We start from the raw sequence: 72,089 nt of genomic DNA, 5'->3' as shown, positions 1-72,089 counted from the left end.
GCCAAAGGCCGCTACAGTGGCCAAGGAAGGGTTTAAAGGAGAGTTGAAGTCACGGCTACAAACTCAGCCCCCGGTGGGGCTGGGGCAGCTGTGCCTGACCCAGCGTCAGTGGGTCCCTCTCCCAGAGCATCCCATGAAGGCATAGCAGGATCTGACTTCCCTCCAGCCAGCCGTCTGCAACACTTGGCCACTCTCACACAGATCAGGTTCTGGGAGACTCCTGTCTCCAGTCAAGCCCCAGCAGTCTGGAGGAGCTGGACTTACCAATGGGACAGAAGATGTGAATGTTACAAGCAAGCCACTGTGCTGTGGATCACCCCCTCATCCCAAAATGCTCTTGACAGTTGGCTTTGTGGCTCTTTTCCCCACAATGTGCTCACAGGTGTCCCTGGGCAGCCAGCAGCTGGGGGGCCACAGCCTCCAGAAGACCTCCAGTCCCTGCTTCTGGCTGAATAAATTGTGTTTTCCATTCTTCTGCCTCTCCATGTCTAGCACGGCTTACAGAAACAGCAAAGCAGGGATGACTGGTCTCACCGTTACGCGTGAGCCCTGCGTGAGCAGCAAGGAGCATGCATTCAGAGGTTCTTTATTAAAAAATATGGGGTTATCACAAGCTCCCCCAATGCCACACCAGGGGTGCTGGCTCTCCTCCCCAGCCACAACTCCCTTCCGCTCTTTCATACTCTCGCAGAGATCAGCCTTACTGCTAGCCCCGCCTTCCAGGATCCTCTGGGATTTCGGACTGTGTCCCCACAGACAGTGTGTCAACTCAACTCGTGCAGAAATGGATGAAGGTGCAGGATTTTTCCTGGTTTTGTGGCAGGAAAAATCCTGCACCTTCATCCATTTCTGCACGAATTGAGTTGACACATTTTCAATGCCAACTTATTTTTGCACGTTGCAGAGGTGGCCATGTCAAGCCCCTGAACAGGCGTACAGGTAAGCAGAAGACTTCCTTTGCTGCTTCCATTTCACGTACACCTGTAGTGTGTGTTGTGAATTAGGATTGACCTTCCTGTGTATATTTTCATCTATAAGGATGGGAAGGATGAAATACATATATTTTCATCTATAAGGATGGTGTAGTGATTCCCACCAGACGAATTATAGCTTAGTGACATCTTCCCCCTCAACTGGGAAAATGCTAATCATCAGTCTGTACAATATATTTAAGTTCCCATACTGCTTCAGCAAAACAAATTGTTTTCTTAAATCATCCATACAAAATCTTGATTGATGTAAAATTTTCATAAATCATCCATATCAAATCTTGATTTGAGTAAATGAAGAATCAGGTGTAAAAATTAGTCACTTCTCATCACATCTTACACAGGAAGGAACCCAACTGTTGATGAGCCATTTGGACTATGGAGTCTCTATAAATATATAAATATATAGATATAAAAATAGAGCAATCCTGAAATACATATGGTTCCTTTCCTAGTGATAGAAACAATATACTAATATCCCCCAAAAGCCTGAATTGCAGGGCTTTTATTCATCAATGTAGATGAATAAAGTTGCAAAAATGGGCAAATATACTTGGTGTTGGTACATGCCATGACGACGTGTCCTGCCAAATATGTGTACAAATACCTGTCATTTTTAAGATCCCGGTTGTGATATAATGTCTGAGGCATGAAAAGTGGGGGACTTCCCTGAGGTTCAGAAGGTCTACATGAAGTCCGGTAGGCACAGGCTCACAGGCTCGCTCTGCTGTCTTTCCAAATCACGCTAAGCTTGTTTGTTAAGCAGAATTTGTAGGTGAACTATAGGTACTCATAACATACACAGTCACAAGGGGGGGGTTGTAACAACAGAATGGACATAGCCCACTCCTGCCTTGCCGTAAGACACACCTATAATAATATTGCTGTCCAAAAGCATGTAAATAGAGAAATCGAGTCTCCCATGAAATTTGCCAGCCTCTGACCAAAGGCTTTATAGGTGCTAGAAGGAGATTAAGTGTACTGATTGTGATTTGCCATTAAAGCCAAGTGCTTAAACGTGTCTCTTTTTGTTTTATTTATTTTTTTTTTTATTGCACTGCAGTAAAAAATCCTGAAGTCCCAGCTGAGTCAGGCTGTATTTTGCTAAGCCCAGTAAAAGCATTAGGACAGCATCCTACTGAACAGCTTACAGAAAACATTTTAAAGGACCAGAAAAATAACACTTTAAAGAGCTAGTAATGAGAGCCTAATAGCATAAGGATTTGCAAAACCCTCATGTCTGGCTGGAGATCCATCTGCTCAGTGCTACTGTTACTCCACCATCACTTCTACTTTGAACTTCAGTGGAGTGAAGGAGAGAGGTGTTTATTTCCCTCCAGAATAAGTGGTAGCACCTGCAGAATTTCCCTGATGTAACCCCTCACCAGCTCTCCTATATGATAACAGGTCTCTTCTTCCACATTCAAATGATGCATCACCCAGTGATCAGAGCCATGAATGAGGGGTTCGTCGAGCATGAAATAAGGCACATCAGTGTGTCACTCTGCTCCTTGTGTCATCATACAAGCCCTCTGCTCAGCTGCAGGCACTGTACCAGCTCCGCCAGGCCAGCCTGCTACTCTGCCTTTCCAGCTGGGCACTGCGGTCACACACTGCAGCTGTTCCTCCAAATAGCAGCAATTGCAGAAATGAGGGAAGTGTCTCATCCTTGAGCTATGGTGAGGTGTAAGGAAAAAACTAAATTACTTGCATCTGGATCCTCATTACACTGACATTTGAATGATCCTCATTTAGGTCATGAGAAATCTCAAATCAGATCCTGACCATGCTCACACAGATACAATAACATTTCAGTAACTGTGTGAATCAAACTGTGCAAGTCTTCTGCAAAAGCGGGAATTCCCACCAAATACTCTGATATATGAGATTTTAAATGTAAGTAATTTTTTATAAACTGTAAACTGTTATTCTGTCTCACTGATAGCTAATCGATTAAGTTTTTGGTGGATAGGTTGTTTTCCTTTTAGGATCAGTTACTGGGAAGGAAAGCAGGAGAAGGAAAAAAAAATCAAACCAAAACAATTTAATCATCAAAAGCATTAGAGAAGAACAATAGGTCCACAAAAGGTACATGGGCGTGACTCTGGAAATCACAGCCTCTAATTCAGGTCTAGCCTGACCTCAGCTTACGCTGACATGCTCTCAGCACCCCCAAAGCCCCCCTGTGCCGTCCTTTATGACTAGCTGGGCACAGCAAACACAGGCCTTGGGGGACTACAAAGTTCCTTGCTGCTACAAACTTAACTTTAAGCATGTGCTTCTGGTTTCCTGGTCCTCTGCCACTCCCTCTCTCTTCCCCTCCTTTTCCACTGCCATGGATGAACTGCCTTGAATGGCTCCAGCCTCATGCAGGGTGCCGTGCCAACATGCAGAAGACACCCCGGTGTCCTCACGTCTGTGGGATAAAGTTCGTAAGACAAACTTGTACAGCGCACGCACAAATGCAACTGGTGAGAATAAAACTGTGGGCACCCAAGCTACTTCCCAGCTTTGCTGGGCACTGCAGCCCACCCTCTGCAGTTGCTTCAGCTTTTATGGCTGTTGTTTGGCTCTCATGGTTGTTCCACCCCCCCTGCCCCCAGTCAACACTAGAGAGTGAACATCTCTGGCTCCGTGAGCTCCCACACTCCTGCGCTCTGTCACAGCACTCAGGCAGCCCCTTGTCAGCAGGGTGCCAGCGAGCCTCACAGGCATTAACTTATTAATCCTCACACCACCCTAACGATACGGCAGCTATTATTATCCTCGTTCACGGGGAGGGGGGAGGCGGGGAACGGAAACTCTTCGAGATTAAACATCTCAACCCAAGGTCATGCAGGAAGCACAAGCCAGGCTGGTCTCTGACTCTCTTGTTTCTAGCTCCTCCTGGAGGAGTGGGCAACGGCCCCTTGTCACTGGGAAAAACTTGGTTTGTTTGTTAGTCGGCACTTACACCCATGCAGCAGCAGGCAGACCTTTAGACATTTTAACGTGAGTATTAAATGTATTTGGTAAAATCAGGGAGAGCATCCTGTGGTGCACAGGGCACAGAAACATGCATCTTCAGCTCAGAAAAAAAAAATATCATCAGGTCTCAGCAGGCTGATTGTGGGGGGATCATTTATTTTGCCTTGGCTCACTTTGGCAATGACCATCAGTAGAAAGCTATAACGTGCCAGGTGCCTCATCTGTTGGGATGGCCAGACTGTGCCCTTGAAACATCCTTGGTGCAAAGGAGAAGTGAGCAGCCAAGGATGCATCTCAGGAGGTCGCTCCCACCTTGCATGTCGTGTACTGTCAAGGCTTGCTCTACCCTTCTCCTGCACAATCACCTGCTAACCCAAATTGCTTCAGCTAAAACCACACCAGGGGAAAACTCTTACCACATCACAGCAGAGACCAGCATTGAGCAGAAATGTGAGAAAATGTAATTCCGAGGGCAGGAGAGAGATGGTCAAAGCCCACTTATTTATGGAAATCATATTCCTCATTTTCCTTCTACCTGCATTTTTTTCCACCTGTAAATGGTCATGATGGCTACATGTGTTTGTGGCCATTGCAGAGACTTGCTTTTCCACAACGGGATATTCAACAAGCTTAGATTTTGTTCTGCTTCAAACTGGAACTAAAATATTGAAACCTCTTTTTTGTCGTTGTTGCAAAATGAAATCTGTGGTTTACAGCCATGACTAGAAACAAATAAACTTTTCAAACTAATCACAAATGTAAAATTAAAGGCACCTTTGTACAGCTACATTTGAAAAAGCAGGCAGGCATTTAATCTTTCATGAAAGACTTCAGCAATTTGCCCTCTCTGCCTGGATAGTTTGATACAGTAAAAATTTTTACTGTATGATGGGTGTGTACCCTCTGTCTCTGATGAAGAAACCAGCCCAGACATCCTTGGGTTCCTTTCCTGTTACAGTTTAAGATGATTTAAACCTGTTTTATCCTACTCTGCCTACTCACATTATCATTAGAGATGGGCAAATCACAACAGAAGTGAGAGGCTGGGTTAGGTCAGTACTGAGTTTTGTTGCCGAGGCAAAGTCAGCCAAAACAATGGTGTATTCAAAGGATGCAAGAACATAATAAACCCGAAGTTTCTGATTTCTAGATTTGTAAAAAATATTAAAGGAGCAGGTTTTCTCACATGTTTTGGTGCTTAGTCTGGGATTTTATTCCAAATCAGAAAGCTAGAGATACACAGCAATGATAAAAAAAAAAAATAATTAAAATCTGAATCAAACATTTGCCATTGTGCGAAAGGCTTACGTTTTGGTCTGAGATGTGAGATGAGTCACACTTCATCCCGTGTACTCCACTGTAGCTAGTGTGTCCTTTTCATTCGGTCAGCAGCTACCTTATTTACTTTAGGAATTTGCTGTCTTCAGAAACGTGCATCCATTTTATTTTCATGGCAGCACAAACTGTCGGAGCTGTCAGTGTGCTCTCCCAGCATTCACCCACAGGATCTAAGCTGTTATTTCTCCTTCTGGTGGTAGAAAGCGTAGGTCATTGAGAAAGTCTGTCGTTGCTTTTCATGTAATGGCAAACACAGCACAGAAGAGAGATGGTGTAGCAGACACTCCTCTGTTATACCTGGACATGCCTTGCGTGGCACGCCTGGCCACAGGGACAAAGGAGGTGGTTAATCCTTTTTTCAGCATGCCAGATGAGGGCTGAATATATCTCCCTATCCTACTGTAACCCAACTTCTAGTGCAAAGTACTTTGGATGAAGCATACACTGTTCCAAGGTAAGAGCGTGTCTAACAGCAGACTGTATCAAACATGCCGTAAATCCCTGCCACACATCCCCCAGAACTGTTCATATGAGCATACTTTTTCATTAAGTACCAAAAATTTCTGCGGATTTATTACAATATCAGCATTATATTGAATCCATTGCATAACTGCATAAATCAAGCATTTGTATTTGACTGAAGAAAGACAATATATATGTCGCCATACTCTGTACATTGGAAATGGTGGAATGATAAGAAAAACAAAACTTTCTAATTCAGCTAGTAATTAGCATAGTTGATCACTGTTTCCCTTTCAGATAGACGGTAACTTGTTGTTTTGATCAAAACCAAGGAAATACAGAAATAAGCAGAAAAACTCTGATGTTAAAACAGGTTTTGGCCACATTCTAGGTTAGTTATGAAGAGCAAAGTTGGTGTGTGGTTTGTATTAGCAAATCCAGGAGGATGCATAATGATAAAGCTACCAAATCATTAGTGATCCTGTTATTGTCACTGCTAACACTGTCAGCCTGTGGTGGTAGGAACCTGCAGAAATCCATGCAAGAGCAGACAAACCTCCAATTTACATTTTTATAATTAAGAAACCATTCATGTAGGAAAGGAGGAAGAGCAAAACAATGAATACATTATGTGCTTGGCATTTCACAGAGCCTGTAGAATGCCAGAGTGACTGAATTATCACACATGTAAGCAAGATAAGGAAATAAGCCAGAGCAGGGTAGACAAATTTATTCCTAGTGTCGCTCAACACTTGAAATAAAGAGTTTCATGAATGATAAATGCATGCTGTTCTGACATTATTGGGGAACAGAAAGACCAACCTCTCCCCCTTTATGAAGTCTTGTGTTATCACGTTAGTGATGAAGGGGGATACTAGAGAAAGGGTGGGTAGTAGCAGGCACATTTATGTCAGTGAATGCCCTTGTAAGGCTACTCTATTGTATGTGAAAGCTCCTGGAAATTGAGAGAGGTCCCTCATGAGTGGGGAATGGCAAATCTCGCACCATCTTCAAAAGAGACAAGAAGGACTGTCTGGGAAGCTACAAGGTGGTCAGCCTTTGGTCCATGGACAACTCACAGTTCAAGTCTTCAGAACACGTTTCTGGGCACAGGACGGAGAAGGTGGGCGTTTGGAACAGCCAGCATGGACTTGCCACAAGCAAATCACTCCTGACCAGCCCGATTTACTTCTGCAGTAAAATGACTGGCTTTGTGGGCAAGGAGAGAGCAGCTGGATGTCTTTTACCTAGAACACTGCATGTAGTTTTGGCTCCCCCAGCACAAGACACTGATCAGCTGGAACAAATCCAGTGGGTGGCCACCAAGATGGTCAGCAGCTGGAGCATTTGCTGAGGCTGAGGGGGCTGGGATTGTTCAGCTTGGGGAAGGGACAGCTTTCAGGGAACTTCAAAGCACCTCCTCAACACCTGCAAGGAGGTTGTCCAGAAGACCGAGCTGGCTTCTTCACATTGTTGGCAGGATGAGAGTCAAGAGATGTGTATTCAAACAGCGGAGGTTCAGCCTGAGACAGGAGGAAACATCCTCCCTGTGAAGGCAGCCAAGCACTGGAATGGGCTGCCTGAAACATCCATGACATCTCCAGCCTTGGAGGTTTCCAAGACCTGTCCGGCAAAAGCCCTGGAGCAAACAGGTCTGACCTCAGAGCTGTCTCTGCTTTGGGCAGGAGGCTGGCCCAGAGGTCCCTTCCAGCCTGAATAATTAGTCTTTGATCCCATGAATCCTCCAGCCCTCTCCAGGAGATCGACTTCCACACAGAAACACAATGCAAGGTCCTGAAGCAGCCGGGCTTTCCGTGAAAAACCAGACATAGTAGAATCTCACCTGAAGTATATTTCAAGACATCTGTCAGTGTCTTCAGTAGGTCAGAAGAGATTACTGAGAGGATCCCAATTCAATGTTTTAAAAACAGACATTGCACAAAAACTGGAAAGCAGCTGTAGCTCTCCTCCACCACTACCCTTAATTTCTGTCTTAAAGGTATTGCACGCAGGTGAAGGATGGGTTGTCCTGGCTGAGCACTACTAGGAACAAGTTAGCTGAAGTAAGCAGAATTATCCCCATATAACTGTCATCATATTAATATTGGCCATTGAAGGGAACCTGGAAGATTAACATAAAAAAGAAAAATGCCCAATTTCACTGTGCAAGTAGGTGGAACAGCTGAAGGAGGTGAATTAAGGGTCTTTGACTGGGTGCAGACATTACCTGGTGATAAGAAATGGAAGAACACAGAACCTCCTTCCCCAGCTTCCTTAACCTTAAGGACGCTGTGGACAGTACTTCAGCACGCTGACCCTGAAAGGGTTATTTCCAGAGCGCTCTAACACAAGCCCTGGCGAAAGCCCCTTCGGATTGTTCTGCTTGTCATAACCGTCCCCCTTGCAGCACCTTCCCGTGTCCCAGGCACATGTTCAAGCTCTGTCTATGTAAGGAAGGGGGAAGCAAGAACCAGCATGCAGCAGCTGGTTATATCCATTTTAGGGGAATCCCCAACCAGCTGTTACCATCAAATTTCCATTGACAATGGCCAGAAAAAATAGAGCACAGGCCAGGTTATATTAAAATGTTAACTGCAGCCTGTTATCTATGCTCTGTAATTATGAGTGCTACAGAGACTTGTATGCTTTTCTCCATCACACTGCTGTTCTTCCATGCCAACATGTACATAGCAGAATTTTGTTTTTTAATCTTAAGCATGTCATTGCTTACTTGCTGTCTTGAAAGTCAGCTGCTCGGGTGGGAAACTAAGACAACCAGATGTTTTACTTTTCGTGCTGAGGAAGTGAAATTAGAGATCATCTTCCTAAGCTTTTTATGGAAGAAAGTTCAGAAATATGAGAAAACTATAGTTTTAACCCTGCACAGTTTAAGCACTGAATCCAGTAGTTCATAACCACTGGTAAAAAAACCAAACCAACCAAACAAAAAAAAGAATAAATGATGTGGATGTGGAGGAAGGTAAGGAGGCAGGGAGGGGGAAAGCAGAAGAAAATGGGGTAAAGATCACCTTTCATTCTCGCTTATAGCTTGCAAATGTATTATCTTCTTCATGTAGGCTAGGTAAATCTCTACTACTTAAAAATTACTGACCTACAAGTCCAAAACCTTTTCCATTCAGAACAAAGATTTCTATGTCTGGCCTTCAAGAGCTGATAGTACAAGGCCCCCACTGCTAAAACTGCTATGTGCCTTTCATTGCAAAATGTCCACGTGTTGTGGCTGGCATCTTAAATAAATACAAGTACAAAATTCACAGTGATTTTCTTGCAGACTTCCTTTTTTTAAAGCATATCCGACCGTCTTCAAAAGGGCTATTGCAGTATCAAGTCAGAGGGAACGCAGGGGTAGGGCTTTTTAGGCAAGCAGCCTAGAGTAGGAAAGGTCTCATATGTTGCCAGCTCTCAACAGTAAGTGCTGCATGAAGGAACATTCATAGCATGGCCCTATTTAGTTTCTCAATGTTATCACAAACGGGAAATTAAACATTTTTTTTCCTCACAATAGAATACATTTACTGGCTTGCACCCATATTCTTTTAATTTCATTTGAGCTAGCAATAAATCTGTTTCTCATTTAACTGCAGCTTCTTTCTCATCTATATCTTACTTTTTTTGTGTCATACTATGAGTGAATTTGTATTTATAGGTGCATGGCTCCAACTGTAACTCCAAATTCAAACACCATTCCACTCTGGCACTGTTTAGATTTAAACTTTAGCCCAGATCTAAAGTTCTTCATTTGACTTCTGTCTATGAAATAGCCCAATTCAAATCCCTAGAGCTAAAGACCTCTGGACTATTAAGGGGTTGAAATATGGATCCATATAAAATTCACAGCTTGAGCTCATTTCTTGGATATAGAGGCATGAAGCTGGTCATGTATATTTTCTATCACTTTTTTGCTAATGGCCTTAACGTTGATTCACCCACCACTTTTTCAGGTCAGATACGCATATTCAGGTCTTTGTCAGCCTTCCAATTCAACTCCCCCCAAAACTCCCCTCCAAAAAGAAAATCCAAAAGTGACCCTACATTTGCATACCATCATCACCAGTCACATCATTTCATGGAAAAGTCAGGTTAGAGCAAGCCCGAAAAATTCAAAGAGTGCTTGTTTACTACATCATTTGTCATGTGGTCTTCACATTGCATGAGAAGGCGTCACTATGAAGTGAGGAGGTCCAACCCCCCCACTAACATGCAAGACCCAACGAGTGTGCAGAAGGCGTCACTATGAAGTGAGGAGGTCCAACCCCCCCACTAACATGCAAGACCCAACGAGTGTGCAACACAACCACTCTGGGTCTGCTCTTAAACCTTCTGGAAGAGCTCAGGGAGCAGCATGGGAGGGCTCCCAACCTACTGTAGGGGCTTGTTTTCATGCACAGCAGGAATGGCAGCATACTTAACCAAACTGAAACCAGAGCAGGGCAAACAGAGGGCAGCTTTTCTGAGCTCCCAATTCACTGCCTGCCTTACTAATTATAGAAAACTTTTTTTTTTTTTTATTTCTCCAAAACAGCACCATAATAAGTGTTAAAAATGCATATATTAGGAAGGTAACAATCTCTGGTTTCTAGTGTTTACTTTTTAAACACTTCATGCCACTTTCTCTAAAAAATATAGTCTATTTTCAACAGATGATCCCCTAAATGATGTTCCTGCTAAAAAAAAGGAAAAGAAAAAAAAACCCTTATGAGGCTGTTTTTCTCCTCTGGTGATGTAATTATGAAACATCAGCTAAAGGAAAAATTGCCAAAGGGAATGACAGGAGGAAATACTCTTTGGACCCCAGAGAAAATGCAAAAAGTTTTAATGACACATGATGGCATTTCTTGTTTTTTCATTAAGGAAATCACATTTCCTCTCACATTATTAAAAACAATTATTTTCTATACCTAGAAATATAGATTCACTAAGTGGCCTGAACTGATTTAGGCAATGATGAAGCTCTTTTTACAGAAGTTCTGCTGCTTGGTGTATTGACGTCAGGTTCTCCTTGTCTTTACCAACCCAGAGTTGTGGCATTTTACTTCTGGATCATGCCAAAATGGTTTTAATTAGGCACTTTAAAAAAAAAGACAGTAAGCTTTGGTTTTCCACATTTGCACATTTTACTTTATTTATTTATTTATTAAGATTACAGGGAAAATACTGCAACATTTTTCACTTTTTTTTTCCAGTGCATGGGAGAAAAGGGGAATCTCTTTTCTCCTTCTGTTATGGGCAAAAGCACGGAAAGAAGTTTGAATGTTTCCATGTACCATTTTTTTGTGCTGAATATGTATTATGCTTGTTTCTTAGACAGCTCTCCTGTGGCACATCTGCCTGTAAGATTGAACATAGGATGACATTACATACAACTCCCAGTTTCTGTGCCTGCCACCCTGCTTTGCTTTATCTAAGCACAGGCTGTTGAACAAGAAAGGGCCTCTGCAGCTTAGAACCAGCATGAACAAGAACACCTGGCTGGGACCGCTGACCTGCCTCTGCATCTCCTTGGGTTTTGATTCCTCTCCACTGTTGAAAAGAAATGCAATCACAAAGCAGATATTCTCACCTTTCCATGACCTAGAATTATGCTCCTTAATCCAGTCTCATTTCTTATCAGAAAAGCAGTATCTTCCAAGTATTGCAAAGTGAAATGCACCGAAAAGGTGGTTTACTTTCATCATTTACTATGAGTTATTTAGGAGTGACAGCAACGATGGACATGCAACATTGTTTAGTGCAAAATTTGTAATGGGACAGCTTGGCGTGTCTTACTCTTTCTATTAAGATTCCAGTGGAAGGAAAAGCTGGAAAGTAAGACAAAATAGTTTTAACCTACAGAATGAACTCTGGAATATATCAAAACTGATCCTTTACAAGTGTGTTCTTAAGTCCTCAAAAAATGACTTAACCTGATAAATACACGGAGAACTCCTTGCGGAAAAAATTATAATGCTGAAAGCTTTCTTAAAATCTAAAAGTTATCTGTTTGAATCGCTAACCCAGCAATTGATGCTAATTTAATGCTGAGTAAATGATAGTTAATGATTTGCTATAAATTTTTGCTACAAAGCTACTGGGAAATAAGTGGTTGATGAGAGGCGTGTCCTCAGTCTATAGAGCCATAAGAGAGAGAGGGCACCTAGTGAATTTATTAGAACAAAACTTAAAACTTTTCAGAAAAGCCAAAAAAAAAAAACCCCAAAGACAAGATTTTTTTATTATTATTCTGTTTTTGTTATACACTGCATTTTATTTGTGATACTCACTGCCACAGGATGTCAGGGAGACCAAGAGGATGAGCAGTCTTAAAAGGGATTAGAGACATTCATGGGGGTAAGCCCATCAGTAGCTATTAGGGTATCTGCTTGTAATAACAGAGACACTGTAAATCCATATCTCATCTGGAGTAGCCTTTTATCAGCAGATAGACCCTTATGTGCAGATGGGAATGCTGACCTCCAGGCAGCTCCAGCGGAGTGGGTGACCTGGGCAGGAACCTTGAGCCTGAGGCTTGAGCTCCAGCCACTTTCAAGCAGCATGCCATGACTGACACGGCACTGCAACCCCCCCATCACTTCTCACTGACACTGGCCCTTTCTACATCAGCAAAAATGAAGGAAAATGAAGGACACTTGGTCCCTGATCCCTCTCTGCAGGAAGCTCCCTTCACTGGAAGGGTAAGTGTGAGTTGGTACCCAGCGTGCTGCAATGGGTCCCGTGTGGTGTGCGGGGACACCTGCGCCCTGGGAAGGAGATGCTGGTGGCTGCTGGTGGCTCCACAGGTGTGCTCCAGCTGAGCAGGGTCCCAAAGAGCTGCATGTCAGAAGGGAGGTCAGAGAATCCTGAGCCCCCAGCTTGGACGTATCCTAAAACTTGGTAAACTGACTGATCCTTTGTATTTTTTTTGGCACGGACTGAAAACCTTTCTCCATTTCCCCTGTGGCTCTGTGGGTCCCTGCTGACATGCATACACAGCGTGAGGCAGCACATCCAGCTCTGACCCAACTGACACTGGAAGTAATCCAGCTGTATGACATCGATCTCCAAGTCAGCTAATTTATCCTGCTTGAGAAGGGGTCCTGCTGCACTGCTCTTTGCTTCACACTGCCTCATGCACTGTAAGCAAGCCTCAGAGAAAACTTCTCAAATGTGCCACCCCTATCCTCCACCTCTACCCTATCCACTCATCACGCCACTGATCTGCCGTTCAACACCAGGGCACAATAATTGACCCACTGACCCCAGGGTTAAGCACAGTTTAAAGGAACTCCTAGACACCACCAGTAATCTCAATTTTTATCACAAACTCCTGCCACACGTTTCTTCCCCGAGCCCCAGATATGCCTCCTCACCCTGAACGGCAGAGCAGGAGAAGGCATCACATGCCCCACTGGTGAGGACCAGCTAGCTTTGCCTAATCCATTTAATTTTCAGCAGCCCTCCTACTGATGACAGCATGAGAGCTGAGACTTGCCAGAGGACGTTCTAGGCTTAGCAGGATTATTCTACAGCTCAGATCTCATCAGATCAGCAACAGCATTTCGTCCCATTTCATCCCATTTTTCTTTTCACATCCAGCATGAAAAGGCTGCATTATAGTGTGTCACTTCCATATATACAATAAAATATAAAGCCATATATGAAGCAGTCCTCTTTAGCCTATAAGTTTCCTCCATGCTCCGTCTGCACTAATCCCCACAGAAGCATATTTGAATGAGCATTAGTACCATTTCCTAAGCTAATTGCACTGTTGTGTGTAATTTTAAGTGAAAAAAAAAACCAGCAAAACAGCAAAACAACAATCCCAAAAAACCCTTACCATTTTTCTTTTCCTTTTTAAAAAATGTGAATAAGCACTTTGTCCTTTTCGCAGATTTTAAAATGAAAATGTTTTGCAGCAAGCATGCTGTTGGGTCCTTAACGCTCTGGCCTTAGCCAGCTGAGATGCTGACTCACATGTACTCCTGTGATGTATTCTCCTTGGCAAACTGAAAACAAGTTTAAGCCCATAAGACAGGAATCTTGCAAGTCAGACTGACCAACATAATGCAGTTCCATCCTGCGAGACATTGGGCAATTCTATTGATTTTTGTGGAACAGGAGGTTGCTTCACTCATCATTGGCTTTTTTCCCTCTGCAAATAGTTATCCTGAAGTCTCTCATGCGAAGAAACCATTTTGGCATCAGGCACTTGAGATGATTATGCTGCCTTTAGGACCATGGCAAAAATAATTTCCCTATGAAATTTATCACTTACACCCTTCCATCCAGCACAGACATAATCTGCACTTGCAAGACTGTGCTGAACTAATCACAAGGATTATAAAATCTTTAAACAAAGTTATGATTTATTGTGCATGTTCATTATTGTCTGAAGAAGGGAATGATTATGACTGTATAAAGAATCAAAAGGAAGCATACAGAAACATCAACTCTTCCTCTTAAACATGTGTCTATAAATAATAAATGCAAATAAGTCTTACAGAATTGGTATCATGAGAAGATGGAAATCAATAAGCATGTGTAGAGCATGTGGAAATTAATGTTCTTCCTAGTCAATAAGACTGTCAGAATCTATTCTGCCTCCTCCCCTCAAGCTAGCTATCTGACAATGCGATGAAATAACGTAACATGGGAAGAAAATAATCCAAAACAGAGAGACAAAACAGCACAGATAGGATCAAATTGTAAGAGCAGCCATGCCGAGCTTGGCTGATGATCCAAGGAGCCCAAATCCAGTATGTGGCTGTGGCCAGGGACAGATGCTTCAGGGAGGAGATCTGAGCGAGGGGGAGCATCACACAACCCAATACCCACTCTCAGCTCATACCCATTGCACTTGTGAGCCTCACTGAGCTGGAAGCAACACATGGACCATCCCGTGTAGTAACAGTCACCAAAAGACTTAACCTTTACAATTCTGTCTAATCCTTTTAACACCATTTAGACTTTTGGCCCCTATCATATTCTTTGTCAATTACTTCCACAATTGTATTAGGCACGGCTCACTCCTCTTGACTTAAGAAAGTCATTAATGTACGTATCCAGGGAAAGAATTGGATGTGGATTTGAGAGAGTTTTAGTTCTCCATACAGGCTGGTTATATGAATAACCACAGAACAATTAGTTGTAAAACTTGCTGTTCAGACATTACGAAACAATGAAGACTAAAATCTCACAAGCAACTGTAACAATATCCAGCAGAATAAATTAGATTGAGTGAATTAATAAATCTACACTGTTGATCCCATGACTGCACCTGAATCCAGATCACGCAGCAGCGGATGGCACACTCCTTATCCATTTTACTCACATGAGCCGCTGGGGGTACATTGCCCAACATTTGGCATGACTTTGTACATTCAGGGAAACAGAACAGGAGAGGTGAATACCATTTTATATTCCATAGAGAGTAAGCCACTGCATAAAGTGTAGCTCACAACAAGGGGCTGTGGATAATGCCACCATACCCGGCACAGCCGCAGCAGACCAAAGGCACAGCTCCTTGCCTTCTAACTTCCAACCCTGACAACAAGCAGCACATTTCAGCTCTCCCAATCTCATTCAACCTACCAAGAGGACAAAACTCCGTGTCTTAGAGGAAGCAGTTCTGTGAGATTTCTGCTTTATGCGTTTTGGTCAAAGGGATGGCAAACCCAGCAGAGTTTTGTCATGTCTGTGGACAAACACTTACACCCCTGTGCAAATGTTTATGGCCAGACCTACAAAAAGGCTTTGTTAGGATTTTAGGATCCAAACTGAATTCTCAGAATCCATCACCAACCCCACGCACAATTACGTTTTTCTTAGTAACCCTTACCAGCCACCTGCAGTTCTGGACTAGTGCTCAGCAGGGGTACCCCAAGCCTTTCAGGGCTGAGCACCTCAGGGAAACTTTTATGTCTAATCCTAATGAGCACCCTCAGACTGGCACTTGCCCGTGAGCTCACCTACCACCAAAAAGGTCAGTTTTCCCCAAAGCTCAGTTGTGTGCTGCCTCCAGGTCGGCAATTTTCCCAGGGTATCAGTGATCTGGGTTGGAAGTCCCCCCTGTGAAGAGGGCTATGCCAGCTAATACAGTGTAACCAGTGGTGTTGCACACCAGTTTTCTATACATCTGTATTAACCTTTATAATCAGATGAAAAATACCTTAAAAATAAAGAACAGGCAGGACACTAAAGCAGATATAGGAATGGCACCTGGACTGTTATTCACAGAGCTGGGTCTGTTTAATCCAAAGACAGCAAAGCATAACGCATAATTGCGTACTCCCCCCAAAGAAGGCCAGAATACAGCACTCTCCCTTCCCAGATTAAACACTGAAATTCTGTTCTGATACTAAACCATTGAACACCTTCTCAGGATCTTTTGACTTCAAGCACATTGTATGCTGAGCTTTCAAACCCAAACAAAACTGGGAAGTTATTTGGTACCACTCAGTTGTGACTAAGCATGCAACCTCATGAACAAGAAAGAGGAACCGTAAACATTAACAATGCAATTTGATGGTACAATTCCTCATTACTGTCAGAGTAACTAAACTTTCCACTAGCAGGCTCCTGAGACAAAGGAAATCTCTTCAAGTTAAATACATGCTACAGGACCCAAGATGTAACACTTAATAACCACCCAAGAAAAGCTCTAAACGAGGTAAATATTACCCAGGCCTAAGTCCAAACAGTTCACAGTATCAGAACAGTAAACTGTTTACTGGGACTAACATGGAAGGGAGTGAAAGTAATTCCTCCCTGCATGTCTTTAAAGGAAAAAATAAAGTAAAACATTTCTAGGGTTACAGTTCTAGCAGTAAGCTCTAGCACTCATTTCAGCATAGCTTGCAGGAGCTTCAAATCTATAAAATCCATTGTTAACACTAGACTTAAAATACTGTTCTGTATGAAAAGTGAATGTATTTGAAGTCCTTTCTTCAGGCAACGCCAATTATACTGAAAAATGTATCTCATACAATTAGCTTCTTTTATTTACTTTCTTTTTTAAGAAAGAGAAAATAGAAATTTATAATATTTTAAATGCTTTATTTGTCACTTTGCTTTCTGTGTTTTTCTACAGAAAATTGTCTGAAGGCTAAGCTGTTTTTCTTTATGATTTTCAGGTAATGCACATTAGGACCAATGTTAAGAACCAGAGCAACCCTGAATAAGGTCTCTTACATAATACATTGTTGTGATTTATTCTTGCAGTATTGTGGTGATGCAAAGTTGTCTTAGGGACACCAGTGTTCTTATTAGCATTTTGTATGTACTTTGTACTAATGTAGATGGGCATCCAAAATGGAAATTACAATCAGACCTGTGAGATTTCTGAACAAGTCATTTATCTGCTGCAAAATTTTAGCCAACAGAGCATATTATTTTTATCAGACAAGAAAGTAAAAAAGGCTGTTCACAGTTATACATTAGTGTGTTAAAGTAAAGGCTTCATGTGTTATGGAGAGATTGCTACCACTGTATGATTTAAATGATGATATAATTAACTTGTCTAACAAAAAATTAGAAAGGAATTCAAAGGAAACTAGCCAGAGGCAATTATTGTATTAGCAGTAATATCCTCCTTTGAAAATAGAAAATCTACTTTTAAATGCCCTGTGGGGTATGGATTTGCTTCTGATGTCAACGGAAGGAAAGCAAGTTTCCTTCTTGCTCTTTGAAGAAACACAGTTCATCACTGTCTTATCTGACACATAGTCATTATGCTTTTTACTGAAGTCAATTCTTAGCTTCATGGGAGGTGCTCAGCAGAGCTCCTTCTATAGAATAAAAGCACCTCTCCCAGAAAAGTAACACTGAAAGAAAAGTGGAATTTACTATTCCCTAAAGACATCTCATTCTGAAAATTACTTGGTAGAGCCAAATTTATGCTTGCCCAACTGAAGCCAATTCCATTTGCACAACAAATGCTTACAGTTTCCCCATCAGGATTCAACATCTAGCTTTTGCCACCCACCATGCTCATTTTAAATAGGAAATTTTCAGTAAGATTGTTTACTCCAGTGCGGGTTCTATAGACTAGGAGCAAGATTTTCAAGTGGAATAACAAAGAACATGGTACAATTCTTCAATCACTCAACAAAACTTTCCCCAGAGTAATTAATATTGTGATTTTTTTCTTCTTAAATGTGAAGTAGCCTTAGTAGGCGATTCAAATACAAATTGACAAAAATGCGCACACACACACGCAGAAAATGTTAGCTTATTGCCATGGAGATGCATCTAGTCCTGCCACTTTACCTGCTCCTCCCCCTGCACATTTCTTAAGCTGTGGACAGAACTGCAGCAGTATCTCTGGGAATTCAACGCACCCATGTCACTGAAGCTATCCATATATATATCCAGCCTGAAAAATTACTTGTACCTAGGTCCTTCATGTGGTGCTCAGCAGGCTAACGTGTATTACAGGAAGAACAATACCTGTTCCTTCCACATCTAAAACAGCAGGGGGAAAGAAGGGAGAAAGGGGAGAGAAAAGACATCTATCTCTGAAGGCAGACGTTGGAAAATGATGGGCAAGTCCCAGCAACAGCTGAACTGTAGAATGAATAGCCCCATGTGCCTGAGTGAACCTTCCTTGCAATCTCCCAACTTGAAAAGATCATTTATGCTTCCTCCTGCCTTACTCCCAGTCCCCTCATTCCTTCACAGCTGTTACCCATGTTGGGTCCTCAAAGCATAGTCAAGCATTTGAGATGGACTGTCAGATGACAGGATTTCTAGTCTAGACCTAAGGGATTAAATCGAACTATTCAATATTCTTGATGGCAAGAATGAGTGTAATAATCTTTTTCTCCAAAATAAAAAAAAAAAAACAAAAACCAACAACAAACAAACCACAAAACAAACAAACCCAAACAAAACAATCAAAAAGGTCTTAACAGGAATGCAATGCATATAATGGGCATCTGTGCTATTTAATAAATAATTAACCAGATAGATTTTGAAATTGTTTAAAGATACTGTTCAATAACCTTGTGGTGGGTCACAAACCAAATAAGCATGTTTAATTTCAGAAAAAAATCCCAAAACAACACCCACCTATTTACTTATGCCTTGAATTAAGCCTACCTTTCCCTCCTGCACCAGCGATGCCCCTGTGGGACCATTCCCTGTTTTCAGGGGGCTGTCAGAACAGACCTCTGCTTTCCTCACCAGGCTGGACTCTGAATCTGACTCCCTGAATGGCTCCTGAGAGTCACTAACAGTTGTCTACTTCAATAAATCTTTGAAATAAAAACAAAGATGCATTGTTTAAATGTGCACTGTCACTGTAGAAGTAAATAAGTGCGATTAATGTTTTGCTTTAAAAAACGTCTGGTTTCTGTATTCAGAAAAACCTGGACTGTATCTGTTGTTCAGCTGAAATGTAGTAATACAAATTGGTTATAAAGGAAGTTGTTTATACAAGCCTCTTTCCACCATTATTTCTTTCCTCTCTTCTCTGCTATTATTTGTTTTAAATTCTAGTTAAGTGGATTAGATTTCATCCATAACCAGTATGTGATTGCATCTTGCCACCATGCCAGCTTCTGCTAGGACTCCACCGAAATCAGCAGCTCCCCTCCCTTCTGCTTGCCATATTAGAGACTTTCCAATGTTTTCCTTCCTAAAATGATTAGGAAGACGCTCTAGTATTATTGCATAAAATTTATGAAAGGGAATTTCACAACCAGAGCCTGGGTAGTATCAAATCACCTGCATATTGCACAAACACATACACAGACCTGCAGTAAAATAAAATCAGCAGGAATGCAAGGTCATGTGCTCAAAAATCACAAAAGGTAAAGTTTAAAGTAGTCTGCACCTATGATTAAAGCCAGTAACATAATTAATAATAACAGTCTATCTCCATTCTTCAAGAAGCACTCGTGATACAGTGAAGATCTGAGGGGGGGTGGGGTGGTGCGAAGCAAGCTTAAAATATGACATCATATCACCATGTGGGGTGAGTCATCTCATTAAGACCTTTTGAATCCCTTTGAATTCCCACCCTGCCTGGCCACTGAAGGGAAGAACAGAACGGGTAGAAGCAGGCGGACCACCGCGGTGTGGTCAGCAGCTGTGCAGCTAGCCAGGGGAGGCTTTACAACGGCTTGCTGGGGCAGAGGAGAGGTGCACCCCAGGTCTGCTCACGGTTCCAGGGGAAAGCACAGCCCATGCAGCACACAGCTTCCTACCCTCTTGGTCTCATCTGCTCTCTTCCCTCCAGTTTGTCCTTTGCCTTTCCACCCTCTTTGTAATGACAACTTTTCACTGTTGATAGTATCCTTGCCCAGTTTCCATATTCTCTTTCCAAATGTAACTGTTCCTTACTCCCACTTTGTCTGGCAGCTCTCAGTTTAACACAAGCTTTGTTCCTCCTTTTTCTCTTCCTGACCTACTCTCATCACACGTGTCCCTCACTTACTGTCTTCTGTCTCTCTGTGTTCAATGGCTTGGCTTATTCAGCTAAGCCTAGCTCTTTCCATCTACCTCTGATCCTTGTCACCTATGTTTATTTTCTTGCATATCACAGTGGATCCTGGTCTTGCTGTCTAGCTCAAGGCTGTGTCACTTTTCTGCCCCTTATCACCCAATCTCTTCCCACCCCTTAACTTCCACCTTCTAATTCCCATTCACCTTTTCACCCTCTGCCCAGTTCCCACCTCTGTCCCCTCCTCCATGGGCTCTTCATCAACAGTCTTCTGCCCTTTCGCATCAACACCCATGTCAAGCAGTCTCTGCCGTACTGTTGGAGTACATCAAGGAAGCACAGGGGATACTATCCTTTATCTAGTGTTCAACAAAATCCAGCCATGTAGGAGATCACAGGTAAAACTGTCATGGAAGTCCTGCCAAATTCTGAGCTTTAACACACTCAGCATGGACAAGTATCTTCAACATTTACATGGTTCTAGTAATAATCTCTTTAAAATGTGTATCATTAATAAAGGTTTTCAAAAGAATATGCATCATAAAAAGAGCTTTTGCTGCCAGCGCTCAAGCTGCTGGAACTTCTCAGAGAAAAGTTGCCAGAATTCCTTCTAACAAGAGCAAAATAATGTGCTTTTGTTCATTCTTGTTTTCTGAAAAAAACAGGTATTTTCCTCATAATTACAGTTAGCCTGAGGCACACATCTCACCTGGAAAGCTGAAGTTCAAATGATTAATGTTCAGCAGAGTTTAAAGCAACAGGGAGCTGAAAACAGTGCAAATACAGGCACCCCTAATAGCTGGTGCAGCTAGTCTCACCTCTAGTGCTAACCGTGTATTTTGCTTTTACTTCTAGAGCAAGATTCTGTATGCTGGGAATAAAACACAAGTCACAGAATTACCAAGACCTGAGCCTTTCCTAAAGTCCATGCAGAAATGCCATCTGCACCCTCCTGAATGCGCTGCAGCTCAGTTTTCCAGAAAACATTGTCCTTGTCTGAAAAGAGTGTTTTCCTTAGACAGCATATAAGGCTGGTGTCCTCCATGTCTTTTATGCTCCATCCTCTGTTGTTCAGTGGAATGAAAGCTATCAATGAACTCCCAAGGCCAAACAGTGCCTTACTTAGATTAACTGAGGTTCTGGGATTCTCTTACGAAAATATAACAAAGGGAATAGCATTGTTGTTTAAAAACAGTACCAGGGGGAAAAATAGCCCCACCTCCCCAGTCTTGTTCCTTCTTATCTCTGACAATGCGTGCAAGAGGATGTACCACAGCAGCAGAGAAATGGAATGGGATTATTGTAGTAAGACTCTATTTATACCACAGAGAGCAGAGAAAGCTATCATAATAGCTGCTAATGGACGAGATGTTATCACATGTCCTTTGTATTACCAAGATCTGTAAACTCCATTTAAAATCCCTGACATCGTCTGCCTTGGCAAGACTAATACATCATGGGTCAGGGCTGTCCCAAGCACAAATACAGGCTGGGTGGATGATGGATTGAGAGCAGCCCTGAGGAGAAGGACTTGGGGGTGTTGGCTGATGACAAGCTCAACATGGCCCAGCAATGTGCATCTGCAGCCCAGAAGGTCAACTGTCTCCTGAGCTGCATCACCCGCAGTGTGACCAGCAGGTCAAGGGAGGTGGCTCTCCCTCTCTGCTCCACCCTGGTGAGATCCCACCTGGATTCCTGCATCCAGCCCTGGGGCACCCATCATAAGGAGGACATGGACCTGTTGGAGTGAGCCCAGAGGAGGCCACAAAGATGATCAGAGGGCTGGAGCACCTCTCCTATGAAGACAGGCTGAGAGAGCTGGGGTTGTTCAGCCTGGAGAAGAGAAGGCTCCAGGGAGACCTTATAGTGACTTTCCAGTACCTAAAGGGTCTGACAGAAAAGCTGGAGGGGACTTTTTACAGGGGCAGGTAGCGACAGGACAAGGAGCAATGGATTTAAGCTGAAAGAGGGTGGGTTTAGGTTAGATATGAGCAAGAAATTCTTCCCTGTGAGGGTGGTGAGAGCAGCTGTGGATGGCCCATCCCTGGCAGTGCTCAAGGCCAGGCTGGGTGGAGCTCAGAGCAACCTGGGCAGGTGGCGGATGTCCCTGCCCCTGGCAGAGGGTGGAACTAGATGATCTTTAAGGTCCTTTCCAACCCAAATCATTCTATGATTTTATGGCTACTGGCTACCAGAAAGTCTCGTCAAACAAAAGACTCATACTGTTGAGTTCCTATATTCTATGGTAAATATACCATATCAGCCAAGTCTCCCTGAAGTAAAGACTTATAGCAAACAGAGCCATAAGAATTGAAAAAAAAGATAGTAACCATTTTTTATCTTGTTTGCATTTTGAAACACCTGACTCCCTACTTTTATAAGGATTTGATCCAAAAAGGTACGATACATTCTTTGATCCAAATCAAGGAAATAACTTCCCCGTTAACTCCAATTGTAAACACATGTTCAAGCGATGTTTTAAGTCAGAGCCCTTAATTTTAGGCAACAATCACAGTCCCAATGACAGTTTCCCCCTGAGATTGTAAGTAATGTACTGTGAATAACACAACAGCCTGACTTTCAGAAAAGATAAAACAATAGTTAGTGTACAAGTTCAAACTCCTTTGGTAATGTGGAAATAAAAGCAAGCAAAAAAAATCAAGACTAGACAATTAGACAATGTAGAGGCTACACATACTGAATAAAACACAAGCCACTGCTTTCGAAAAAGTAACTTCTAGATCAGTGAAATTCTATTGATGTCTAGAGTATTCTACAGATTACAAATATGTTTGTAATTCTTCCAAGTAGTTTCCCAGAGTCATATAAAAGAATTATTTGTTAGTGCTTTAGATTCCGTTCCTCTGTGTAGTCTCAATGAGAACCCATTATAATAGTTCTTTTAACAGAAATGAATGTTTTGAAGCATGCAAAATACAAGTTGCTTATTTGTTGCATCTCAATTTATTCTCGTTGAAAGAAATAGCTATCAAAGATTATTTGAAATACAAAACTCCCATGGGCTTAAACGTCTTGGATTTCTGAACACCGTGTAAATCTCAAGGAATTAAAGAACTGTCTCCCTCCAGTTGATGTGACAATTGCAGACAATTTAGAAGTTAGGATCTGCCACTTTTTTCACCCAACTCAAAGTATGAGTACTTTTTATATCATCTAGAAATCTAAAATCTCACACTGCTCTTAGAAATATGAGCAGACTTAAAGAAAATGTATATTGATTTCTTTGAGCCACAGATATAGAAATACTTAAATCTACTATAAAATTAGGAAAATATCAGAAAAAGATAATAGGATTTTTCCAAGACGTGCCTGAAGTTGTTTCCTAGGAAAGCATTACTTTCTACATGCACTGTCAACATAATCAACAGTTTTTAAAGTCTTTTGAGTCACTATGTCACTCCAGCACAGCTACCTTTAGACAAAAGGAAGCAAAAGTGTAAGCTCAGAAACTAGTTTATATCTGTATGGCTCTGAAAAAAATGTGGCAGCAGAGATCTCTTATGACAGTACAGTTCTGAGGTAAGTTTATTTTCTTTCTTTCTCAGTCCCAAGGATTTTTATCCCTTACAACTATGATAATTTATAATAGACAGCAAATACCTGGAAAGGCTGCCCAAGTTTAGGCAGAATTCATTCTGTTTCAAATCAACCCTGTTTGCAAAACTGTTAAATTTGGAACCAGACAAAACTGGTATCACCTTTTTTTTTTTTTTTTTAATCTAAGGGGATTTTTTTTTTTTAACTAGAAAAAATTAAAGAAAAAAGTCCAGATATAGCTCACATTTTTGTGGAAAGTGATCCTTGAGGGTAAACACAGGTGAATGAACGTCCAACGAAACAAACTTGAGCCTGGTATGTAGTCAGGCTTGCATTGTAGAGATTCAAATTCAGTAGTTATCAAAAACTATCATAGATTATTTATGTACTATAAAATGATGTACCTCACTTAGGAATGTTCACAATTACATATTTTTTCTCTAATTTTCTGATCCTCAAGGATACCAGGAGACAAAGCAAGGCAAACTGTAGTGTTCAGACTCCTGAACATGCTTTTGCCACTCTAGGACTCATGCACTGGTATCTATTGAGTACCGGTGCACAACTCCCTGAAATTAGAAGCATTCTTTTAAATCTATGTTTAAATATGGGATTGATTTGGTTATAGTACTTTCTCTACTGTTTAGAAATAATAAATGAATTTGAACAGAACAGCTTGATATTCAGAAATCAAGCTGAGTTTCCAAAATAGGAATTTTCTACCTTTTTTTTTCCCTCTGCATTTACTTGCAAATTCAGCAATAAAATTTAAAAACAGCACTGATATATGATAAAGAGAAAACCCACAATTTAATTTTCACTTCCAGCTTCACAGACCAGGGTTGCAAGAATTTATTGAGCTGGAAAACTTGTACACAGATTTCGCTTTATTCACTACATATTCTGAAATAAAATTACCAGAATAGACTTTTTTCTTTGCTCTGTGAAAGTTATCCTTGTTCTGGGTCCCTTCGTGAGTCCCTTCATGAGAGAGACTGTGGTATATATTGAATGCTCAGAAATCTTTGTATAAACACAGATTTATCCAAATGACTGTAGTCCTGGAGGGGGATCAAAGCCCATGCAGTAAAGTAGCAAAAGCACTTCCTGGCATTTAAGGCTCACTAGTTCAATAAGAGCAACTAGTTTAAAACTGCAGTAAGGCATCTCCCACCAGCTGAGTCCTTCACTGGGTTTTATTCCATAACAACAAGAATGAAAATTTATTTTAAACTTACTCTAAGAAATCAACTACAATCGCACTGTAACAAAGTTTCATGTTGGGTCACCCCAGTTCAGTCTGTCTTGATTTCAACATGAAATTTCTTCGGTTAGTGTAGTCAACAACATCCTTCCTTCCTCCCACCTTTAATTCTTTTAATTACATCTTTTAATACCATCACTTAAGAGCAACCTCCATGTAAAAGTATCTTTTGGGAGGAATCCTGGTAAAGCTTTTAGGTCAACTTTTCATCCTGATTCTATCTGAAATATTTTCCCAGATTACAAGCCAAGTCCCTTATTCTATCGAACTAATCACTTCAAATGAAGGGTTTCAGCAATGAAATGAACCATAATGCAAATAAACTCACAAAGAAGTTTTAAACATCTAATTGTAAAAATGTTATCTTTTAAACTTTTCAAGCTGAGTCATAACAGAGTAAATTCCACTCTTCGTTACGTAGCCTGTGACTCCCGTTGAAGTCAGAAGCGTGACTACCCAGGAGGATGTTAACCAAAACTTTGGTGAAAGACATTGTTTCTAGAACTGGCAACACTAGTGCCTTTCATCCTTCACCAAAGCTCAAAATAGTCCTTAGAATCCTTCTGTTTCCACTAAATCACTTCTACTGGAAACACCACGTGCATACTATAGGGAAAAAAGCCCCACAGTCACAGGTGGGAAATACAGTAAGTCTTCCTGTGTGTTTCAGGGTGCTTATTAATTTAAGTACTAATTTGGCAGGTCCTAGTTGAAAGTAAAGCATGCAAATAGAATATAGCAATCCATTCCTTCTTGCCTATGCCTGACCCCAGCTGTGGCCCTGCTACCTGATGTCCCGCTGCTGTCTTTCCTGCACAAGAAGAGTTCTACATCTTTGCATGTAGCTGCTTGAGCAACCCTGAGCCTGGCTCATACCCGTAAAAGCTATGCAGAGAAAGACCCCAAATATGAAGGCTTTGAAGGGACCTGGGATTCAGCCAGAGGATTAGGACCTTCGTAACATATGTAAGCTTTAATGTATTTTATTAAGCAAAACAGAAATTACCATCTAAGATTTACATGAGAGGGCTTAGCCAGCTTTGAGTGGGGATCAACACCTTCTTTTAGACTGACAATAATTAGTCCATTCCTCAGCTTCTCAAATTTTGAATCATTTAAATCTTTAATCATTAGGTTTACAGACGACACATACGGAGGTAGGAGTAGGGATCAGAAACAAGAACATTCTTCCAGGACCATGCCAGCCATTGAGCTGTCATGTCCAGCAAGTGTCAGGAAACACTGGTCTTGCATTTTCTGCTGCAGAGTGATGACACACCAGCATGGCCAACAGATGCAGAGAAGAGGCAACCCCTCTGGCTGAGAAAAAACCAAACTGGTAGCTCAGCTTCCTGGAGAAATTTTCAGTTGTAAACATGCCCCAAAAAACTTGTGAGCTCTCAGGGATGGAGGGGGGAGGGGGGTGGGGATGTGGCGGTAACTACCCAAAAAACAGCACGTGGGCTAATTACAGGACAAAATGTTGGGACGCTGGCAGAAAAGAAACCTTATGTCAGATCTGACAGTGGAGTAGTTTACCTGGGGGAAGTGTCACTGATTTTGAATCTGGATTTGTTCAGAACAAAATCAAAGATGTCTCCTAGTCCTCCCCAATCTATTATTTTTGTGAGTTCATTCATGTAAGAGAAAATATCTGAAGCATAGAACAAAAGGAAGAGACTTAGAAGCAATCACACTACTTTCATAATATGTTGAGCAGTCTTGTAATCGCTTTGACCTCATGTCTTCACACTTGGACCTGTCTGGACATGACCGATGACTTGGACAAATCATCAGTAGAGCAAGGTGGTCTGGGATGACAGTGAGAGTGCAAAGTGGTGCAGAGGCAGCTTTCAGGCATCATTGTTTCTGGTGAAACACACACTGGGTCTGTGATTTGTGAGTTGCCTGTTTCCTAGAACACTGCTACGGCCTCAGGGCATTCCAGCATGCTGGTGGATTCTTTCTTTCTCAGGAAGATCTTAGTTCACGTCCCAGGGAGCAGGCTGGGAAAGTGCTGACCTCTGCCTAGAAGAGGGAATGGCTGGACAAGGGCAGGAGTGAACCTGTGCCCTCTGTGTTAAGACTAAGCCAAAGGTTGATTCCCATATCTGATGACTCATGGTGGAAGAAAACAGATGGGAGTGATGAACTTCCTTACAACAAGCTGAGTTTAGTGCATTTGAATTCCTTTGCTCTGCTCACAACATCTGTGAGGTGAAGCACATACATGTACGTAGAATCAGTGGGAGCCTCTGATTATTTTGCAGATAGCAGAAGGGCTGTAAAGCATAGCGGCGATAAACAGTGTAGTTCCCAAACAATCTTTTTGTGCTGGAAAGTTACTGTTGTGTGATAAGCTAACCACCATGAATCTCACTCAGTTTTAGCTATATCACAAAAAAGTCTACTTCCAGGAAACATAAAATAAATCTGAATACCATATTTATATAAAAAGATTAAAAGTGTTGCATAGACCCTCTTTACACCTGTACCACCCCAGTGTTGCATTAGTGGGCTCTGGGTTGGCACACTGTACAGCTCAAAGAAAATAAAAGACAATCCAGATGCTCTTGCTGTGTATTTCTACTTAAAGATGATCACTACCAAATAAATCATGTCTTAAGATAACTATGTCTAAGGATGTTGTTATCATACCAGCATCTTAAAGGAAAAGTAAACTTTGCTGTGAGCACACAAGGGACTACAGAACCTGATAAATCTCTTCAACTAGTCAACCTACAACTCCAAGGAAATACCACAGAAAAATAAACTACTAATAATGAATAACTGAAAGCCAGTTTGGAAATGCATCAAAAGCAAAAATATTTCTTATCAAGCCATCTGTAAAAAGTTCATCAAATGATATGAAGTTGTAAAACACACAGAGGCCACCATAGTTATAACGTGATCAAGCATTTCTTTGCATACTTGGTGTTCCATCTATATGTCACCAGCTCATGTCTCTGTCTGTTGTCCAAAAAGAATGTGATGATGAGTGAAAACAAGTTCTCAATTACACCTCTACAATCCCACCGACCTCATGTGCTTGATATTGCATGTGTGTAACTGAGAAGAGAATACGACACATTATACTCCCTGCTCAGTGATGAAATTGAGCTACCACACCAAAAAGGTCAGAATCCAGCTAGGGATTATGGAAATCAAACCAAGCAAAGGTGAATAAGCAACAAGGCTTTTCTTTTATTGAGGAAGGAAGGAATAGTCCATCATGAATTAATGTTCATCTTTCTTCTGCCAAACCTAGAATAAAACTTTTAAAGATTCATGCTCCTTTCTCTTTTTCAAAGGATTCATGTTCATAATTAACACATTTGTAGTGCTAAAATTGGTAATTTTTCCACCCAAATGTCAGAAGTTAAAGAGGAAGGAATTTGAAAATTAATTATATATTTACTGATGTAGCACTAAAGTATTTTGTGCTCTAATATGCTACTTACAGGCTAGAAGTTTCCACTGAATGAGAGTGTATCAGACATACCCGAAAGGCACGGGGTGAGCTGCATGCTGAAGCAGGATACAAAATTTGTATCCGTGTTAGTTTTCAAAGAACAATTTTTATACTTCATTGTGGCTTGATTTTAATTTAAAGTGACAACACAAGCCACTATTAAAAACATTTGGTGGTACAACCTTCAGTTAATGTATATGTAGGGTAGTACATTGAAACTTTCTCATGCTGCTTTTTTTTGTTTAAACTGCTGAAAGAGACTGTTGAACAGGGGCAGCCACAACGCTTGAACTAGTCCTCACATCCATGTTCCAGTTGCCAATGAATCAGAAGCAAACAAAAAAACGGAGAAGTCTTTTCTTTGGAGAAGGCTCTTTGTATATGAGGGAGGAATTGCACGTCTCGGTTTTAAACAGACACTGGCCACGTCTGCAGAACAAAATGTAGTAGTACATCTGAGGCACAGCATAGCACATGTGAAGCACAATGCATCTAGCCTGAGGTACCTTGGCATGCCTGTGGAAAAAAGCATTAGGCTTGGAAACACGTTTTGCCAAATGTGGTTTCACAAAGGTATTGTTCCACCCACGTAAATGGGTTTTTGACAGAACACATCAGACATGCAGAGCTACTCTGTTAAAGATAGCTTGGAGGTCTGAGTACTGGCTTTCACTTAGCAGCTGAAGACATGTTCTCCAACTTGGGAGTGGAAGACAACAGTCTGGCAACAAGAAGCTAAGTCTTTCAAATTAAAAGTTACACTTACATTGGGGGTGGGTGGGAACGCAATGCTAGAATATGATAGAAAACACCAATTCCAGAAACAAGCCAAATTTATTTAGCAGTTTTAACTGGCACGTAGGAGACCAGTTACAACTTAGAGTGTTGGACTTTATTTTTTATTTAAGGGTGGTTAAAGCAAAATTTGACTCTTTTGTCAAATCACACAATTTAATGACCAGAGAGCTGCTTAGAGTTATTTTCTGCTTCAAGTCTCCCATGAAGAAATGAGAATTGAGGAAGACTATATATTATCCATATAGTGTCCAAAGCTATGTGGTATAAAAGCTGTCCTTAGTGTATGCTTCATGATAACAAACTGACAGGGTAAAGTACTGACAAGATCCTCCATCTTATACATTAATATGATGGAGGACAAATGCTACAGCACTGAATTTGCTTCTGCTGGCAGCTTGGCATCTCATCGTAGGCACCATCTTCTTCCTCATGTCTCCTGCTCTGAACTATTAGCATAGTAATAAGATTCATGGTTGACCTTTAACACAACACATCCATGCTGTCCTTTTCTCATCACATGGTACTCACAGCTATGAAAAAAACATTAAAAGTATGTTAAAAATTATTTATGCATTAAAAACATAAATAAAGTAGCTTTCTCATAATGGAATCTCACACAGGGAATCTGAAACTACAACTTAAGTCTGAAATTAAACTTCCTTAGTACCCAGATTCTTGGAAACAAAACAAGTAACTACACCTGTAGAGCTTTAGCAGCTGTGGGGTTAATTCTGTTACTGTTTCACCTAGCTATTAAAATACTGTCTTGGATCCATCTGCACAGCTACCATTAATGGAAACTTACATGCACATCAAGGACTGAAATATCCATGTTAAAAATATGTCAGCAACATAAATTACTGTGCCCAAAACAAGCCTTTAGATCACAGCATTCAGCTTTTTCCCTCTTCCCTCAGAAAGATAACTTGACCAACAGATAATGAATTTCACTATGTGCATTTCCTAGCCCTCACAGTTGCGTAGGGACAACCAAGGGGTGTGCTTTTGATAGATATTTACACTAACTATTTTAATAATAAAAACACTAAGTTATACATTATATAACGTAAACAACAATAAGTTATTTCAGCAACCAAAAGCAGATTCTAGGCAGATATATTTAAACTCACTGAGAATTTAAATATTCACAGATTTTTTGATCAGTCTGAAACCCACAGTACGAAAGTTAATCTTAACTGGAGAAGTGGGGAAGCAGAGTAGATCAGAAGTGACTCATCTAATTTCTGTTTAAGTTTTAAAAAGAAATTAATCTCTTTAACTGTACTAAGATCCTGGATACTAAATTTAATCTCAGCTTTAAAACTGTAACTGAGCTTCTAAAGACTCCTGTGACAAAAACCTGGTCACTGCCTTAATCACAGCATTATGAACTTGGCCCAGTGATAATAAAATGGTACAGCTGATATTAGTTTTTCATCTAGACAAATGTCAGTAAAAACTTCATCAGACATGCCACACTATGCTTAATGTTCACCTTTATGAAACTCATTTATATATATATATAAAATTTAATGCAGTGCTTCAGTGTCAGAGACTGAAGGAAAGATGTTGGAATGAGATGTGTTAGATCTTTGCACTGACCCATTCCCTGCATTTTCTATTAGCTTAGGTGTAACTTCTAGAAATTTACTATTTTGTACTTCATTGTTCAAAGATATGGCTTCCACAGCCAAACAAGACATAACCATTAGAAAAACAAATCTTAAAACTGACTATACCCAATCTTCTATAGAAGGGCTGCTGTAACAAATGTACCTGCTTGACTTTTTGCACAGTCACTTCAGCTATACGTCAGTCCCCTTCAATATTTAATTCAAGAGAAGTGGCAAAGCTGCGTGTGGACAGTAAGCATTTGTTCACATGTCAAAATCACTTTTTTTTGTGAATTTCTAACAATACGCATTTTTACAGCTATCAGGTCAGCAATACGTAGATGCACGAACAGCTAAGAACCAAGGTAATATCACCTGGCTTCTGATAAGCACATCCAGCTGTTCACTGCTTTAAAGCCCAGCCTGCAGATCTGTTGAAGGTTCTGTTGAGGATAGTGGAGGTCACATCCAGCCGTGGTGACCTCCAGGAAGACCTCAGTAGTGATATACTAAGTGTTAAAAGGCAGGTGAACATCAGCCCAGATAGATGTGATACAGATGAGGAAAAGCAGCCTTGTTTTCATCTGTACAGTGGTAATCTCTGAGTTGATTGCTATTGTCCTGGAAGGGGAACTTTAGGGGAGAGAGCTCTGAAAACATCAGTTCTACACCCAGCTGCACACAAAAAGCAAAACAGAGTATTCAAAATTAGAGGAAAGAAATGCTGCACAATCCCACCCCCACCCCTCCACCCCCCATATTCTAATACTGTATAAATTCATGGTAATTCCAGGTTTAAAAGTCCAAGTACTTCTGGTCTTCTGTCTTCAATAATATCCAACAGAAAGAATTACAGGGAACAACAAGGTCAGTTAAATGTAAGAAATAACTAAACGCCACAATTCTTGAAACTGAAAGAAAGCAATATAAGGCAACAGGAAGGTGACTGACATCTCTTTTATCATGCCTCATGTGGAATCGCGGTTGTGGAGTACAACATGAGAAGGCATCAAATGAAACTAGCTGGCTTTCAGGTTCAAAAAATCAAAAGGAGGTGGGCTCTTACAAAACATGCAGACAAGCTATGGAACTCCTTATCACAAGAAACAGCATGGGCAGAAAGTTTACGTGGACACAAGAAAGCATTATATTCCTGGAAGAAAAAAAACCCAACAAAAAACAGAACACCACCAAAAGCTATAGAAAAGAGACACCACACCTGCTTCAGGAAGTCTCTGTACCACAAACTGCTGGAGGAGTGCTCTGGAGTACAATACTGCATGTTTTCTACTGTTCTTTCTCTAGAAGCCTGCGATGTGAGATTACCAAATGCTGCTGGCCAATGCCAAGTGCTAATCCAAGCAGATTGTATTAACTTGATCTCTTTTGTTGAAATGTTTGTGGACTCCAGTGAATTTGTGCTCCATTCTTTTCTATTATGAAAAAACATGTCAAATCTTCCTCAATGCCAGATTTATCCCATGCTCATTAATTCTATTGTTTACTGAGCAAATAAAGACATCAGGCTTCCTGGTTCGGATATCCCCTGAAATCCTATTAAAAACTAGAGTTACATTAGCCACCTTTCAGTTCCCTGAAATCAGTTCTCTGGCTCTAACAGCTCAAACAATTTAATCCTTGAGCTACATTAGAACACAGGCATCTCACATGAACACCGTTTCACCTATTCAGGCTATGTCTTTTCTACTAGCCTTCCATATTTGAGATTGCTCTTTTAGTAAATCCTCTATAAAGAGGGTTTTGGTGTGGCAATCCCCTCTCTTTTGCATCTGAGCACATGTCTTGAACTTCTCTCTGTTCTATAAAATAGTGGTCCTACAAACTCCTTAGCAGTCTTGGTCATACCAACCCTGATGTATTCAAAGAAGGATTATTTTATTACATTTCATGTTTCTTTTAAGTTGTTCAAACTCACGGTGAGTTTCAGCTGTACCACTGCTACTTTTGAGCCCTGACAGTTTATAAAGCTCCCCAACTTCTTCTCCCCAGACCCATGCCTAGATTCACCTTCTTCTGGAAACTTGACACAGGAATCTACAATTTCTTAAAATCAGTATGCTTTTACAGAAGTCTATTGAAAGGCACAGAAGGAAAAACACATATGCAAATGATGCCTGATAATTCCTTATTCCTTAAGGAAGAATATGCCTATTTTAGGTCATAAATTTACTACCATTTGCATGAGAGACCATCTACTTTTTGTTACACACATACATTTTGCAAGAGAAGGTAGAACAAATGTGAGTCACTAACAGAGGTCAGCACACCTGCACAACCATGAACCAGACAAACAGACTGACCCAAGGACTTTAATTTAATTCAATACATGTTGTTTTCTTCTCCTTAAGTCCTGATCTGAGGATTTTAGAAAAGCATTTTCCCCCACTCACTTCATTTGCTGTTAATTTCACTTTCAGAAAATTAGGATTTTAATTCACTGTTGACCCTGAACTTCATTAGAGAAAAAGAAAACGCAGTTTTACAGGATAAAAATCCCTTTTCTTACAATAAATACTAGGACACACATTTGAAAGAATACAGTTTACTCTCCTGGAGACAGTAGCCTTGTTTTTACAAGCTGCAATCAGAACATCTACCAGCAACACCTTGGCCTTTTATCTCGATCTTAATCTAGCAGGCAAAAAGAGTTTGCTATGACATATTACCAACAGAATGCATCAAAATTTTTGCAGGCAGGGAAAAGCCTCACAGTCCATGCTTTGCCATGAGAAGGACATAGTCAGCAATGCAGCCTGTTCCTCTGTCAACCTTGTGCAGCTGACAAAAAGATAAAGTGGTGAAGAGCAAATGGGAGGAAGGAGCACAGAAGGAGGCTTTCCCTGGGTGCTCCGTTCTAAGAAGTACAAAAGGACCCTCACCCATCTGTACACCACATACTCTGATGCACAGAGGGACGGAGGTCAAATGTGAAGGCACCTGGAATATACTGTATATAATATAAGATATATAATGTTTGTATATATAATAACTGTATATAGGTATTCCTATGCTAAACACAAGCCATAATGAGAGAGTGCCAAGATGGTGCCAAACTGCAGCCTTCATGAAATGGAAGGAACTGGACAAAAAATTCACTGTCCATCTCCTGAAGAAGCAAAGAGGTAAGCAGCAACGTGGAAGGAGAGGAGGGGTGAGCAGGGAAGGGCCGAGTGGCACTGAGCCAGGCTCTCTCTCCCCCTCCCCACCACCAATTAGCTCATTGCCAGGACCTCTCAGAAAAGACACCTTACAATATTCCCAACAATAGCTGATTTTCTCACGGGCTTAGAAAGCCTCACTAGGCAATCCCAACAGCCTCCTTCTGTTTTTATAATCTCCAAAGGCAACTGCAAGCTATAAAGTGTGTATTATGACACAGAGTTCAGTAAGAAATCCACTCCCTATTTCAGTTACTGTCCCATGACTGCAGGCTATTACTACCATCTTCTAAAGATTTAGCTTAAAATGTTTTCAGTTATTTTATGTAGCCTCCGTTGCCCACACACACATTTATTGACTTTACTGCCAGTTTCAAATGTGATCACTTTAACAGTACCTACAAACATGCTCACAGACCCTTGAGCAGGCACCAGATGATGGCTGTGAGTGCTTATGTATGTATTGTCATTCATATTAGTTTAAATGTACCTCTTCATATCCAGTTTTAGGCACTTTCCTTGCTGCATTAAATATTATCAGTAACCTATGAAGCAGAGGTGAAAAGAGTAAGACATGTAGTAATGTCTGCATGCATACCATATTGTCTTAGTTGTCACCGCTCATACATTATTCCCTCCATCACAGTGACTACTTAGCTAATTTCTTGGACTTGCCACAGATGCTGTGTCATCTGACCCACAGGAGAAAGTGGTTCATAGCCAAGCAATTAAAGAATTTTGGAATTACTTCCCTGTACAAAAGACAATAGGGGAAAAAAACCAAATGGACCCAAAGTATTAAAGTAGCAATGAGTAAAAACATACATCAGTTAATTTGCTTTAGTTTGTGGGTTTTTTTTTCACTTCACATTTTTTTTCTGATTTGGTATTATAGCATGTCCAAGTTACACATGCAAAAATATTCACACCCGCTGATAGGCAGGCTTGGTGGCAGCGTTCCGGAACAAATAACGCCTTCCTAATTTCTTGTTGCTGCTTTACTTTTTATGAACTCTGCAATGTACTGTCAACCTGCAGACACAACAGACTTAAAATTTATGTTTAGACCATGACATGTCAAAGCAAATTCAGACTCCGGCACTTTCACATTTCGTCTTCAATTCACTAAACATCATCTCTAGTGGTACTGGAATGCTTTCTGAAAATTAGGATAGCTCATTAAGCTTGTGCCCAATAAACATAACACCCTTCTGGGGACTGCAGTGTTCTCAAGCTGTACTTGGTCTAATAAATATGGTAGATGCCAGAATAAAACTGCACTTCAGCATGTTTTACCACATTATTACTACGGGACCTAGAGTTTAAATCTAGCGTTCTTGCAATCATGACAGATTTACTATAGTTTTCACATAATAAACTAGATGGGTATGATAACATCCGTATAGCTGCTAGAGTTGTACTGCATTAAGTGTACTTTAACCATGGCTTTATGATTTAAAAAAATATGGGTCTGGGCCAGTGTTTTATTGGGTTGCCTTGGTCAAACGTGCTCTCCATGGCAAAACAGTCATTTTTTTCTGTTCTGGCTCCTGGAACTGTAGCATGAACAGGAAACACTACGTTCATCTACAACCACACAAGGCAATCTGCCAGAACATTGTCTGTTCTCTTTCTGTGGAGTCCAGTCCCCTGAAAGGTGAATCTGCTTACCTTACGTATGGTCTGGACAGCCACAGTTGCCGGCAAAATTCAGTGATGCTTAGCAAGTGAGCTGTGCCTCCAAGAAACAAACAAAGGCTGAGAGCCTGGAACTGGCTAGTTTTCAGGTCTCTTGCAGTGTTGCATCATCCTAAAGAAACCTTGCAGCAGAACTGGGATTACAGACGGTTCATGAGAGCTCCCATCTGCCAAAACAACACTGAAAATACAACAGACTTGGAGAAAACATTTTAACCTATTAAAACCAGATGTTCCCATTCACCCTTCAGGTCTATGCATTGTTCCACCTGTATCTCAAAGTGAAGGAGATAATTCTGCTCCTTTGCTCTCATTTATATGGATATCTGCTTTCCAGCCTGAAGACCCTTTTTGGCCTCCCTCCCATATTCTGTATTAAGATGTGCAGCTATGGGCATACCTGATTGGCGGTCCAGTCATGTAAGGTTTCACAGACAAGGAACAAGCAGGCTACCATTTGATGAGCAAGAGAAAAATGGAAATGCATGACTGTAATTTTATTCTTTTGCATCCTATGGGTGCACACTCAGGGTGGTGTTTCTGGGGCCAAGTGGAATCCCGCTAAGAATTAATTTGTGACTGGGTTTACTGATGAGCATAAACTGGGGTTGAAATCTTTTTCCTGCTTTTTAGCAAAGCATGGACTGAATGAACAAGGGAACCATTGTAGCCAGCCAGAGGAAAGCGCATGTCTGTAACGTTAGGACAGAACTGAAACTTGGGTAAAAAATAAGATCTGGTAATTAAACTTTCTTCTAGGCTATTGAAAACCAAGCGTCAGTTTCCTCTTCCATCCCAGACTACCTGTGTGATCTTCAGCACATCCTCTGGTGCAGGTCAACAGGCACCTAGCCTTGCATCGATTTCTATGATCTTCAGCACCCACATCTATGCATTTATTACCAACAAAAGGTTAGGAGTGAAAGCAAGGGCTACTACCCAAAGCCTCTCCTTATCTTCCCACCTAATGCCAGCACCAAGGCTAGAGTCAGATCCTTTACTGTTCTTCCAGCTCCTTGTAGCTAGCACTGCCCACCACAACATTAAGGGCGTCAAGATGAAGCACCCTAGGCAGCAAGTACAACCAGCTCCTGAGCAGCAGTGTAATGTCAGCATCCAGTTAAAGAAAAAGCTTCAGCAGTGACATGTTTGTTAAGACAGCATTGTCTCTTGCCACTTAGCAGAAAGGCACGCAGTGCTTGCTTGTCCTTGCTTGGCTCTAAACAAAACCACCTGCACGTTTTAGTGAGGTTTAAAACCAGAAGTTAATTCTGCATCAAGTCTGGCCCTAGAGTGCATGTGCATAGAATCACAGAATCATTTAGGTTGGAAGAGACCTTTACCAAGTCCAACTATGAACCTAACACTGCCAAGTCCACCACTAAACCATATCCCTAAGCACCGCATCTACGCATCTTTTAAATACCTCCAGGGATGGTGACTCAACCACCTCCCTAGACAGACTGTTCCAATGCCTGACCACCCTTTCTGTGAACAATTTTTTTCCTAATATCCAGTCTAAACCTCCCCTGGCACAACCTGAGGCCATTTCTTCTCGTCCTATCACTTATTACTTGGGAGAAGAGACCGACCCCCACCTGCCTACACCTCCCTTTCAGGTAGTTGTAGAGAGTTATAAGGGGTCCCCCTGGAGCCTCCTCTTCTCCAGGTTAAACCACCCCAGCTCCTTCAGCTTCTCCTCGTAAGACCTGAACAGCGAATACAGCACTGACTCCTGCAAAGTGACCCAGCCAGTAGGAAAGTTGCTCTACTGGTAATCTGAGCCAAACCTGGTAATACTAGGAAATCATGGATAACTAAGACATTGATCTGTTGAGAATGTGCTTTACTTTGTAATATATTCCTCTCCTGAAAAATAAATACATGAATAACAGCAGTAAACATAAATAGCTTCTGTGTATTTGGCTTCTGATCAGAAATCAAGACTTGAAATAAAACCACATGGAGGTAAAATTAGGTGCAATTTTTTGTATTTTTCAATAGGTAATTCTATTCAAAGTATATTCCTAGTTCATATCACGGCTTTTCAATATATTTGTGTTAGTTTCTGACTATCTGTACAAGATTTTCTTAATTCTTTCTCACTTCCAGCAGACATCTGAGGAAAAAATTAATTAGATATAACAAATTAAAAATTAAGTTTGATTTTTGTTAGGATTCTTTTGGAGCAGGTTATCTAGTGTGAGCTGCAATTAAATGCGTCACCAGTCTAAGCATGTCCAGAGCTCACAGTTTAAACTGGACAGAAGGAACCCTAGACACGTACTCTCATGTCCACTATGATTATTTTTGTACACAGCTGGATAGCCTGAATAGACACTCCAAGGGATATTTTATGTGCACAAACCCAACCTCTCCAGGCAAGCTGTTCCTGAGGTTCCTACAAGGGAGACCTGTGGGTGATTTGTTTTGAACTGGTGGACATCAGGAACTGAATTCCAAAAACATGTTCAGAAGGAGCAAGAGGCACCTCCCAGGTAGAATAAAGAGTTGGGATGGAACATAAAGCAGTGGGTACCTCAATGAACCAATGGCACCTTACTGATGGGTTCTGCCACCCTTTCAGCATGGCCCCAGTCTCCTGATTTCCCAGTGCTCTAGTAAATCTGCTGATCACGATTTGCTAGCATGGCTTACCTAGCCTAAAGGAGATCTTTGAGATCATTTCATGAACTGTTAATTGCCTGTTAAGCACTAGCTGTTATTTTGCACCATTCAGGGGGCTCTAGTAATGACATTCTGAAACTGGATCTTCTCCCACTCCCTTTCTAGTGAACAGAGGGTTGACACACAACAATCTGCACTTTAGCAAACAGAAGTTTTATCATTTGCCTTGTTTGATATGTTAATACTGCTGAGACAAATTCACCCTTGAGAGAAGACTCTGGTAAATACTTTCCAGTTGGTTTAGATATCACTGTGTGGACTTTGTCTAAACAATCAAAGCAGAACATAAAAATGTTCAAAAGAAAACATTAAAAAGGAGAGGAATCTATTTCAGAGTTGGAGAACAGAATTTAGTCTTGAAAAAAACCCAGGGTGAAATAGTGGCCTCTGTGAAACTGGTGACAAGTCTCCCCCTGCTACACTCCCCCCATTGGTGTTCTTATGTTTCAAAGGAAAATTGATTTTCCTAGCTTCTCTATTGACATAATGCTGATGGGGTAAGAAGGAACTATTCACATCCACCATACATACTCACACCATGCTCACCACACTCAGCGTCAGGGCTGCCTTTCACAAAGAGCAGGAGGGAGAAAGTGGCAATTGTTAATAAATTTCCTGGACAGATTTATTTTACCTGTTGACATTTTGAGAAGCAACTCAATCCTCATACTTTAAAATCCAACTGTGCCTGTGGGACGTGACCAATTTGCATTAAATCATGAAGTCCTATTCTGACTAGAAGAGGATAATTGCAATTTGGGTTTATGAAAATTAGTAAAGTCATTTGGGTTATTAGTAACAAATGTTTAACAATTCAAGCTTTTCAAAGACCTTTCTGTATTCTCTGTAGGAGGGTTTCAGTTTGTGCTACCACTGTGTCTTAAGGAAAAACTCTGTGCATCATATAAAATACTACACGATTCCTGACCTGTGTCCTACTTGAAAGCCCAAGTGCTTTCTCATACTCTGTGCTCTGCGCTCAAGCTTTCTCCTTTGCACATGGAGCTTCTCACATTCGTAAGTTTAAATCAGCTCAGTACAAAGGCAACGTGTTTCTGTTAAAGAAGCAATGAGGTTCCCTAATGAACCGTGGTCTCCATAATAAATTTGACATTACCACACAGCGATGCTGACCGTACAACAGTTATTCCCTCCATCACATACCAGGGCAAAATATGCTGTCTCAAGTCATGCTGTGAAATGGCAATTATTGCCGGTCATTAATTTCTTAATATAAGTCATGGTACGCATCTAACAATTGTACCATCTCAGTATTTTATGGAATATTTTAAAAACTTTACAAAAGCTTAATTATCAACAAAAGTAAATCAAAAGGGGGAAATGGAAAAGCTGCCTTCCCCCAGACTCTGAAGGATTATTACATCGTATAACACCACGACGATTCAAAACACAGAACTGCCACCCAAAGACAGCATTTGGTCCAAGGGACTGAAATCAAACAGCACAGTGGGAGGACTGTGCTTGCATTTACCGGCTGGGAGGTCTGTCACAGCAATTTCAACAAGAAAGCAGCAGGCATCTTAATGGACACACTGCCCCTCAGATAACTCCAAAATAGAAACCCAGTGGACCTTTTTGGTAGGCTTCGCACCCTAGATTATCTTTCTTCTTCAGCCCAATGGGAACAAAGCTTGGATTTGATTTGCTGTTTTGTTTAACCCATCTAAAGATCGCCATTTAATAAATTTCTTATCAGTAAATCTATAAATTATGGTTTATATTTCACTGATGTAATGGGTCTTTCAGCTGTTTGTAGCCTACTGTGATAACAAAGGAGTGGCAGGAGATGCAGACAGCTGCTCTCTCTGGGTGGAAGTGCACAGGAAGAACTGAGAGATCGGTAAACATTTTCTTTCAAGTTATTTTCAATGTTTTTACAACCAGTGTTGGGAAAGAAGAAAAAAACCCAACCCCTTTCTTAATAAATTTGACAGACAAAATGTATTGATGGTGTCTTTTCTCGTGCTACTGCTACCCTGGCCTAACGCAGGGGAGGATAAAACATTCTGGCACCTTGTTCTAATAAATCTTCTTCAGTTTTCTCATGGACACAGCACATTGTAATTTAGAAACTTGGCAGGGAGGAAGTCCAAGTGCAACATCTTCAAAAGACTGTGGCTTTAGTGAAATTACAAGTGAATGAACTTTGCTGGAGTACAAATAAGAAATGCATTCCTGGACTAAAGAGCTACAGCATTAGCTTAACCTTAACACCCGTTCTGCTAGTCCAGAAGTCAGAAGAGTTTTGTTTTGTTTTAATGTATAAGTTCTAAAACACAAATAAATTGCATTCCCTGCCAGTGGATGGAAGTAATATCTCAAGCAGCTTTGCTCCCAGTGAAAAAAGAATTACTGTGCTGTTACACATTTCTAGGTTTAGTGAGTTAAAATTCAGGTGCTGTGGTGGGTCTGCCAGACCACACGAGGTCTACTTTATGAGGCTTTTATCTATACATCTGCAGCACTGCGCCCTAGCTTTATTACCTTGTTTTTCCTACGTGTTTTTTTGTCTCATTACTGCTGCTGTTGTTTTTCACAGGGACAACTTCACCAGTGGACGGATGCTTGGGGCCAAAACCATAATAAAGACTTTTGGTTATAAATGGTGCTGCCTTTATGAAGAAGACATGAGAAAAATACACTCCATAAACCACTTTTGCCACAGTGTTTGCCTTCCCTCCTCCATCCTCTTACACCAGAGAAGGACAATGAATGGTATGGCGGAAGGGTGCCCAGCTTTAAAACCAGGAGGGTAGAGTCAGATTTAATTTTTTTTTCCCAGTGGTATTTCTGTGTCCAAAATTCAAAGTGTGCATGAAATGGACATTGCTGCGAAGGAGCAGTAACTGAACTGTCAAGTTTATCGAGTGGTTCTGTGCTACCCAGTTTATTATGCTACAAAACGGAGAATGCCTTCTTTCCAAATCTACAACATAAATGTTCTTGGTAAAAACTAGGATCCATGCACATAGGCACTGTGAATTAGATCACTGTCCCCCCTACCCTGCCCCTGCCACTGGCTCAGCCTTGCTCTTCCAGTCCTTTTGCACTGTCTGATGACTTTAATGGATTTTGCTGTAGCTCAGGACAATCATACTTACATCAGTTTTGACCTTGATCTGAAAGAATTCCATAATTCAATAGCTACAATTTCCATTTCTCAATAATGTGCCAAAATTAAAAATTTTTAAAAATGAGCTTTTGGAAGAGTCCAAATGTCTGTTCCCTCCAGAATGTGTCAAATCTGGAAATGGAAAGCCTTGTGCGAAGCTGAAAACAAGTTCAGTATCTGAATTCACCACAAAACTGCATTACATGTGCCAAGTTACAGTTGCAGATTTAATTTTTCGCATCCTACCTCATGCTTGGTAGGTGTCATAAGTCAGTCTCAATTCTCATTCTTAAAGGCATGAAAACTGCCTGCAGATTCTTTCGTGAAAGGTTAAATGGGGAATAGCTCTTAGGCTGGGTTATACCATCACCCAGATGAAAACTCCCAGAGGCTTTGTGCTTGATGTGGTTGAGAGAATCACAGTGGTTTTACTGTAAAAAGAGAAAATATTAACTTGCCCATTTTGTACCTGGGAGAGAAAAGCAGTATTTTAATGAGTTTTTTTAATGTTACTCTTTGTTCCCTCCCTGTATGAGGACCTGATAACACCCCGGGCTCTAGGCCACACCAGATTTCAGGATACTATACTGTGGGGTAAAATTCCCATTTAGTTGAGTTAAGATTTCACATTTGGATGTTAACTATTGTTCCTGGCACTATCCCTCTTCTTTTTTTCCAGTACATTCTGAGACTGGAATATCTAGGGACACCAATCATTCATTAAAAGACTGTTTTCCACCTAATGCAACGGAAATCGGTTATGGGAGTGGAGTCACCCCAGAGAGCCAAGTGCCAGTCTCAGCAGCACAGATTACAGCTATGCTGAATTCCTCTTGGTCTGGGATTGTGCATGTGTCAGTGGGAGCAAACCACTGACCAGCTGGCTCTTGCCTAGGAAGCCTTCTCTGCTTAAGCCCTGCATACTTAATAAAAGTGTTTCTAGACAGTTCCAGTTTGAAAGTGCTGTACAGTACTCTGATGTCGACTCTATTTCTTTTGACTAATTTATTTTATTGAAATATCCTTTTTAGCTGTTGGCCCACCAGTTACTGAGGCGGTTGCAACCGTTGAGCTACTGTGCAAACCTAGACTTTTAATTTTAATTTATTATTATTATTACCCTAATATCAGACACATAATCACACTGCTTTTGTGACACCAAATGTTCTCACAATATATGTCATTGACGTATGGATCATTTACATTACAGACTTTTCACTCTGGGCTTGATTGTGTCAGAAAGTTGCAGACAGTTGATTATATGTGTTTTGCTTTCCACTGTGGGGTTTTTTTTTTTTCTTTTTCCTTTTAGACTCTTATCTCAGGAAGACCCAAACAGAAATAAAACACAAGGCACTGCAGGATCAGACTGAGTAGCTATTAGCTTGATGAGTTAGATTGCTCGAAGGAGGTTGTTATTACTAGGGTTCAAATTGACATCTGCCAGGTCTGTCCTCCTCCCCCTCCTTGGATCAGCTTCAAACAGCAGTTCTTCCTGTGTCTAAGAAATCAAGCATTTTAAGATTAAAAAGCTTAAAAATTGCCTCCAGCGCAGGCTTACCCTGCTAAATCAGCACAGGTTTAAATGGACAGAATAACTATTGAACTTTACACAGGACTTCCCATCCTATGGAGGATGGCTGAGCATCTTTGGCTGTTGGTTAGCACCTTGCAGGATTGGATCAAAAAGGATTACAGCGGTTAAGGAAAGACATGTTTGATCAGCTTATTAAAGCTAGTAAAGTAACTCTTAGGAGGAAGTAGTCTGAATAAATAAAACGAAATAGCACTCCCAACCGCACACTGAAATTCAGACATTCCTTGCCTGCTTTTCCCAATATCACCTTATTTTAATGGTCTTTGAGGGTTTTGCCGCTGTCCTTATCTTACTACATTCATAAAAACAGTGACTGGGTATATATTGTCCAGGGTGGGATTTCCAGTTTAGGTGACAGTGAAAGGTGCTGCTTTTGATCCTCTTCACAGGGTCTCATTTCCCTTTCCAAGAACAGTGAAAGAACCTCTTCTGCTTTCACTCAGCAGAGTAACGACAGCTCAGTTATCTCTTCTTCTCTTTTGCAACATAGCAGACATGCAAGGAGGCTTGAGCATGCTCCTCCTCATCTGCCCCATAACCATAAGCATATTGCAACCAGGAGCGTACAGCTGAGGGGAAGGAGGATGGTCTTGTAAGATGATGAAGTTCTTCGTGGTGATTTTGTGATCAAAAATGTCATCAGAGACTGATCACAGGAAAAGTGGATCCTTCTGAGTTCTGGGGTATGAGGGAGGTAATGTTTGCGTGTTCACTTATTCTCACATCGCGTATTCAGAAAAAGGGACATGCAGTGAATACACTGCTTACCACAGTATGACGTATGAACTTACTTCTCCATTATATGCCTTTGCTTTTCTGTTGAAGTGAGTAAGTTTACTAAGACACATTTGTTTTGAGTATACACATGAAAGGCATGATCCTAACGTTTTATTGGTATAGCTAGTTGCAAAATATAGCTGAATACGTACCAGACTTGTGAGCATATTGCAGTCTGCACTTGTAAAGATCACCGTTCATAAATCTGATGATTACTTATCTACCTGATTCTCTGCAGCCTGGTATGGACAATCAGCTTGCCCTGATCTTCCACATTCAGAGTGTATCTAGTCACCTGATTCCTTTCTTTTAAAAATTTTCTGTACCAAAACTGTTTTCCTGTGCTACTGGAAAAAAAAAAGACTTGTGCAAAAGTAAGAGTGTGTAGTAAAACTCACAAGACAACATAAGTTCTAAATTAAAAAAGAAATTAAAAAGTTAGTGTTCTTACAGTATAAATCACTTGGCTTTGTTTCAGCCTCATGCATTTTTTATCTGATTTTATTACATTAAAAATAGATAATCAATCTCTTAACAGTTTTAAAATTATGATTAGTAGCCAACTGAAATCTATGGAAATAATAATGAAGGTCTTTAATGTAAGTGTAGTGAGTAAAGATACTGTGCTGTCATACTTCAAACACGTATTCAACTTCAATTGTGAGTAATACATAGAAATTTTATCACAGTATATCACATAAGAGATTTTAAATGTAGGCAAGTTAACATGTCTTTTGAAATCTTGATGTTGTGCTTAAATATTTCTTACATTCAATTTCCTAGTAATTGTTAAGTACAAAACCCTCAAAATCTGTTTCTTATTAGACTTGTAAAGTTTATATATTCTCCCTACCCAGATTCAAGTTTCAACTATGTTGTACTGTAATTCTGGGAGTGGGGGGAGGTAAGTGTGCTTTGAGGTTCACTTTTTTGTTTTTTTTTCCTATGAACTTTCATTCATTTTAATGGGTGGATGAGAAAGAGAAGAGAACAAGAGAGAGAGGAGAAGGAGGAGAGAGAAAAGGAGAGACAGAAGAAAACAAAGGGAAGGGACAAGAAAAAATTGAAAAAGAACTAAAAGAAAAAGGAAAAGAAAAATGTAAATAAAAAGAAGGTGGAAGGAAAGGGGGAGAGATGAGAGAGAGAGGGAGGCAGAGCGTGCATTTTCACTGTTGTGGTATGGAAATATCAGGAAAGAATCGTAAGTCCTAAATCCAGACACATACTAATAACAGAGCTAGAAAAAAGTTTATGCTTTTTTCGAGCCTTCAAAAAAGGCTATTTCGTTTATGCCCCGAACCTGGCTTTCTCTACAGACCACAATATCTTCCCGGGGGGAGGGGCTGGGGAGGGGGGAATGGGGGAACCAGAAACTGAACCAGAAATAGCTTCTCTTGAGTAAGGACGTACAAAAGTTATGTTCCATAAAGATGTTGCAGCTAAGCTGGTTTTCAGGGTGAATGGTTGAAGTAAATTTTAGAAACTGGATGCGGCCCAAAGAGCAACGATTGGAGAGAAATTGGTGTCAACAAGCCATAACAGAAGCAAATCACTCTAAAACTGAATGAAAAATCTGAGTTGTTAACTCAGTCTCACTTTGTAGCCTTGTGGTAGTTTTAGGTACCATGTACCTTCAACCACCTCCTTTTAGGTGAGGCTTATATTTATATTTTAATAAACAAACCATCAGGAAAAATAAAATAATCTCTCAAAAATTCTGTGTTGCTCAAAAGAGGGAGAAAAATATATAACATTAACATATTTGTTTAAGAAACCCATCTGCAATTCCAAAATGGCAAGGAGAATGTACTTGAAAGAGATCCACCTTCGGTAAAAGTGGAATTTTAAGTCAGCATTAGTAAAAATTCTGTAATCCTGCAAGAAACAGTCAGTCTCCCCAAACTTGCTAAACCGTGACACTTCCTTGAGAATTTTTTTCTGCCAAACTGACCTTAGTTCTGCTTCAGGTATGGCTGTTGTGTTACTGCACCCGCCCTCTGTTTCAGTATCACCAGGGGAGCTGCCACTCAGGTGCTGGCTCACAGACAGGTATAGAACGCTACATCCAGCCCCTGGCAAGAAACATACAACAAAAATATGAACGATCAAACTCATTCAAATTAGCCTTTCTTTAATGCATGGATTAGGAAGGAAATGATGGCATATCCTAAGAAAAGCAGGAGCATTCGGGCTATCTCTCTGTATCTTCTTTAGGAAATCCAGGCCAAGAAGAAACGTCTTCCAAATGGCAATACAAAAAGCAAGAGGAACAATTAGATGTTTTTAAACCCAGATCTGAAGTTAACTGACTAAATTGACTGTTACATTGTCAAACATAACCACAGAGCCAAATCTCAAGCCTTCTGCATCACACAGTATATTTGACTTAGGCCTCAGCTATAAGTGCTTCACTCTACTTCCACAAATATTTAAACCAGCAAGAGCATATAACTGGAAAAAAGTAAACAAATACTATGGGAAATCCACTGAAATGGATTGTCTGTCATTTTACTTTTGTTCTATTTATTCTGTCTGTAGTTCAAACCTCATTTTTCTATGGCTTGCCTAAACAAGTTTTAGGTTGTAGCTATGACTTCCTCAGCACCAGAGAAAAAATTCAACTCATTATTCTTAGGGAAAAAAACCCAGCCTATTGCTTCTGCAGAGTATTGGAGCCATCTGTAAGGATAGAAAGTGTCACTGCACATTAAAGAACTCAAGGATCAGGCCCTGCAAGTTTTTACAGAAGCATTTGATTGCTTTAATGAGTTATTATGTTATGATGTTGCTGAATGGGATACATGATATTTCAGTTGCATAGAAATACAGGAATACGATAATTCAAAAAATCTTACTCAAAATGTTAGTGGAATGAACTGTGGTAGGACCACAGCCATGTCTGTCATACTCTTGAAACAGAGCTGTTCCTTTTGCTTTCAGTGAAGGGATAATACCCGTATGCCTTTGTCTGCTTCCCAGGCTTAGTGACTACACCCTAGTGGGAGAACCTGCAAAACCCAACCACCCAAAAAAACTCCAATTGGAAACCGTGTTTTAGCATGGGTAAATAAGAGAAGGTGATGTATATAACAGTCAATTATTTCCATGACTGAAGAGACAGACTGCAGTCTTGGCTTTCCCAACACACACGACCTTGCTGGGCGCACTTGCAGGAGCTACGCTGAAGTTAGCAAGAGTTTCCGGGGGAGCCAGCATCAAAGGAACGCCCTGGCGTGCCTCTGTGCGGACACACAGAAACATTGAAATGTTCCAAATTTGAATTTGCTTTATTTAGTGTGTGTCTGTGTTTGCCTGGCTGTGCTCCAGGGCAGCTTCACCCAAACTGGAATTTAGGGCCCTGGGGGCTTTTCTGTGAAGGTCTTTGGTTGCAGGACCGTTGGGGTGCTGTGATGCTGTGTCCTACCTACAACAGCTCCAAAACTGTGACAGCACCATTGAATAAGGCAGGGAGCAACCACATTTAGGCAGCCACAAGAGCAGTTCCTGAGGCCTCGTGCCCTGTGATTCTAAAGGTTGCATGCTTGAAGTAGAGGATATGTGATTTTCCTGATGTTTTAAAATGGAAAGTTATTTGATACCTCCTTCGTCTAGAAGGGATAAAAAAAAAAAAAAATGGGAGTGGCAAAGTTGTTGAGCACAGCCTCTTCCAGTCCACAATTGGGAACAGATTCCCAGGCTCCTTTGATGGTACGAAAACTCATTGAAGAAACAGCTGTCATTTTTCCTGGGTTCACCAAAGACAGCAGCAGCAACAGCAGCAAGCTGTAACCACAACTTCCAGAAGAGATTAATGGCAAGGGGGAGAGGAGGAAATCATCTTCCTCTCCACCAACAGTGGCTGCCATCTGGTGGCAAGACATGAGGGACAGGAGGTGCCTTCCCTAGGCTCCCTGCTCCATCAGCAAGTAAGGGTCCTGGATAAGACTTGCAAAGATAAGGGACGGTGTCTGTCTTGCTACGCGTCGAATTTTTTGTGTTTTGGAACATGCCAGACCTTTCTGGGAATGGCATGGAGTGGTGATACACGCTCACTCCCCTTTACGGGAGGGATGAGGATGGTATACACAGCATGGTCCTTCACTGTCTTTTTCCTGCCTGGTTCTAAACACTTGGGAATATCTTACATCACCAGAGACAGGGTGTAAAATTTTTGAGGTGTCATGGGAAGAACAGAAAGAAAGGAAGGAAAGTTAAGAGAAAGTGATGCTGGGAAACTTAGTTTTCTGAGTCAGATTGGAGTTAGAAAGGGAAAGGAGACAGAGAGAAGGGAAAAGGTGTTTAAGATGAGAAGAATAGATGAGACAAGGGGAAGATGTATCTTAATAATCTCTGTAAAATAAACTCTAAGAAGAAGCTTTCTGTAGAAAATGATCAATGGCACATGATGATGTTCATAGCTCACTGAAAGGGTGATGAGGGACTGGTAGCTGTGAAGCAAGACTGGCAGGGCCAGTTGCTTCAAGGATAAGTAGCGCTTCAGAGAAATGGAAAAGTTACAGTTCAGTCTGCTGCCTACAAAAGAGCTCTGAGAGCGATGCCTTTCAGCTTCTACCTCCTTCACCCTTTCCACACAACCTGAGGTCGAATTGCTCCACAGTCCCACGGGCTCCAACTACAATGTCACATTATGCTGTAGGAAAACACAATCTGTCATAAGTTATCATGTATTTTTAAAATGTGTATTTTGTGGTCAAAATCCTTGTTTACAATTTAAATATTTGCCCCAGAGCACCTACTGGATTTAAATAGAGTCAGCATTCATAAGGGATGGGCTTTTTTCCCACTGTGAATGACCCCAAACAATGATGTCTGAGGAAATCTTCAGCCTCCAATTGTTTCTCTTCTGAGTAGCTTTAGCGATTCACAAAAGGGATTCAGCAGTAGTGATTTACTTCTTTATTCTTCTGTCATACTTAGGAAGCCTTGATGGTTGCACAAGTCCTTGTGCTTGTCTTACCAGCCTTCAGATCACCACACAGCTCTTCTTGGACCCAGAGGCTTGCAATCCTGGCAAGCAAAATGCAAAAAAAAAGTTACTATCTGTAGTAGCTTTTTGTGGTGAGGTAAATCAACCATCCTACAATGTGATTATAACAACACCTTCTAAGAATCTGCTGATGAATTCTTCCTCATCAGCTAATGATTTCCCTTACATGGCTTTTACTTAAATTTAAAATTGCTGTTTTAAGGGGAGGGGCACCGAGGGACAAGAACCAAGTCATGCACTAAAGACCCCAAAGGTCAGAGCCAGACGGAGAGCACAGGAATTCCTGGCTCCATCGCTGCATTCAGGCCCTGTCTGTCTTTCTCAGCCTTCTTGTTTCTGTCAAAAAAATGAAATTGTTCCTTTTATATTTAGAAACTCCAGTACCAGAAAGTGCTTAAAATGGGCCCCTTATTTCCTTGAGATTTATTTCCTCATATTGAGGAATTGAGATATTTCCTTGAGAGAACTAAATTTAAAGATTTAGTTAAATCTTAACAAAAAGTTTAATCTTTAAAGATTATTTTCCTTGTGACACTGAAATAACCTCTTCAGAAACATGAAGACCACAATGAGGCTTTGAAAGTCCAAGAAGAGGAGCTCAGCAGCAGCAGCAGCTGCGGGACATACTCTCAGCTTGCAGGACTGCTTTTACTAAACCTTTCATTAGACAATGGAATATTTTTTTTTACTAAGTGTTATTTAAAAAAGAGTGATAAAACAATACAAGAGAAGACGATGACGGAAGGATGTAGACAGTGGGGAAAAGATTGTTCTTTTATTTCTGTTTTTCAGGTGGACCTTTGTGATCCGAGTTTTTGAAATGCCAGTGAAGTCTGGGAAAGAAGAAATCACTCTACTGCTGCACTCCGTATATCCATCTCTGCAATGCATTTGGTAAGGTCTTTCTTTGCCTTCTTAACGAGCAATTGTTTGCACAATATTCATCTGGTGACTGATATGTTCCTTCTACCAGAATTTTCATCCTTTCTGTCAATTTAAAACTATGAAGAGTTCCTCTGAGATTATAGCAGCTTTCATTGACTCAATATTGTGATAAGCTGTGTGCCCTCCAGCGCTTGCATAACCTTTACAGTGAAGACCACAAAACAGAACATGGCTCAACATGGTAGTTTTATGAGATTTCTGCAGTGCATCAACATTACCAGGATAATGTTTTGACTGTGTGCTGTACACCTCTGGATTCATCAAAAGGCATCTTGTTTTGCACAATGGAGACAGCAAGAAATTGTTTTGTCTGCGTGTATACATCATACCCTGTAGGCAATAGGGACCGAGTCCAGCAGCAAGGTTTCAAGTGACAGAGAGCTACCTTGTCAGGAGATATTTGCAGGCAATTAAGAAAATTAATGCAAAATCTGTATTTTCTTAAAATTAGTTCTGAGTTCTTTGTGCTCTTCACACATGGTTTTCCACGCTTCTCTTTCCACATGCTGCTAACTTATTGGAAGAGGAAATGAGGCCTCTTATTGTAATATCTCTCTGTGTGTGCAAGATCCTTCATTTTGTTCCCACAGCTCTGGTGAATGTATGCACAAAAGTAGCATAGTAATTCGTGCCAACTTCAATGACAACCTAGCTCTATACAAAGAAACGGTTAAATAATGAAGCCTGGGAGTAAACTCTGGCAGGAGACCAGACCTAATAATTCCACTTGGCAAGATTATCCATGCCAGCAAGGAAGGTTGACTTTCTAGTATAAACAATTAACTGTGGTGATAAAGGATCTACCACATGCTATATTACTGGCCAAGGGGGGGAGGGGTGGAAGCATAAGCGGTCAATGTCTTTCAATAAGTTTGTTCTCTGCAAACTAATTAGCTTTGTTTTGGATTTGATGGATTTGTTTGCGTTATTAATAAACAGGAGAACAAACAGGAAAGGGGAAAACAGTGCATTCTGTGCCTTTGCAACCAATTTTTGCATCTTGCCTCTTCCGAGTTTCAAAATATGATTTCATTTGTAATAAGTGAACTTTACCTCCAAACAAAGAAAAATCCATGCAACGTATTTAATAACAGACATTAAGAAACAATAGCAGGCACTTTTCCACTAACATCTTGGCAATGTAATATGCAAACATAGAAAGACAGAGATTGCATTTTGAGTTGTCCATTGACATCTTAAAGAAAGCCTTACGTGATGTTAAGTATTATCCTTCATAATCATTTAATGAAGTGAGGAGCGCTGATTCTTCTAAGAACATGTCATCCGTGTTTTGCTGTTAGTATCTCTGCAAGAAATTTTGACAAAGATTTAGTATCTGACCTTCAGGATAGCTTTCTATTTTATAAAAACTCCTTGTTTTTGCTGGTTTTTCACTTGTCCCTTTTCTAGTCCATACTAAGTACTAGTATGTACTGGTCTAAGCACATTGTGGTTTAGTAGTCATTAGTCTACAGAATCAGTTTCAAGTGTTTTATAGCTAATTTGAACAAAGTCTGCTTATTCTCTGTGGAAGTTTTCCTAAAATAAATAGTGAGTTGGAAACACTTTCCTTCAGAGGAGTGAGTTTGTAGGAGAAATTTAGGATGGGAATATTGAAGGCCAAGGCTCTATGCAATTCTGAGTTTGTGCAAAGCATGATACGACACAACACCTGTGGTATCAGGGTATTGTACTCAGTAACCAGGAGACTTGTCATTGTTCAATACTTTTCAGTAGTTGTGTTGCACAGCTCCATATGCTCTGTGCTACACCACCACCTAATCTGGGACTCAGTCTGAGAAACAACCAAGACACTTCCCAAAGGTCGTTTAACTAAACAGGGACAAATCTGGATTAATCTACTGGTTTGCTTGCAAACCAAAGCAGTATTTGCTTTAACCGTAAAAGAAAGACAAGTAGATGTTATACTGCTTTTAAAGAACATACCAATACAGATGTTGCCAACTGTGCTCTCCCTGGCACCCATCACGCTTGTCAGAAGTACCCCATATCTGGCCTTCTTGGCTGATGTGTATCCCTTTAGCTCCTACAGATGAGCTCAGCTTCACGGGAGCTCAAATCCTGCCTTCACCATTCCCGGTTTATTTCAGTTTTGGTGAAAATGTAAAGCACGTGAGTTAATAAAGCACTGCTTTACACTTTAGATCATCAATGGAGTTCTGCTGAGAGCCAAAGATACCAAAACAGTATGTGCCTTGAAGCAGTCCAAATGTGTAATCAAATGGAAGTCTGTTGCAGATTGCCAAGCAATTAGCAGGCTTAAAATATGTCCTGTAAATGGTCCTTTCTTTAAATTTCCTACCCCAAATGGTCCACAATCATCTCATGTCTGTCTGTTTTCCCAGCAGTGGTCTCAGGCATCTCTAACCATATGATTCTTATTATAAGACTGGCACCCAGCTTACGATCCATCAACGCTTCACCTTCACAAGGCAGTGACAGAGCGGTACAACATGCTAACACCTTTCAGACATTCCAGCAAGAAAACCAGGGGCATAAAAATAGACAATACACCACCAGCAGTACTAACAAATTCTAATTATAATGGGGCCAGCTGTTGGAAGCTACTGGCCAAAATGCCTTCATGTGAATTCAGCTAGGTCAGATGACAACAGCATTTAACCCAGCTATGTCTGATGATTGTTCTCACGGCTGAGACACTGTCACTTCCCATGGCAGCCAAAAGGTGAATATTACAGCCAAAAGAAATATAACGCCTGTTTAGATACAAGCGTAACACATTTTTTTTCAAAACCTTTACAATTCACATAATTTCTTTTCATTACAAAGATAAATTCTTCCACCTAACTCTGAAGCATGGAGTGCGCGGTGAAGAATACAATGTCTGACTCAAAGGTGTGGTGCCTTTAGATGTGTACGAGAGGATTGAGATATCTGTTTTGCTTTGAAGTAATTCCCATAAGAACCACCATTATCTCATGGAAAGTTTTGAAAATGCCATTTAAAAGCACTTGTGTCCAGATTACCCATGTACCAGAGCAAACCAGTTAAACCTCTTGAATCACTCCTGTCATTAGACTATCTCAAAACACATTTGCCAGACTGTTGAAAGAAGGTAGCGTTTCCTCTAGGCACCATATGTTGTGAAGTATCATAAATATATTGCAGTGCCTAAAATCAGGATCAGATTAGTTAGCCTGTGAAACAGTAGTGTTCCACTTTCTTGTCTCATTTACTTTAGAAGTACCAAAGCCAGTGTTGAAACTTTTTTTCATGTATAAACATTCTAAAATAGCACGTGGAGTTCATCTTCCAAGGTACGCATTTCTCCAGCCCATATGCATGGACAAGGTGCCAGAATGCGGCTGTGTCTCCTTCTGCCAGTCCAGCTACAATCTCCTGCTCCTAGCCTCTGCTCCTGAACTCAGGAGTGCTTGTAATTAAAGTGATCCCAGAAAAACAAGATGAGTGTCTGCCCTCTGTCTTGTGTTTTCCCACGGAAAGAAGCCAAATGAGAGCACCCTGAAACAGTGAGCAGCTGCCTCCCCAGAAGGTTTGTATAAACCTGTGACTAATAAGTGCAATCCAGCCTATGCCTATGCCTAATTAGTTGCTCCTTCCCAGCACATCACAAAAATGGGATGTGGTAGGTCAAGAAATTGTGGTGCTGAGGAACGCATTTCAGAGAGCATCTTTAGGTGTTCTCTGTATCTCTTCCTGCATTTTTATGGCAATTTGAGGTGGTCTTTGCTAAGATTTCATCTCCTACAGCTGCTGAGCCCCCAAAGGGGGCCTCATCATTATGCAGCGTTCACAAGAGGGCTACTGGTTGCTGCAGCGATGATGAGATGCTGCGAGAGCCAAGAACCCTTGACGCACAGGTGTGGAGCATGGCACATGTGTGTGTGGGAGTCCTGCCTTGGGGCTGGAGAGTCTCCTTTGTACCAAAACATATAGCATTGATAACCTCCAACTGCCCTGAACTAGAGCCTTAAATAAGTGTACTCACATAACAGATTATATTATGGAAACAACTTTCTGAGCTAGAAGAGACACCCTTGACACTCTGCAGTTGCTTAACTGCTCTGAAAATGCGAAATAAAAAGCTGAGGTGTCAGGCTGCAAGGTGAGGCTGGTGAAGCAGGAGCTCAGGCGGGTCTGCCATCAAGTGATGGACCTTGTGCACTTCTGCCGGTCCTTCCTGTCCCTGTGGGGAAAGGCGCTGGGGCTGGCAGGCTCCTGCTTCCACTACGTGCACCAGAGGGTTTAGGCGATCAACGTCCCAGCAGAGCAGTAAGCGGGCAGGGTGCACTAGCCCTTAATGGCAAAAGACTTGTTTTGCAAACAAACCCTATGCTATGCACGGGTGGAATTACCACTCAACGTACTTGTTTAAATGGTTTCTAAAAGGAGGCAGTAGGTTATTAACAGAGCAAGTATTACCCAGGAATATGTGTTTCTTAGGTTATGTGCAAACCTAAAACTGCATTCTGGTGGTTTGCAAAGCTATTGCACTTTCTGGAACAGATAATTTATGTTTCCTTTGTTTTCCTTTTAGCCAGTGATTTGAAAGTCTATGTCTCAGAGGACAATGCCGAATAAATCAGTGTATCCACTCTGCTCCTTCTTAAGCACCAGTAAATAGCAAAAATTTTGCAACAAGAAAAGGAAGAACGCTTGCAAGGAAAAGTCTGTACTGAAACAGTCCCATTTTGTTTCTGAAAACATAAATTATTTTGGACATCAATCAGATACTAATTCATGACTGATAACTGAAGTATTTTGATAAGAGTTTTATTTTCTGGAAATATTTTAAACAGTAATGGGGTTTTGTATTTGTTTAGTTTTGTTTTGCTTTTAGAGAGGAAGATTTACCAGATATTTAGCCTGGATGGAATATACATATACATATGTTGTATACAACATACACAACTTCCCGCTGCTAAAGGAATTAGCAAACAAATGAAGCTAAACGGGAAAGTAGAGGAGTTGCAGATGATTTTGAAGAGATATTAACTGTTATATTTGATTTAGATTTTCAGGATCTCTACTGTGGGGACAGGAAAATTTTAATGATCACAACAAATTTGGTAATCTACAAACTAGAATATTCACTAGAAGGCTGCTAATATTCACTTCATCATCTAAACTCAATGAATTACCACTTCAAATTTTATGGATAGTGTTTTCTTCTGAAAATGTTTTCTTTGGGAGCCTAGTGTGTGTGCATTTGTGCCTGTGTTGCTATTTCCAGGTCCAACATTCCAATGATAAAAATATAGTCAGGAATCTGAGTGACAGTTATTAATAGATACGGTGTGTTATGCCTTGCAAATGAAGAAATGGTATGGGTTAAATTTCTGACCTCCACAAAAGATTTCTTCCTCAGATCAGGAGGGACTGCTCTCTGAAATCTACTGAATACGTAAACAAGTGGAAGTTTTACATCATCAGAAAAATCCAAAGCTCCTTTTATATCATCAGAAAAATCCCAAAGTAACATGGAAAGTGAGGGGGTTGTCTGCATCTCTCATTCTTTTACCTCAGACAGACTGTGAAACCGGGTCGTTAGGATGGTCTTTAGGGCAGACTTAGTGATTTTTCAGTCAGAAAGACCAAATCAGAAAGAACAGCATTTTGTTCCAAGTCACAAGAAGTTGGTTAAAAACAGAAATAAAGGTGTCCGAGGAAAAAGGGGTTTAACTTGTTAAAAGTATTTAAGCATGCATAAGAGAGGCTAAAAAATGGTACCCAGAAAAATAACTGGTTTAGGACTGGTTACCAATGCATTTAAAGAAAAATAACAATGTGTAATATTTAAAAATATTTAAATATAACAAAGTGTAATTTCCTTATGTGCTATATGTGACACCTTGCCACTCAGATGAAGGCAGAGGGTAATTTACTGTACAAAGCTTTCTCTGAAAGCTTGTCACTGAAGACAAGTCAGCTTTTCCCATGCTGTTCCAAGTAAACTGTTTTAGGTAAGCAAAACCAGGTTTTCTTCATTGTTTTGTAGTAACCCTTTCCATTAGCATGTGTCGGAGCCTTAAGGCTGAGTGATGGTCTTGTAACTATGTAAATATGGAGATTCATCAATCTGAAACAGAGCTGCCTTGCACCAGTGCCCCACAATTGAAACCCAAATCTATCTGCCATAGAGTGAAAACAAGTTGAGGCCAGTAAGGCAAAGAGTATAAAAACAAACAGACTTTGAAAGCTCCTTGCTAGAAGCTTACAATAAAGTGGAGTGTTAAAGAGATGGTCAAAGGAGCCTCCTGGAGTTTAGAGCATCCAGATTTATCAGTGCTTGTCCGAGCTGATCCAAACCTCTGGAGGTTTTGACTGTTGTCCATCACTAACAATAATGTGAGTGACCCCATTTATTATACTTCTTCTGTAGTAGTGATAAGAAGCACCGTCCAAGAAACTGGAATGTCGCCCACAGAAAACAAACAAAACTTCTTACTGGGGAACATCTGAGAAATTTTTCCTGGAAAGCAAACTTGAAGAACAGTGCTATCTTGTTATGTTAAAGTGCAGTTTAAATACTACTCATTCATTTCACAAACCATAAAAACTCAGCTAGATACTGTAAACTAATAAAACTCATCAGTACTACTGAGCAGCAGTGTGCTGGGTCTTGGCAATGCTAGGGCTGCTGTGCTATGCCTTTCCCTGGTCGATGGAAAGCTCTTTCTGCCTAACAATCTTCAGGTAATTAGCATCATTTTGCAGAGCTGCAGTTCCCTCTGTGTAAGTATGTGGACAAAAGACTCTTAACACCATCAATTTTTGCAGCCTGGATAACTCGAATGTTGAAAAAACTAAACAGTGCCTTATGATTTATTTATTACACAATGGTGATCTTGCTCAGCTGAACCTCATCTCCTGTTCAGCCTTCCTCATATCTATGTCTGTTTCCATAGCATTGTATTTGCCTGCTTGGAACTCCAGTCTCTCAGAGTAGGGACAACAGCATTAGAATAAACTAGATATTCGTTAAATGCTATAGTATTAAACAACAGTTATTATTAATTACAACTGAGACAAATGCACAAGATTGTGTTGATTGCATCGGAAAAATGTTTTAAATGTTCTCAGTTCCTAAGCCTATGATGCTACCCAACAGTACTGGGTGAAGTGAAGGCCAGACTGTGAAACCCTTGCAATAGGAGATGCAATGGCAAATATAAACTTACCAGAAGTTCTAATGAAATCAAGGTGGTGTCTGAGAATAAGATTATATCAAACTGAGGGAAAAAAAGCATCATTTGAGGGAGGAACTACAGATCTTAGGATCAGGTGTGCTGCCTTGGTTCTTTCTTGTGCAGGGGGTACACTGTCATGGCTTGCTGTAACTACTAGTTGTGGTAATAATAGCAAAGCGAAATGTTCACATGCCTGCTTTCAAAATCAGCAGGAATTCTGGAGGACGAGCTGATTAATTATTCCCTTTCCCCTGTCCCTTTTCCTCACTATTTACAGGCCTAAGTAATAAAAGCTGATTTTGGAAGCGCAGCATAGGCCGGGTTTTATTAATCCTTCACAATTAAACTGTACGTTTTCAACAGTCACCTGCAGCCAACTTCTCAGGCAACAATTCACAAACATTCAGAATTAGACCAGCCCTTCAGCAGCACACCATGCAGTTTAGTGGTGTGGCCCTACAAATGAAGGAGAATGCCACAGATTAGTCTTTGAGGCCACTTTATTTTCTTGTTTTGTCACTATTTCAAATGTAATATCCTTTGTAAGCTACAGGATGTATCCTTTTTACATCCTTGGAAAGAGGATTTCAAGAACCATTGTGATGAACAACGTATCAGGTATCACATACACTGATATATGTGTATATTTATCAGAACAACTGATTCACAAAAACCCACAGTCAGCCATAACCCCTATGAAAATACCATTTTCTAACTGCTACCCCTGATGCCTTAAAACGGTACATAACACTTTGATAAAGCATCACTGCTGTGAACAATGTACAAGAAAAGAATATTATGTTATATACATTTTTCAGGAAAACATTCTCTAAGTCTGCTGGTATTTGTTATACAGAATTCAAACTTTTCCATTTATGGTTCTCCTTTTAATAAATATTAATTGTTTATAAAGTTAATGATTAAATTATTAATGTTAATACATTCACATTACATAAAATCGTTGGACATATTTAATATATTTATTACCAATAGTCTGAATAAAGCAGTTTTCAGCTGATAACAAAGCGGTCAAGCTGATTAAAACTTAGCCTCAAAGGATTCAGATACTTGGAAATAGGTGATAAAACAGCAGAGAAATTCAGTTTGAATGACTATGAATTAATGTACATTACTAAACGCAGCAAAATAATTGATTATGGGATCACTGGAGATGCTTTTCACAGGACAGCTTATTGTCTAGCAGGAATCAGAAGGCAAATGGAATGGCAGGAGTTGCTAGAATACAGAATCAAGGAGAACCTGTCATGAGGTTACTGAGTAACTTGCAAAAAATCTGATACGCTTTTTTTAAAACCTCTCTTCACTTACTGGCTAAATTGAGACAGGGTCCTAAAGCAGATGGACATTTCTTCTGACCTAATACAGCCATTTTTACTTACTGTTTAAAATTTCATTCCTAATTTACAGCAGAAAAGGCCAGTAATTCTAAAATATTCCCTTTTTGATGAGCAGAACTTGCCACCGTGTGCTAACAGAGCAATTTCCATATCCAGTTCAATAACCGGTAACAGCAAGTTGAGGTGTGACTGCAGCTGTGTGTGGGTTTCTGTTCAGTTTTCCATACAGACCAAAACCAAACTGTAGCAAATAAAGATGGATTCTAGAATCTGTAAATTGATCACGGTTGATAAATGGCCTATGAGTACTTAAGCAAATACCAACACACTAGTATGCATCAGTCTGTGGTTCACATTTTTCATTTGTTTGACCTACTTCTAAATGTCTATAAACTGATCATCATTTATGATTTATGAAAATAAAAACCCCCACACATAAAGACCATAGTAACCATAGAAGGAAGATCTTAGCTGGATTTATTTCTTATGATGCATGGTAAGTTACTGAGGGGTTTCTTGCTTTCCCCCAAAGTCATTTGTTTTTCATGAATCCATTTGAAACAGTCTTTCATTCATTGCTTCTGCATGTGCACTGCATTTAAAATAGATGTAATACGGAGCGCTAAGAGAAGTGTCGTGACCATCTGAAATTCAATGCCAGATTAAAAGACCTTTCCCACCAACTCATGACTTTGATTCTCATCTGTATTATTGATACATTTCTTAAGGATTTCAGGAGAAAAACTACAAAAGTAAGACAATAGTAGAGTTCAATAGTCTAGAATACATCATCAAAGAGGAAACAAAATTTATAAATACAAAGAAGGGACAAAAGAACTCAGAAGAAAATGAAATACAGGATATTCCTAGATAATATTACAATCTATATTAACTATCTGTTTAAGCAAATTCAAAAACCTACTGCAATAAATCTTAGTTTAATATAGGTTTCAGTGAGATGATTGATGAGGACTGCTATCGTCTGCATTAATGCTTAAATAATATGTTTCTTCTTCTAATGCTGGCCAGTTTGAACAGGTATATTTGCGGTTTCTGTTCTAGTCTATTCTAAACACATTGCCTTTCTGCTGTCATTACTAGGGCACCTGGAGCAAGCTTGGTTATGTTTTAAGCAACAGCAGAAATGCAGCATCCCTCCTATTCTGATTTTCCTCATTCTGTCCCCAGGTAATAGTGTGTGAGGTATAGTGTTTCTGTTAGAAAAGGGAAAGTCAAAGTTATGGCTTTGACACTTGGAAGAGAAAGCGTTGGGTCTTATTAAGGCCCTTGATTCATTCCACATTTGTGGGCCAGTCCCTGAGAAAGCGCTGTGTCTTGCATTTTGCCCTTGCCAGCTGTCAGTCTGGACACATAGCCTGAATAAATGAGAACGCAAATAGAGGAGTGCAGTCCTAGAAGCATTTTTTTATGCAAGAGGCATAGGCCTTCTCTCTTTTAAAAAAAAAAAAAAAAAAAAAAAAAAAAGAGAAAGAATTAAAAAAAGAACAAGCTCCTTCACCAACCATTCCAGGACATTCAAAGCTAGGGAAATCTTAATGTTCCCTGTAGGTCATATGCAGGGTGGAAAAATACATTGTTATGTGCCCATTTCATAGGGCATACAATAGCTTACTATATTAGTGAGACTGGTTTTTAAATCTAGTTTTAAAAATAGCTCAGCCGATTCAGCTTTGCAGTAATGTAGGTAGAATTTTTTTTTTCTTTTTCAAACAAGGGAGTGCAAGAAGGATTATATTTCTACCAGCATAACAAAGAAGTCGGGCACTCCAGAAACAGTTGAGATGTCTGTATTCCTTGTAGACAGTAGAGATGTCACAGCCCTTGTCCCACAGCTACCCCAGGAGTGAAGCGGGGTGGCACAGAGCAGGGCAGGAGGGTAGCTGCACTGTTTCACATGCACAGCTATCACACATAGGTAATTGCAACATTGATGTTAGCACTACGGTAAACTTTAGCTATAAGCATTTCATCATGTCTCTTGTCTCTTTTGCATTTTATATACAAGCCAGAATGTGGGGTTTTGATGTTTAATACTATCAGAAGATAAACCAAGACTTGAAAAGAAAGCAGCAGCTGGTATTTTAGACCATTTCAATACAGACTTTATCAGGGGGTAATATAAAGCAACAGACAGCACATAGATTTGAGCGGTATTCAACAGAAACTTGAGAGGGATTACGGACTTCCTCCATACCATGACATATTTCCATTTAAAACATATGGAATAAATCAGAGTAGACAGCGTGGAGCTGGAACACACAAGCAAATCAGTATTAAATCTGGAGGGTAGTCAGAACTGCTTGAAAACACAGGGATAGTTAGCAGCCAACTCAACTGCTTTTCAGCTGAGCTAGGATCAACTGGGTACTGGGCACACCTAAGGAGAACTGGCAAAAACACAAGCAGCATTAGTTTGCAGGCCACATAATCATTTAGGTTATGGTAATCATTCTTTATGTCCATCTGCCTCCCTCCTTGGAGTAACACATGCTGTAGTATAAGGTCACTGGCATGAGTAACAAGCGTATAAAGAAGCCAGTCTTTGCATTTGATCCCTACTTTGGATATCTGTGGCATCCTTGTAGCCTAACACTAGCACCATCTGGCTATGGCTGTGTAATAGTCAGCAACGAAAACCCTTAACATCTTACAACGAGCTTGTAACTTGGCAATATCAATGTAGAAATGCAGGCAGTTGTGCACTATTCTTGTAAACAGGCTGGTATAATTTTGTGAACAGGAAAAAAAGGAATGGGAAACATTAGTATCTAAATAAAATACACCTGTTACCTCTCTCTTCTGACAGATTCAGGATGCCATCAGGTCTGCGTCTGAGCCCAGACTTCTAGCACACAATGGTTTGCTTTTGACACAACAGCCTTGGTGATGCCAGAGCAATGTGGGCAGAACCAGGCTCTTCTGCGGAGCCATCAGTGGTCTCCAGGCTATTTCTGTGCAAGCTGGAGATGTGGAGTTTATTTTTGTGATAGCATTGGAAGACCAGGAGTTGAGGAAATATTTTTAGTTATTTCACAAGCTAATATTCCTCTTCTTTCATGAAAATTATATATAAAAAAAAAACAACAACAAAAAAACCCCAACACATTGCTGGGGTTAGGGTAGCTATTTTGATACATGTGGTTTTTTTTCTTTGACTAGAAGTAGAATTTCATAAAACTACTACTTCCCATTTCTGAGGAATTTTGTCAGGGATATTTGTTACCAAACAATGCATTTACCTCTAGTTTTAATGTATTATTCGAGGAGGCTTATTCAGACATGCCCATCCCATTCCAGAAGTCTGACTGGCCCAGGAAAGGCATACTATATTGTCTATAGGGGAACCAGGGGTGGTCCGCAACCAGAAGAAGCAGGGTATCCCAGAGGACTCTGCGTCTTTGTTCTGCACTCTGTTTCTGTGCATCAGAGGAAGACTCCCAGGTGAGGCAGCTCATGCTGGCTTGAGCCAAAGAAGCTCTTATTTTCTGGTCATTTGAGACTTTCACTATTTCTTTTCACTAATTTTTAATATATCAAACATGGTATTGGACCTTAGTTGCAAAAAAATAAGGTTTTAGGCAAGGTACATCTCTGGAGGGACATGACAAGCCTATTTCATGGAATTATCCGTCTTTCATCCAGGCAGCATTTGCAGTCTTCTTTTTTTCTGGTGAAGAGGGCCACTTCAAAATGGTGTACCTTGCTATTACAGTAGAAGGGGTGAGGCTGGAAGGTCCCTGGTCTTTGACCAGTCCCAGGGTGCTAGTAGACCAGAAAGGCTCTCCTGAAGGCAGGACGCTCCTGAGTTACTTAGGGACAAGTAGAGCAGCAGTCTCTGATTTTTATTTTTTTTTTCATTCAGCGGAAAGGGTGCAAGGATATTTTCTAATTTCCATCCCGCTCCACTTCTCCCATTGCTGTGCAAGGGCAGGCTGCAGCCCATCCCCACACGTGTGAGCTTTCTGCTTCCAAGAGAATTTCACTAGGTAAAAAATATTGAGTTCTCTGTCACCACCCTCATCATGGAGCTACCGCAGGCATTCGGGGAAAATGCACCTCTCTGCTGTATCTGCAAAGAAAGGAGAGAAAGGAATGCAAAATTCAAGTCTGAAAAGAGCTAATCTCTGCAAACATAACAAGGATTTTTTTCTCTGAGCACATAAAAGCATGGATATCACCATCAGTGTTCATGCATCTGAGGTCATGATTCCTTCATACTCTCCGCACTGCCATTCTTTCAACCACTGGCAGCAGGCAGCAGACGGGGTAGAAACATCACGTTACTTTCTAACCCAAATTAAAGCTTTAAATAAATTCTGATAAACTTTGGAATCACATCCATTCTCCTGTTTCAATGCATGGATTGATGTGGTTGAGACAAAGCCTCTTCTTCAGCCTCTGCTGGGGCACATTTGTGTCTTACCCAACCTGGGATGAAATAATTTTGATCCCTGCCTAGCAGAGTCCTTTATTTTGAGCAAGCACTCTAACTCAGTGAATACTCAGTAAACAGAGACTACATAGGCCCCCAAAGAAACCATCTGAACTTCCTCTAATGGACAGGAAAATATTTCTAGCTATCCATGAAACAAATAAATGACTACAAAGTTTGTTAAAAAAACCCACTGGCACTGGGTTCAGCCCTAGCACTGAAACCAGCATGGGGTGGTAGCTGCACTGCTGCTCTTTTGGTCTTTATGGTCTTAGTTGGGAGGATGAAGTGCTAGGGGTTTCTCTGACAGACACCAAGGGAAACCCAGCATCCATACCTGAATGGTGCACTGCCCTCAACTTATTAGAGATTTACAGTTACCACGAGCACTGCTTTTAAGAGGAAGGGACAGATTATTAACTTTTTTCTATGTAGAACATCCTTTTTTTTTTCCCCAGCATAGCTCATTTCCAAGGGACTAACATGTAACTATCAGTGTATACCCCAGCTGAACATCTCTCCATGCAATCATCTCACCAAGCAGTGCCACAAGCTTCTATTCCTCCAGTCTACCAATGCACTCCTGTTCTTCCCTAGCACTGTTAGTATGAACTATAACTTTCAGAAATAATTTTCTCCTACAAATGTTCAAACACTTAACTCATGTCCTGTTGTTTTTGTGTTTTTTTCTTTCATTTATCAATTGTGTTTTGTGGCATCAAGCCTTCCAAAACCAAACCCAATCAGACCAGGCTGCACATAAAAGCAGCTAATATTTTATTTGCAATATAACCAGTAATTTCATTTTCCTTTGAATTACTGCCATATTATTATAATATGGTTGAAGCAGAAAGGGAATATTTAAGCATTAATAAAATAAATATCATAAGATGAATCAGCAAGAGGTTTGGTTCTGAGTTTTGTTTTCCCAGTATGAAGTTGCAAACTCTAGAACAAAAAATAATGAGTAGCGTACAGACTCTGCAGACACGTGATGGCAAAATTGCAGTATTTTTGCTGGTCTTCAGGTCAAGTGGCAATTAAAATTTTTCCTATTGTGAGTAGTAATACCTTTTAGGATATGAACTGCTAAGCTTTATATGAGATTTACCTGTCTTACAATTTCAAATGTTCTTTTTTTTCCTGGTTAAGGAACAGCAAGGTTTTAATAACAATTTATGCCAGCTTGTGATGTTTCAGCAGTTCATTAAACTCTCTGGGAACTGACCGATGTTTCAAAGAAAGGATTCCAATTAGCTGGTTTAGTTCTGGTCAGGGACTGTCGTTGCCTAGAGGGAAAGTGTCACTAAAAGACCCCCCTTCAGCCCTCATTTTCTTTATTGTCAACCTTTTGGTACAGAAACTAGTGTCATTCAATCTAATCCATGCTGTGCCCTGGCTGAAACCTTAGTTTTTGTAACTGAGATATAACAACAACAACAACAACAACAAAATCTTGTTTTGCTCTTTTAAAAGTTTTGGGAAAGCAATATGCCATTTCTGTTAGATGAAACAGAAAAATGAGAGTTATATCAATTTTCACCATGGCCCAAATTCTACTACTCAGAGCATGAAAAATGCTTATGTGAAAGTTGATAGACGATATCAACATGACATATCTTACGGAAGTCAGGGCTACACCTACCAGAAGAAGCTGTACAGACCTCATTGTCACTTTCCATTTTCAAAACCATATGAAAATTGAAATTTCAAAACATTTTTCAAAATGTATGCCACAGTATGTAGCTTAAAGGAGCTAAGCCATTCAAAAAACAAACAATAGTGTGCCCAGCTGGCAAATTAATTGTACTATTCCTTTTTCTCCTGATGACTTCTGTAAATTAGTCATGGGATCTTTTGAATAAAATTATTTTTTCTCCTTTTCATGTAATACACTTTAGCTAAATTTGTAGAGACGTCACTGGAAGTCTACAGGCATCACAGAGCACAGTCCTAAGGTCTGTTGAAACAATGATCTAAAAGCCTTTAAATTCTATGCTAAAAATTGTGACCTAGGTTATAGAAATGGAGCCTTCACAAATGCAACTTTTTACCTTTTACATAATTATCAGCCAACAGAAAAGTGCACTTTCACTATCATCAAACCTGTTTGCTTTTTCTTGGAACATAGATCATTGTCCCTTAGCATAAAGGGGGTCTACTTAAAGCAAGGAGAAGGCATTAGGTATAACCTTTTAGCAGCAGCCACACCTTCTCCTCAAAAACACACCAATATCTTCATGAATAACAGACTTGGTTGTCATCCTTCAAGTAAGTCCTTCAGGTTAATTTAATAAATCTGAGCTTCACCTTCCTTTAAAATATCATTTTTATATGATGCCAGAATTGTTGTTTTAGTTTTTCTCTCTGTTATCCTCTTTCGCTTGGTTTTCGTCAAGAAAAAAAAAATACTGTACAAAACATACATAGATTGCAACAGTCCCTCCTGCTTCATTCTAGCACCTGAAGAACCCCAGCTGAAATGCCAGGCTCCCACTCCAGGCTATGCCGGGCGTCCCTGCTGTGACATGTCAGTCTAGGGACCCATGGATACACATTTCTAGTCTGATAATGAGATGAAAAGGAACTGCTGATACTACCACAGAAATATTTTCTCAAAAAATGTCCTAAGAATACAAAAAATGATAGTATTTAAGATTATTCTTATTTCCTTTAGTGCCCAATCACACAGGGAGATCTTGCTTATATTTTTAACTGCGGTTCTTTGGGAACATCTGTCCAATGTACTGTCATGCATGGTTATGGTATATTACTTCATAAACCTCCTTCCTTCACCGCATGTTTTAACACTGGCTAGTCCAGAAAGAAGAATGCAAATGAAAGAGGGAACAAATACCATTGTTTCTAAGAGATCTGGTTTGCAAACAACAAAGTTGTGTTGAAACAGGCCCAGCAAAGGCACATGTGAGTTATATTCAGTTTAGATTGGGAATGCATACAACTGGCCTTACCACTCAGGTCATACTGAACACAAATAAAAAAGCTATTAAAGCTAGATCATTCCTACAGCTAGAGTGTCTGTGAGGTTTCCAATGTGCAGGGTGCAACAGATAAGAGTTGAGCATCTAGCCTGTTTAATCACCATCAGGATTATAAATGAGCCATAAGGGAAAGACTGGGGTCAATTGAAAGATTTTATTACAATGCTACTATTTGTATTAATAATGTCAAGCCTGCAGATACAGTTCTCAGATAATGGTCACATCATGAAAGAGGAATAAATTACACAGCAAACTAGGGTTATCTTCTTCTCGTTTTTTCTTTTTCCTTAATGCATTTCTTATTTTTATTGTGATAAATGTGGAGTTTTGCCAATAGAATATATTTGGGAAGTAGATATTAATATTCTGACTGCCTCAGACCTGATGCTTGTTGAGGCATAACATCCTAATTGAAATTCAAGGTCTTATGATCAAAATCTGCTGAACCAGATATCTTCACACTACAACGACTATTAATACATTATTCCACATGGATTAGAAAGCAAGTGAGAAATACGGGCTTGTGCTTGCACCTTTTCCTTTACACAATTTTGATATATTTCAGATATTTAAAGCTGGCTATTTTAGAAGGTTACTTAACCTTGTGAAATCTAGTACACTGTATTAGACCTCCAGTATTCGTGACAAAATAAACGGACTGCAGCCACAGGATCTCTCCACAGACCATCATGCCATCTCAAATGGATCACATAGATTCCAGTTCCACAGCCAGCTGAGATACAGAGACATACATAATTGCAGAAGGATTCTGTGATTCATTAAAGACACAAACATCCCCTACAAGAAACTGAACAAACAACAACAAAATTCCTGATCAGAAATGCCAAGATCCCCAAGATCGTAACCAAGAGCTACTTAACCAAAGGAAATATTTAAACACTTACTAGTAGGAGCAAGGTTTCTAAAACTGTTGATATACCATCATACAAAGATGAAGGATACCGTGACAGGGAGAAAAATTTACTTCATTGGCCTGTGCCACACTGGGATTTATCATCCTTTTTTAAGCTTCTAGCATGTTTCCCTGGGCAGAATGACACGCTCTGTAAAAAGCGGGCATTCCCAGAAATCACTGTCAGACATGTGAGGCTGCAAGGAACCAGGACCTTACTTGTGAACAAAAATGAAACTTCTGTCAGTTTTACTTGAAGAAGCAGATGGGAGGTCAGCAACTCAAAAAAAAAAAAAAAGAAAAAAAAAAAAAAGAGAGAGAACAGAAAAGAATGGATTCACTTGAAGAGGTCATATGATGCTTTCAGACTGATTTCCAGACAGTGATGCATATGCTCAACTATTTACAAAGAATGAGTTGATTTTTTAACAAAAATGACAGTAGCGTGAACATTGGATATGTCAGGAAAGGGTTAGACTTTTCTGGTTTGTTTGTGGGTTTGGGGTTTTCTTCCACTTGTAAGAAACTGGTAACCCCTTTATTCTTACAGATAACTTCTCGGGCTGTTCTGCAACCCCAGCTTCAAAAAGCTCAAATAGATCTACATGGCCCAGAGGTATTGCTTTCCCACTACCTGAAACACCACATGAAATCCACATGTCCTGTGAAAAGGTGTTGGGACCAGGTTTCCCTAGGAGTAGGTGTAAAAGAAAGTCTGATCTTAGTGTTCCGTTTGGTCAGAGGACTCCATAAGAAGCAGACACTTCTACCCGCAGCACTACAAGAACAAGTGGTGTTAGGGACAGAATTCAGCTGTGGAAGAGAGAGAAAGGGCAAGAAAACACAAACCCACTATATATTTGTATATAAATGCATGTATGTGTGAGACCCATGGACATATATGAATAGGAAATAGCAAGTGCCAATGTCTCGGTTTTTGTCTGGACACCCCTGAGTGCAATGCCACCCCATTCTGAGAGCCTTGTTCTATTCAGGAGCACAGGCAGGAGCTGCTGCTCTCCTCACTCCCTTTCCCCAGGACCGAGGGGGCACCAGACCAAGCTCTCCACACTTCTTGAGCACCCTGAGGCTATCTGTTCTCAGCAGACCAGCAGCCCCTCAGACCTTCTTGTTGCTTCCGTGGGCACCTCAGTTTCTTGCAGCTCCATCTTCCTTTGATGACGGGATTGAGCACCCTCTTTCACACACGCACTGGGATTCCACTGCTCTCCTCCCTGTGCTGCTACTGATGTTAAAAACCAGAGCAACAATAGAGGAAGCAAGCTGCCAGCTGCCAGTGGGAAAAACAAGGGGAATTATCTAGAAGGAGAAACAGATTATTTTGTAAAAAAAAAAAAAAATAAAATTTTTGACTGTGCCAGAAAATAAGAGGAAAAATAAGTAAAAGGGCATTTTGGTTTTGGTGTGGCTGTCCATTATGATGGCCCGGGCCCAAACACAAGGGCCACATGAGCTAATGGGAGCAGGCAGGCGCAGAGGAGGGGCACAGTCACGTTATGCCACATGCAGACAGCATTCAGCTGCTGGGTCTCGCCAGCTAACAGAGACCGCCCTGGATACACACAGCACAGAAAATGGCCCGGGTGATGCAGCCGGCCCCCAGATAGGGTCTGTCCCACCCAGGTACACAACTCCATGCATGAACGATGCTTTCGTTCAGTCTGTTTGCAGAAGACAGTGAGTCATGCTGGGAGCAAGCCACCCGCTTCCACTAGCAACGCCTGCAACAGTGCTTGCTGTTGCCATGGCTTTCACTATTTCACTACAACATTTGCTCATGAAAGATGTATGTAATCTGAATTGGGGTGAAAAGGCTTCACATTGTTTCCTAAGACTTACCTTTTTCTTGGACAAAATTCATGGCTATTATTTTTGGATTACAGCAGGAAACTCCTGTCTAATTCAAAACAGGATCACGTATTGGCATACATCTCCTCTCACCTCTCCCTCTGCCAAAATGTCAGCTTTGCTTAGGATATGTGTCCTCTTGTCACTACAATGAAAACTGTGTCCTCCCTGGTACAATTTATCCTACAGGGTTCAGTGATGCAGTATGCCAAGCAAGGAAGAAGAACATGAAACCTTATCACCATGGTGTTTATTGACCAGTCATCCTGTTTTGTACTCATTTCCTCCCCTTAAGTCCCTGCAAGTATACATTGGCTCAAAATCAAAAGAAATGCAATAGTTAAAAAAAAAAAAAAATCACATGCTCTGAGATGAATGTATTATCCCATACGTGCTGATGGTGCAATTACTTCTCTCCTGTGATAACTGAAAACGTTTGTTATTAAAATTTGTTCCAGAAAAGCAGAGCATTATTCCATTATGCTGTTTCAATCCTAACTAATTAGCCCTTTTTTTCCTTGGAAAAATCAAGTTTTACATCTGAGAAATCATCCTGAGAATGACTACTTACACACATTAAAGTGGGGGGCGGATGTGAGGGGAGGTACACAAATGAAATAATAAAAATATTTGTTTCTGCCAGTCCTACTTGGTCAAGAAAGAAGCAGAAAAGAATCACAGCCAGAACACGCTGTACCCAGCTCTTGCTGGCTGACGATTCCCTACTATAAAATTAACCCATCTGACCTAATGCTCTACCTCAGCCCTACAACATCAGCCTGGAAACAGAGATGCTCCCAGTAAGAAGCCAATTAACTCCATCACTTAGTAGCACAGAGAGAGACACAGAAGAAAGCAACCATCTCTGTGCATTACAGCATACGATCCCCGAGGAAGCAGCACAGAGAGGGGGAACAATAACACCCCTCTAAGTTCTGCTTTACCTTTTCCCATTTTCTTTAACTCCTAATCCACCCAGCACTACACATCCTCCCGCTCGGTGCTCAGCAGGGCAGCTGCTCCCTGCGGCAAACCCTGTGCACGGGGTCAGAGCCTGTCCCACCGTCAGGATGGAGAGGAGAACGTCAGCAGCTCCTCGCCACTGATCCTCATGTGTCCCACAGGCGCTTGGATGTGGCAGGGGAGACAATGCAGGGCACACCACTGGCTCCTTTTGGGGAGGTGACCTTGTCTCAGCATTGACCTCCCAGTGACAAAACTCCAAGACAGTCTTGCCTAAGGATAGGCAGAAAGAAGGAAACAAAGGGGAAAAAAAAAGGGCAACTAAAGGTAAACCAAAGACTTTCCTTTCATGGAACCCACTTATCCAGGGCACAGTCTAGTCCCGCAGTCGTGTCAACCTGTCACCAGAGAAAGGCTGACAAGTTTTCTATTATTCTTAATTTGTGCCTTGTTTTGTGTTCATTGCAGTCCTGAGGTAAAAGTACAGATTGCTCCTTTTGCTCTGTACCTTTTCCCAAGACAGAGCGCAGGACCTCTGATAAGTGCAATAACATCAGGAAATACACATTTTGCTGATATGCCTTTGCTTGAAAATATTCTCACAGCTACGCTACATAGAGGAAGAAGGAGGTGGTGATGATTCAGTGAGAGGCCAAAGAGTAAGAGGAGAAAATCTCTCGGGGAAGAAAAGAACTAATGAACAAAAGTTGGGAACAGAAAGAAGACTGTTATGCCACAAATATAAAATGTATAGTCACATAAGCTCATAGGAAAGAAAATGAGAGCTGACATCCTACAATACTAGATTGATTAGGGAAGACTTGGAAGACAACCAAGGTCTGGGAATGGCATGGGAAATCATTTCAAAGGAGAAAGAACCTCACACTCTGCTACGGGGGACGGCAGCAGTACAATAACACATGAAGAGGATGTTGGAGAGCTGCCACGGACCCTGGGCTGAGGGGAAGCAAAAACATATGACAATGTGTGTGGTTAGAATGGATACCTGCACAGCTTGCAACAGCAGTGAGAAGGCTTTGGACCTTCAACCACCTGAAAAGTGCCAGATTTGAGACACCAAGGGTACCTTCCCGTTTGCCCGCCTGCCCCCTCCTTGTTCACATACCTCCTAGAGACTCCCTACAATGCTATAACAGTGTAACAGTGAAACAGGTATTACCACACTTCCGAATTTATGATTTGATGGCTTTGGGCGGTTTTTTGGCCCATTTTCTCCTTCTAGCCAAGGGCTGAGATTGTCTTTACCATTTCTTTGATGTTACGGACAAAACATTACCTTTAATGATAATTACAGCTGAACTTCATGAGTTTCTCTGTGCACACAGCATCCATGCAATCTGGGTACATTTGTGTCACATGTTCACAGCATTTCTCTGTTGACAAGGTCAAGCTACCTTTGAAAGGAGCTTTGTCCCATTAAAATTTAGTGTTGTCTTTGAGCAAGAGTGGCAGAAGATTTCTACCTGAACCTTTAAGAAACTCCAGCTACCATAATGGCCAATTTAAACATGAGCTTAGCACACTCCATTTCAAGCAAGGGAGAAGGAAGACTGAACTGTGAGTAGAAATATCCCCATGACTAGTAGTCATATTGAGAGTTCAGAGTATGTTATACCTCTACAGATTGGAAAGCATGCAGGGAAGAGCTTGTGCCAGCCTGTCTGTGCAACACCAGGCATATGTTGGCATACTCCAGTAAAGTAGCAAACTCTACATGCTGTCAAAGCTTCCCACCAAGTACCCTAACAGTGTGCACGTGGAGCAGATGTGTTGGTCCACGCTCAGAACGCAAATGTAGGTTATCCGAACAAACCTTCCAACCATGACTCAGGTTTTTGCTCCTTCAGAAATCAAGAATGATTGCCAAACAATGGGAATAAAGGTAAAATGTTGTTACTACAGAAACAACCAACTTTAGATCTAGATTATTGCTTTTTTTCTAACAAAAGAAAGCATTCAATGAGATGCTCAGAAGTTAACATGAGTAGTCTCAAGATTTATTTCAGAAAGGATAATAATTTGAACATAAAGATTCAAATACCTGTTGTCCTTCTGGTCCTGATGCAAGAAGGTATTAATTGCAAGAAAACTTACTGTGATATCCTTACTCTTAAACCCCACCACCAGCCAAGATCCTTACAATCACTAAACACTAACTGTGTCCAGATAGGCAAATAATCTGGAAGAGAGATGGACAGGTAGCCAAACAGACTTGAAAGTCAGCACCCAGCAAATTTCATTTAACTTATTTGCAACCAGAAAACTTTTGGAAACACTGGTCATGTGAAAAAAGATCTACGTACTAGTTGAAAACCTTGATCTGTCAGTGTTTTAGAATAAGATAATTTATTCGTGTTTATTTTCCTGGGGGAAAATATATCTGGGGGAACA

The sequence above is a fragment of the Falco peregrinus genome, chromosome Z, assembly GCF_023634155.1.
Source record: "Falco peregrinus isolate bFalPer1 chromosome Z, bFalPer1.pri, whole genome shotgun sequence".
NCBI lineage: Eukaryota > Metazoa > Chordata > Aves > Falconiformes > Falconidae > Falco > Falco peregrinus.
This window is presented reverse-complemented; position numbering follows the sequence as displayed.